This window comes from Hyla sarda, chromosome 4 (assembly GCF_029499605.1).
Source record: "Hyla sarda isolate aHylSar1 chromosome 4, aHylSar1.hap1, whole genome shotgun sequence".
In the NCBI taxonomy this organism is placed as follows: domain Eukaryota; kingdom Metazoa; phylum Chordata; class Amphibia; order Anura; family Hylidae; genus Hyla; species Hyla sarda.
Window position 1 is genome coordinate 413,623,220 of NC_079192.1, and position 72,089 is coordinate 413,695,308.

The following is a 72,089-nucleotide window of genomic DNA, read 5'->3' on the forward strand; positions in this document are numbered from 1 at the left end:
CATGTTATTAAAATGTTCGGCCATACAGGTTTGAAATTCCTTTTTTGTGCAACCGATAAGCTGCTTATGGCATGGATATTCCAAAATATAGACGATTCCTTTTGAGTTGTCACTGTTAATAGAGCTTTAATCTCCCATTCAAAATCATTCACCTTTGAAATAACTTTAGATGTTTTTGTGGCTATACAATTAGAACAGGATCCACATCCTTAAAACCATTTGATGACAGCCATGATTTGTTTTGTTTTGTTCTACTTGAGTGGATTTTATGATAGTTGGAGCCACTTTCAATCATAAATTAGGTGCCTTTGTGAAGATGATTGGCGTTTTTTTGGGGGGGATTAATGGAGTTAGTGTTTTATCATTACAGATTAGATACCAATTTTTCAGAATTATTTTGGTAACTATTTTAGGGGATTATTGATTGGCGTGTGTTTTCTGGTATCCATTTTTTCATGACAGATTATGGATTTATTCCGGTGATTAGCAGGGTCAAAGCGTTCAAACCCCACACTGATCCACAAGTTATCCCATATTCTGGGATGAGGTGTAACTTACACAGAAGGAAAACCCCTTTTAAAGAGAATCTGACTATTTCACAGCTAATTATTGGGTTATAGTGTGGGTGAAGAGCAGTACAAAGAAGGATCACTTACAGTTTTAGCCTAGGTATAGCCATAGTTCTGCCCGTTAGAAGATCTTTGTTATTGTGCTCCAACATGCAATGGAGGCGGGGAGCCGGCTTGCGCAGCTCCCCCTTCCTGATCAATATTCCGCCCCCAGCCCACCCCCTTCTGTGATGTCAGAGCAGGGTGTAGCGAGGAGCAGAGCGCTCATCCTCCCACCCGACTCTGATATCACGATAGGGGGCGGCTGTAGCAGAATATTGCTGAGGCAGGGGAGCTGCGCAAGCCGGCTTCCCGCCTCCATTGCGCACTGGAGCGCAATGACAAAGATATTTTAAATGGCAGAACTATGGGTATACCTAAGTTAATACTGTAAGTGACCCTTCTTTGTACTGCTATTCACCCCCTCTATAACCCAATATATTGGGTTTAGTGCAGATAAACAGCTGTCGGATTATCTTTAAGCTAATGTAGTTATCTATTTAATTCACACATAGGGTAGAATAAAGAATGTAAAGAATTGGTCAGCAATCACGCTGATGCCTGCCATTAACCCTTCAGATGCCATTATCAATATTGATCACGGCATCTGAAGCATAACGGGGGCTTTGTAAGGCTCATAGGACCACCAGGGGCTGTTGCGGTGGCCAGAGGTCTCCTTTTTTGCTCCATGCTGTCCTGCTGAAGTCTTGTTTTTCTGATCTGGTTCCGTCAGGCCAGAAAAGTCGATCACAGATTATACTGATGAGTGCTATGCCTATGCAATGTACTGAAAAGTATTAGCAGTCAAGTTATTGCTATAAATACACTGCTCAAAAAAATAAAGGGAACACTTAACCCCTTAAAGCCCCAGGCTTTTTCCGTTTTTTCATTTTCAATTTTTCCTCCTTAACTTTAAAAAACTCTTTAAAATTTTCACCTAAAATTCTATTTGATGGCTTATTTTTTGCGACACTCATTCTACTTTGTAATGACATTAGTCATTTTATCCAAAAATCTACGGTGAAACGGGAAAAAAAAATCAATGTGCGACAAAATTGATGAAAAAACACTTTTGTAAGTTTTGGGGGCTTCCGTTTTTACGCAGTACATTTTTCGGGAAAAATGACACCTTATCTTTATTCTGTAGGTCCATACGGTTAAAATGATCTCCTACTTGTATAGGTTTGATTTTGTCGTACTTCTGGAAAAAAATCATAACTACATGCAGGAAAATTTATACGTTTAAAATTGTCCAATTCTGACCCCTATTACTTTTTAATTTTTCCTCATACGTGGCGGTATGAGGGCTAATTTTTTTGCGTCGCAATCTGAAATTTTTATCAATACCATTTTTGTTTCGGACTTTTTGATCGCTTTTTATTCATTTTTTTATGGTATAAAAAGTGACCAAAAATACGCTATTTTGGAATTTGCTATTTTTTTTGCGCATACGCCATTGACCGTGCGGTTTAATTAAGGATGTATTTTTATAGTTCGGACACTTACGCACGTGGCGATACCACAAATTTTTATTTACACAGTTTGTTTTTTTAAATGCGAAAAGGGGGGTGATTCAGAATTATTAGGGAATCATCTTTATTAACTTTTTTTTTTCCACTTTATTTTTGCAATGTTATAGTCCCCAGAGGGGACTATAACATGCAGTACATTGATTCAATACACTGATCAATGCCATTGCAATGCATTGATCAGTGTTATCGGCGGTCAATTGCTCAAGCCTGGATTTCAGGCTTGGAGCGATCAATTGCTGATTGGACGCACAGGAGGCAGGGAAGGCACCTTCCTGATGTGTCCTAGCTGATCGGGACATGGCGTTTTCACCGCGATGGTCCCGATCAGCCCGACTGAGCTGCCGGGACGCTTTCACTTTCACTTTAGACACGGCGATCAACTTTGATCGCCACGTCTAAAGAGTTAATGCCGGGCATCTGCCTGAACAGTTAATGCCGGGCATCTGCCATGTCCGGCATTAGCCACGGGTCCTGGCAGCTGATAGCAGCCGGGACTGTGCGGGTATGATGCGAGCTCAGCTCCTGAGCTCGCTTCATAACCCTGCCGTGTCGCAGCGCCGTTTATACACCGCGTTTTGTGGCAAGGGGTTAAATCTTGTGTCATCCTACCAATCTTCGGTACGATCCCAGGCTCCTTCCTGGTGGGAAGTCTCCTACATACTGGGAGGTAGTTCTAGCCAACGTGCCTTGTGTGTGGCACGTCTGCTAGAGAAATGCAGGGCCAATTTTTTATTTTTATTTTGGTCTGTGGAAATGCCACGGCACCCTGTTTGGGAATCACTGGTTTATGGGGTTACATATAACCTCCTGAGATACACTACAGAACGGATCTAGGTCTGCTAAGATGCTAAACTGTGTACACATACTCACCGAGCACCATGTATACAGCGATGGTAAAGTATCTGAAAGAACATTCTGAGACGTCTATGCAAAGTCACGTGACGATCAGACGGAGACGGACAGTCCGCAAGATTTCATACATTTGTACAGCCTAACCCAATTATACAATATACTAATACACCATTTTAAATGCTGCTACTTTTTATTGAGTTTTTCAATTTTATATATAAAAAAAAAAAAAAATATTATAGCAAAAAAAAAAACAAGCATAAAACAAAACAAGGAACAGAAATGTATCCCCTGCCCACCAAGTCTTAGTGCCATGAATAAGATGCCCACTCGATCCTATGTAGCAAGGTAGGGAATTAAAGGGATATTCCGCTGCTGGAGCCGGAAGATTGTGACGTCATAGCCTCGCCCCTCATGACGTCACGCCCCGACTCCTCAATGCAAGTCTATGGGAGGGGGCGTGACTGCCGTCACGCCCCCTCCCATAGACTTGCATTGAGGGGGTGGGGCGTGATGTCATGAAGGGGCGGGGTTATGACATCACGAGCTCCTGGCTCCAGCGCTTGTTCCAAACGCTGAGCAGCGGAGTACTCCTTTAAGGAAGCCAAAACAGATTATAGTAAGATGACTGGTCAATAAGGGGGTTCTCCCTACGGTCTCTTCTGCACATGACCCTATAGTAAACCATTGCTGTCATAGCCTCGCCCCTCATGACATGATGCCCCGCCCCCTCAATGCAAGTCTATGGGAGGGGGCGTGACTGCCATCACGCCCCCTCCCATAGACTTGCATTGAGGGGGCGGGGCAGGGCGGGGCGTGACGTCATGAGGTGGTGGGGCTATGACATCACGAGCTCCTGGCTCCAGCGTTCGTTCCAAACGCTGAGCAGCGGAGTACCCCTTTAAGGAAGCCAAAACAGATTATAGTAAGATGACTGGTCAATAAGGGGGTTCTCCCTACGGTCTCTTCTGTACATGACCTTATAGTAAACCATTGACGTCATAGCCTCGCCCCTCATGACGTGATGCCCCGCCCCCTCAATGCAAGTCTATGGGAGGGGGTGTGACTGCCGTCACGCCCCCTCCCATAGACTTGCATTGAGGGGGCGGGGCGTGACGTCATGAGGGGGTGGGGCTATGACATCACGAGCTCCTGGCTCCAACGTTCGTTCCAAACGCTGAGCAGCGGAGTACCCCTTTAAGAAAGCCAAAACAGATTATAGTAAGATGACTGGTCAATAAGGGGGTTCTCCCTACGGTCTCTTCTGTACATGACAATATAGGAAACCATTGACGTCATAGCCTCGCCCCTCATGACGTGATGCCCCGCCCCCCTCAATGCAAGTCTATGGGAGGGGGCGTGACTGCCGTCACGCCCCCTCCCATAGACATGCATTGAGGGGCGGGGATATGACATGAGGGGGCGGGGCTATGACATCACAAGCTCCTGGCTCCAGCGCTTGGGACAGTTTGTTCCAAACGCTGAGCAGCGGAGTACCCCTTTAAGGAAGCCAAAACAGATTATAGTAAGATGACTGGTCAATAAGGGGGTTCTCCCTACGGTCTCTTCTGCACATGACCCTATAGTAAACCATTGATCCTCCACTGGATACTATAGCTACAAGTCAAATACAGCAGCCCCGATACCTTATACCTGTATCCTTACTAATACATCAGGCACCTGTCTTCTGGGTGAAGCATCAATCCCAGAATTCTTAGCTGGCTTCTGGTTTGCAAAGCTTCATGGGAAATATAAAGGGGTCAGGATTGGGGTTAGTTTTTGTTACTAGGGTGACTACTCCCTGCCATGTCAAGCTGGGGCATCTCGCTCATCAGAAATAACATGGGGCACCGTGCCGATCATAGGGGTTAATAATAATAATAATAATTGGGTGGGGTGAGGGCGGTCAATGTCCTGTTTTGGGCCGTCGACGAAGAAAAGTAGCGAATAAATCTAATAAATACTATTTACAACAGCAGGAGGGACGACTTTTGTGGCAATGGGGTAAGTACTGGACATAGAATTGTTCGGGTGAATTATAAAGCGACACAATTCAATGGACCGTGTGAAGTATCAGTACATAGAGGGCAGGAGAGGACAATGATGGGGGTTATAGGCAAAGGGGTTCCGGGCGTAATCCTGGTATATAAGGCACTGACTGATACGGGGCAAAGTAGGTAACGGACGCAGGATTGGGGAAGTCTTAGGCAGTTTATATCTTCAGTGGAACTATAAATCCCAGCAAGGCTCTTCCGGGCAGTGCTTGTTAGAGCTCGATATATTGGCTGGAATATAAGGGTGATGCCTGGGATGGAATGTATCGCTCTTCATTATTATCTTGAATAGAAAGAGTTAATAGTAAGTCCAATCTTATTCAGTATCTGGTGATGGTTTCCTTCCCATCTCCACTGTGATCATCCTGGGACCTTCTACCTCACAGGACATTTGGGGGGGTCCTTAGGGTCTCGCTTTCTTATATCATCCGCCAGCGTCAAGTCTTAGAGTCCCAGCCTCCTCCACCTGACAAGAGGCGTAAAAAAGTCCAAAAGGGCCGGCTCAGTGCGGGGACATGAGGGGCGGCAGCGTCCGCTGAGGGAATAGGCGCTGAAGTAAGAGAAGGCGGAGGGAAGCTGCTATTAGGATGTGGCGTTCACCGTTCTGTCCAGTTCTATTACGTTTGTCATTTCATTTTGTCCGAAATCCGAATGGAACCTGAAAAATGAGAAAGAAAGAAAGAAAGAAGGTTATATCAGTCTCCTCCATGTTTATAGTGCGCTCCAAAAATCTCACTGCACCCTCACCCCTCCTATATACTGTGCTCACTGCACCCTCTCCTATATACTGTGCTCACTGCACCCTCACCCCTCCTATATACTGTGCTCACTGCACCCTCACCCCTCCTATATACTGTGCTCACTACACCCTCTCCTATATACTGTGCTCACTGCACCCTCACCCCTCCTATATACTGTGCTCACTACACCCTCTCCTATATACTGTGCTCACTGCACCCTCTCCTATATACTGTGCTCACTACACCCTCACCCCTCCTATATACTGTGCTCACTGCACCCTCACCCCTCCTATATACTGTGCTCACTGCACCCTCACCTCTCCTATATACTGTGCTCACTACACCCTCACCCCTCCTATATACTGTGCTCACTGCACCCTCACCCCTCCTATATACTGTGCTCACTGCACCCTCACCTCTCCTATATACTGTGCTCACTGCACCCTCTCCTATATACTGTGCTCACTGCACCCTCACCCCTCCTATATACTGTGCTCACTGCACCCTCTCCTATATACTGTGCTCACTGCACCCTCACCCCTCCTATATACTGTGCTCACTGCACCCTCTCCTATATACTGTGCTCACTGCACCCTCACCTCTCCTATATACTGTGCTCACTGCACCCTCTCCTATATACTGTGCTCACTGCACCCTCACCTCTCCTATATACTGTGCTCACTGCACCCTCTCCTATATACTGTGCTCACTGCACCCTCTCCTATATACTGTGCTCACTGCACCCTCTCCTATATACTGTGCTCACTGCACCCTCTCCTATATACTGTGCTCACTGCACCCTCACCTCTCCTATATACTGCGCTCACTGCACCCTCTCCTATATACTGTGATCGCTGCACCCTCACCCCTCCTATATACTGTGCTCACTGCACCCTCTCCTATATACTGTGCTCACTGCACCCTCACCTCTCCTATATACTGTGCTCACTGCACCCTCACCCCTCCTATATACTGTGCTCACTGCACCCTCTCCAATATACTGTGCTCACTGCACCCTCACCTCTCCTATATACTGTGCTCACTGCACCCTCACCTCTCCTATATACTGTGCTCACTGCACCCTCACCTCTCCTATATACTGTGCTCACTGCACCCTCACCTCTCCTATATATTGTGCTCACTGCACCCTCACCCCTCCTATATACTGTGCTCTCTGCACCCTCACCCCTCCTATATACTGTGCTCACTGCACCCTCTCCTATATACTGTGCTCACTGCACCCTCACCTCTCCTATATACTGTGCTCACTGCACCCTCACCCCTCCTATATACTGTGCTCACTGCACCCTCACCCCTCCTATATACTGTGCTCACTGCACCCTCACCCCTCCTATATACTGTGCTCACTGCACCCTCACCTCTCCTATATACTGTGCTCACTGCACCCTCACCCCTCCTATATACTGTGCTCACTGCACCCTCACCCCTCCTATATACTGTGCTCACTGCACCCTCAACCCTCCTATATACTGTGCTCACTGCACCCTCACCTCTCCTATATACTGTGCTCACTGCACCCTCACCCCTCCTATATACTGTGCTCACTGCACCCTCACCTCTCCTATATACTGTGCTCACTGCACCCTCACCTCTCCTATATACTGTGCTCACTGCACCCTCACCCCTCCTATATACTGTGCTCGCTGCACCCTCACCCCTCCTATATACTGTGCTCGCTGCACCCTCACCTCTCCTATATACTGTGCTCACTGCACCCTCACCCCTCCTATATACTGTGCTCACTGCACCCTCACCTCTCCTATATACTGTGCTCACTGCACCCTCACCCCTCCTATATACTGTGCTCACTGCACCCTCACCTCTCCTATATACTGTGCTCACTGCACCCTCACCTCTCCTATATACTGTGCTCACTGCACCCTCACCCCTCCTATATACTGTGCTCACTGCACCCTCACCCCTCCTATATACTGTGCTCACTGCACCCTCACCCCTCCTATATACTGTGCTCACTGCACCCTCACCTCTCCTATATACTGTGCTCACTGCACCCTCACCCCTCCTCTATACTGTGCTCGCTGCACCCTCACCCCTCCTATATACTGTGCTCGCTGCACCCTCACCTCTCCTATATACTGTGCTCGCTGCACCCTCACCCCTCCTATATACTGTGCTCACTGCACCCTCACCTCTCCTATATACTGTGCTCACTGCACCCTCACCTCTCCTATATACTGTGCTCTCTGCACCCTCACCTCTCCTATATACTGTGCTCACTGCACCCTCACCTCTCCTATATACTGTGCTCACTGCACCCTCACCCCTCCTATATACTGTGCTCACTGCACCCTCACCCCTCCTATATACTGTGCTCACTGCACCCTCACCTCTCCTATATACTGTGCTCGCTGCACCCTCACCTCTCCTATATACTGTGCTCACTGCACCCTCACCTCTCCTATATACTGTGCTCACTGCACCCTCACCCCTCCTATATACTGTGCTCACTGCACCCTCTCCTATATACTGTACTCACTGCACCCTCACCTCTCCTATATACTGTGCTCACTGCACCCTCACCCCTCCTATATACTGTACTCACTGCACCCTCTCCTATATACTGTACTCACTGCACCCTCACCTCTCCTATATACTGTGCTCGCTGCACCCTCACCTCTCCTATATACTGTGCTCACTGCACCCTCACCCCTCCTATATACTGTGCTCACTGCACCCTCTCCTATATACTGTGCTCACTGCACCCTCTCCTATATACTGTGCTCACTGCACCCTCACCCCTCCTATATACTGTGCTCACTGCACCCTCTCCTATATACTGTGCTCACTGCACCCTCACCTCTCCTATATACTGTGGACCCCTTCTCTCGGCCATCCTGCTTCCCTCTATTCCAGCATATATAGTGCCCCCACATCCCTTCTAGCTGTCATTCTGTACCCCTCTATTCAGATATATACTGTGCCCCATGGACCCCTTCTCTCTGCCATACTGCTCCCCTTTCTCCCCTTATATACTGTCCCCCTGTACCCCTCATCATCCTCGTTCTCCACTCACCTGTGCCGTACTTCGGGCTCCCAGCTGCTGTCATTGGACATTATGTGAGTCTTCTCCTGTGATTGGCTGAGCTCCTCCAGCGCGGCCGTATGATGCTGAGCCATCATTTCTTTGCTTCTCTCCCAGGAGTCAGGAGATTCCACTGTGACTGCGGAGCTATATAACTCTTCCCAACCATGATGCTCCTCGAAGGAAAGGATGTTTCTAGACCTCACTAGAAAACAAAGCATTGATGGTCACTGACCGCAGCAGATGTGAGCACAGGCTTCATTACGGTCCGTACACGTCTGACGACACTCACCTATGGATGCCGCATACGACTCCTGCACCGCATGCACACTTGGCTCTGGTAACGTCTTGGTGGCTGATGGGTAGGGGTCAAAGGTCTGTGTAAAGCTTCCGAAAATTACAGCAAAGCACAAAACGACCACCTGCAAGACAGGGAAATGTGGATTTACAGTTGTAAGAAAGAGTCAGTAAACCCTGGGGATTACCTAGATTTCTGCATTTACTACTTTTCCAGCTTGTCCAGTTATATATAACATAAGTCACAATTATAGACAGTACTGTAATGTCTTTAATTAAGCATGCTGCGTAAACATCTACAGTGCAGGGAGAAAAAATACCTAAGTAGTCAATGCAGATATTGAAGTAATTTGAAAGGGTTCATTTACTTTTTCTCCCTGTACTGTGGCTGTTTACTCAGTATACTTAAAGGGGTACTCCGCCCAGAGACATGTTATCCTCTATAGGGGAGAAGAGGTCTGATCACGGGGGGTCCTGCCGCTGAGACCCCGTCACTATCCCTGTGCAACACCCGGCATTCTAAACAGTAGGTTTAGAATGCTGGGTATCTGCTGCCGGAGACGTGAAGTCACACCCCCTTCATGTCTATGGGAGGGGGCGTGACGGCCCCTCCCCTCCTTTGGATAGGGGGTAAGATGTCTCTGGATGGAGTATCCCTTTAAAAAAAAAAAAAAAAAAAAAGCATAAACAATGTATAAAATAAACTATTATGTTTTGTTACTAGTTTAGTTAAGCAAGTCACAATTATAGACATACACAATGTAACTAAACTAGTAACACACAAGCAATACTATTGTTCCTGCCTTTTATTGAACATATTGAGTCAACCTCCACAGTGCATGGAGAAAAAGTGAGTAAACCCTTTGTTTTACTAATGTGAAGATCCCCCTACTGTCCTTTCACGCTACTGACCTGCAGCGGCCACTAGATGGAACTAGCTGATTGGAATTAAGACAACTAATTCAGTCCAGTGGGCTCCCCCTAGTGGCGGCCAAAATAATTTTTGTCTTTCAGAAAGAAAAAAAAATCCAAAGTGCCCCCCTGTAGTCTGCATTTTTCTACAAGACGCAGCATGCCTGTTTTCATCGTCTATACATGTCGGTAGCGCAACAAGGACAAGCAACAATGAGAGCAGCAGCTACAGCACAGCGAAACCCCCGGCGGTCATAACGGATCTTGTTACGTTATATTTAGAATGTTCCAGATAAACAATGTAACGGAAACCACAGTCTGGTGAGGAAGAGCGTCTACAAAAGAAATCTTCTACCTTCTTTAAGGAATCGTCAAGAAGCCTCGGCTATGTGTAGGGGATAATAAAGTGGTTGACAACAACCAAATAGGAAGGTTTAAAAAAAAAAAAAAAAAAAAAAAAAACTAAGTTAAAGGAAATAGACAGTATAGGTCCTACAGGAACTATGCCCCCTGCTGTTCAACGTCCATGACTGCATGTGAGGAATACAGCTGAGTCTATGGGTTGTTTGATAATCTTGTGACCGCATGGACTTTGAGCGCGGATGTAATACCCATGGATAAGGTCACGTGACATCACAAGAATGACATCACCGCGTCCAGTCTGTGCCAGGACAGAATCCTAATGAGAACTCTATTGGTAAAATTGCTGCCCTAATGTCATCATAAGGGCCCGGCCATAGAGATAAACGCTAAAATATTGTCTGCCTGCAGATGCCTCTAGGGGGAGCTCACTGCATGTAAATGTATACAGATCCAACTGAAAACTCATATGCAGAAAGCTTCATCTGGTGGTGGGTGGACAAAAGGAAGCGGTGTATGCATAGTGTGAACAAAGAGCAACCTCTAACTCACCATGAGGCAGGTACTTGTCTGGGTGCTGGCGGCTTTATAGGAGCGGGATACTTTGCCGGCCACCATTGCCTGTAGACGCTGTAGCTGTTGTAAGAGAGTCCTGAGGAACAGAGCACAAGTGAAGGGTAAATACCTCCTTATAATACAAGACAATGGGGATGTCTACACAGATCAGCTCACACACAAGGGGGCGACATACAGAGATAACATTTGGGGGTCACGGTCTCACCTGTTAGTGGTTTCTAACACCTCCACCTTCTTGCGCAGGTCACCGTTTTCAGAGGAACAGTTCTCAACCCTATGGTAAGAAAGTCAGGGGAGAGGACTTCTTAAGATGTGAGAAATGGAGGGTTATGGTTGGGGGGGGGGGGGGAATTAAAGAGCTGTAAGGAAATCTATGAGCCTCAAAGGCCATAGGATGAATACAGAGCATTCGGAGAGGCTTCAGACCCTTTCACTTTTTTCAAATTAGGTAATGGTGAGGCCCTGAGGAAAGAACTGCCTGTAGAGCTCAGACTGTGTGGAGGAAACCAGGCACTGCCCATCACCTGCCCAATACCATCCCTACAGTGATCATGGTGGGGGCCGCATCATGTCTGGAGGAAACCAGGCACTGCCCATCACCTGCCCAATACCATCCCTACAGTGATCATGGTGGGGGCAGCATCATGTCTGGAGGAGACCAGGCACTGCCCATCACCTGCCCAATACCATCCCTACAGTGATCATGGTGGGGGCAGCATCATGTCTGGAGGAAACCAGGTACTGCCCATCACCTGCCCAATACCATCCCTACAGTGATCATGGTGGGGGCAGCATCATGTCTGGAGCAAACCAGGCACTGCCCATCACCTGCCCAATACCATCCCTACAGTGATCATGGTGGGGGCAGGATCATGTCTGGGGGAAACCAGGTACTGCCCATCACCTGCCCAATACCATCCCTACAGTGATCATGGTGGGGGCAGCATCGTGTCTGGGGGAAACCAGGCACTACCCATCACCTCCCCAATACCATCCCTACAGTGATCATGGTGGGGGCAGCATCATGTCTGGAGGAAACCAGGCACTGCCCATCACCGGCCCAATACCATCCCTACAGTGATCATGGTGGGGGCAGCATCATGTCTGGAGGAAACCAGGCACTGCCCATCACCTGCCCAATACCATCCCTACAGTGATCATGGTGGGGGCAGCATCATGTCTGGAGGAAACCACTTCTTGAAGTGAAGGGGTCTGAAAACTTTCTGAATGCACTGTGCTGTATACTCAGGACCGGCCGCACTTAGTTACCTTTTCTCCAGGCTGTCCATATATTCTTTCTTTTTTCTGCGACTTTCCTGGGCAGAGATCTGAAAGGACACAATGTACATATAAATAACCGCAATGGGCTGCTGCGCCGCTGTCATAATCGTGGGCGGGTCTATTTGTGGGCGGGGTTTGTGCCTTTTTCTACTAGTATTTTTTCATCATCATATTACAATGTAAAAACCTCTATAGTCTACGTATATATAGGTATCAATGACTTTTGTTGATCCATTGTACAACTGATTGTCCCCGTAAAGCGCAGCATACGCCAGCGCCGATTCTGTACCTTGTTTTTTATCTTCCTACGGATTTTCTTCAGAGCCTTCTCTTCGGCCTTAGTGAGTGGAAGTTTAGTGGGGATGGGGTATCCTTCGGCCACGAGGGTCCTTTTCTCTTCCTCCGTGAGAATGAGGGGTCCGGTGCCCTGCAGCTTCTGCATATTAAAAAATAAATAAATCAAAATGTGTTTACACCCCAAAGAAAAGGACATCTATAAAAATAATTAATAATAATAAAAAAAAAACTAAAAATCTGAGTGCAATACCTAAGCATTACCTGTAGGTGGCACTGTACGCTGCAGGAATGGTTTACATATTAGACAGTCTGCATGTTAACCCTTTGTGAGCCAGTGTTTGATCTGTCCAATCACTGTCTATAACCGTTTTTTTCCAACCAAGGTGCCTCCAGCTGTTCCAAAACTGCAACTCCAAGCATGCCCGGACAGCCAAAGGCTGTCCGGGCATGCTGGGAGTTGCTGTTTTGGAGCAGCCGGGGGCACCCTGGTCGGGAAACATTGGTCTGTTACATGATAAAAGGATATGCGCAAAGAAGAGCATGCTGTTTAGCGCCACCTATTGGAGTTAGGGTCCTATTACACAAGGTCGTTCACCGATATCATCAACATACAATAACTAAATAAATAAATTATATATACACTATATACGTCCAAAATTGCTTATTTTTGGTCACATGACATCCCAGAAAAAAAGCTAAAAAAAAATAAAAGGGATCAAAAAGCCACATATGCGCAAAAGTTGCACCGATAAAACTTACAAAGTACAATTGGTCACGCAAAAAAAAATAATAATAATATGAAGATGGAAAAATAGAAGAGTTATGGCTCTTGGAAGGCAAGGAGGAAAAAAAGAAAATGCAAAAATGAGTCCTTAAGGGGCTTAAACCCCCTCAGCTCTATAACATACCTTATTTAAAAAGTCAAAGCTCCGAATGCCCCTGCGTAGACAATGTTAACATTGTGACTGCCTGCAGACACCACTAGAGGGAGCACACTGCAGACAGATTTTTTTTGCTTTTCTTTTTTGTTTCATTTTCCCTTAGTGGTGGTGGTAAGTAGCCAGAATTTGATCTCTATAGCTGTGCTAAAGGGGAACTCTGGTAGAAACAAGTGGAATTTTTTTTTTTTTTCAAATCAACTGGAGCCAAAAAGTTAAACAGATTTGTAAATTACTTCTATTTAAAAATCTTAATCCACAGGAAGTTCTTTTCTTTTTGAATTTCTTTTCTGTCTGACCACAGTGCTCTCTGCTGACGCCTCTTTTCATTTTTAGGAACTGTCCAGAGTAGAAGCAAATCCCCATAGCAAACCTCTCCTGCTCTGGACAGTTCCTGACATGGACAGAGGTGTCAGCAGAGAGCACTGTGGACAGACAGAAAGGAAATTCAAAAAGAAAAAAGAACTTCCTGTGGAGCATATAGCAGCTAATAAATACTGGAAGGATTAAGATTTTTAAGTAGAAGTAATTTACAAATTAGTTTAACTTTCTGGCACTAGTTGATGTAAAAAAAAGTTTTTCCAAAGGAGTACCCCTTTAAAGAGAGGATTTGGAGCTCTGTATCTGAAAAACATACAGTCAAGGCCGTAAATGTTGGCACCCCTGAATTTTTTCAAGAAAATGAAGTATTTCTCACAGAAAAGGATTGCAGTAACACATGTTTTGTTATACACATGTTTATTCCCTTTGTGTGTATTGGAACTAAACCAAAAAGGGAGAAAAAAAATCAAATTGGACATAATGTCACCAAACTCCAAAAATGGGCTCCATAAAATTATTGGCACCCTTAACTTAATATTTGGTTGCACACCCTTTGTAAAAAATAACTGCAATCAGTGGCTTCCTATAACCATCAATAAGCTTCTTACACCTCTCAGCCGGAATGTTGGGCCACTCTTCCTTTGCAAACTGCTCCAGGTCTCTCTTATTGGACGGCGCCTTTTCCCAACAGTAATTATAAGATCTCTCCACAGGGGTTCAATGGGATTTAGATCTGGACTCATTGCTGCCACTTCAGAATTCTCCAGCGCTTTGTTGTCATCCATTTCTGGGGGCTTTTTGACGTATGTTTGGGGTCATTTTCCTGCTGGAAGACCCAAGATCTCAGATGCAAACCCAGCTTTCTGACACTGGGCTGTACAGTGCGACCCAAAATCCATTGGTAATCCTCAGATTTCATGATGTCTTGTACACATTCAAGGCCCCCAGTGCCAGAGGCAGCAAAACAACCCAAAACATCACTGACCTCCACCATATTTCACTGTAGGTACTGTGTTCTTTTCTTTGTAGGCCTCATTCTGTTTTTTGTAAACAGTAGAATGATGTGCTTTACCAAAAAGCTCTATCTTGGTCTCATCTGTCCACAAGACATTTTCCCAGAAGGATTTTGATTACTCAAGTTCAATTCGGCAAAATGTAGTCTTGCTTTTTTATGTCTGTGTCAGCAGTGGGGTCCTCCTGGGTCTCCTCCATAGTGGGGTTCTCCTGGGTCTCCTCCATAGTGGGGTCCTCCTGGGTCTCCTCCATAGTGGGGTCCTCCTGGGTCTCCTGCCATAGCGTTTTATTTAATTTAAATGTGGACGGATAGTTCACACTGACACTGATGCTCCCTGCAGGCAGCTGCAGGACAGCTTGAATATCTTTGGAACTTGTTTGGGGCTGCTTATCCACCATCCGGACTATCCTGCGTTGACACCTTTCATCAATTTTTCTCTTCCGTCCATGCCCAGGGAGATTATCTACAGTGCCATTGCAAACTTTTACATAATGTTGCGCACTGTGGATAAAGACAAATCTAGATCTCTGGAGATGGACTTGCAACCTTGAGATTGTTGATATTTTTCCACAATTTTGGTTCTCAAGTCCTCAGACAGTTCTCTTCTCCTCTTTCTGTTGTCCATGCTTAGTGTGGCACACACAGGCACACAATGCAAAGACTAAGTGCACTTCTCTCCTTTTTATCTGCTTTCAGGTGTGATTTTTATATTGCCCACCCCTTTTACTTGCCCCAGGTGAGTTTAAAAGGAGCATCACATGCTTGAAACAATCTTATTTTTCCACAATTTTGAAAGGGTGACAATAATTTGGTCCAGACCATTTTTGGAGTTTGGTGACATTATGTCCAATTTGCTTTTTTCCCTCCCTTTTTTGGTTTAGTTCCAATACACACAAAGGGAATAAACATGTGTATAGCAAAACATGTGTTACTGCAATCCTTTCCTGGGAGAAATACTTCATTTTCTAGAAACATTTCAGGGGTGCCAATATTTAAGGCCATGACTGTAGCTTCAACGCCAATAAGGATATAATATGAAGTCAACACTGAATTTAGTTAAAATTTAGAAGCTCATAGAACAAGCACTGGAGCCCTTGACACCAACGCATCATCAGAGGTCAAGTCAGGACTTTATTCCTTATTCCTGGTCTAATCTACCTGGTCACTGACACGTCTTCAGAGGGGACTTTGGACTCAATGACTAGAACCAGGACAATTGGCCTCACACCGGGCTTCACTAGCAGGATCTATACACAGTAAAGACCACCTCTTTGAGAGGACCCCCTTATACACACCAGAATTTTCTGACATTTTTTCATAGTGACCATTTTCTTTGAGAAGACCACCCCTAATCCTTCGCAGCTGCATTATGACAGCTCTGCTACGCCATGAACTTACATGTGGAGCGGTCAGGAGAGGTGAATTGGAGAGCGCCGATGGGCTGCGAGTCGCGCCTTTGCTTCCGGACTGTGACTGGATGGGGCTGGAGGGCGGGAGGGATCGGCTGGGGCTTTGGCCTCCTTCAGAGTCACTTCCGTGGCTGCTGGGGGGAGTCGGGGGCAGTTGTAGGCAATCGGACGAAGCAGCTGCAGAAAAGGGAGGAAAATGTCAGTAAAGTCAAGAGGACCGGACCAGCACGGACACAGAAGGAGAGGATTGGACCAGCACGGACACAGAAGGAGAGGATTGGACCAGCACGGACACAGAAGGAGAGGATTGGACCGGCACGGACTGAGGGTGAGGAGAGGATTGGACCGGCACGGACTGAGGGTGAGGAGAGGATTGGACCGGCACGGACTGAGGGTGAGGAGAGGATTGGACCGGCACGGACTGAGGGTGAGGAGAGGATTGGACCGGCACGGACTGAGGGTGAGGAGAGGATTGGACCAGCACGGACACAGGAGGAGAGGATTGGACCGGCACGGACTGAGGGTGTGAAGAGGATTGGACCGGCATGGAATCGGGGGCGTGGAGAGGGTCGCACCTTCTTTAGGACACAGGTTCAGAAATTGATCGACCTCGTGCGGCTCCAGTTTAATCTGTGGCATCGACTTTGGGCTCAGAGGCTTGTGCTGCAATGATATAATAGTGAGGCAAATGTTAGGACTGGGATGGAACCAAGAAAGATCAATGACAACGGTGGTCATAGACTACTAAGTATTCATACCCACGTATCTAAAGACAAAGAAGTGTAGTATGGGGCAGGCTACATTGTATACCCTCCCAGAGAGAAGCAGAACAGTCTAGCAGCCACTTATCTCCATGACTATAGGTTGATAGGTCATTTGGCGGACAGTTACTGTGCCCAATATACGAGGCCTCCGCGGGTGTGACCGGCACTTACCTGGTCTGGCTCCGGAAGTTGCGGCAGTGCTTCCACCTCAAGAGGCGCAGTCACAGTGTTGGTGGTGAGGGTAAGAGAAGGAGCCAGGCCTGGGTTTTCTTCAATGGGGACTTCTATCTTAATTTTGGTCGGAGTGAGCTGCCCTCCAAGGCCCCAGTCCTCGCCCGTGAGATCCCCTGCGGAGGGAACGGTATAGGATTAGAACTTAGAGTAGTATAAAGGAGAATGCAATAATGCGGAGGACCGTGCAATAATTAGATTGACCTGTGCCATACCAGTGCATGTTTTTAGGCCACTCCGGATCTGGAGAAAGCAGAGTTACAACCCCTATAAGCACTGGAATGACTGCCTTTTAAATGGCGTTATCCCATATTTTTAAATTATGCCCTATCCAGAGTGAATGGAGTCAATGGAGTGTGCACGCTCGGCCACCACTCCATGCATGTCTATGGGACCTCCGAATATAGCCGTGTTTAGCACTCAGCAACTCCTGCAGAGAATTAAATGGGCACTGTCACTTTAAAAAACTCCTGACGTGTCAAAAGTTTTGATCGGTCAGGGACTGGGTGTCCGGGCATGCTGGGAGTTTTAGTTTTGCAACATTTGGAGGCACCCTGGTTGGGGACTACTGGTGTATAGGGATACACCCCATGGATAAGGCTGAGGTTAACACCCAGTTGGCAATTGATTCATATATTTCCAGGAGGAACAACAGAGTATAACAATACATGGTTCTAAGCAGAGATGTTTCAGAATTGTTATTTCATTGAAAATTGAAGTATTACAGGGGTTATGCAAGGCAAAAACTTTATATATATATATATATATATATATATATATATATATATATATATATCTCAACTGGCTCCAGAAAGTTAAACAGATTTGTAAATTACTTCTATTAAAAAAATCTTAATCCTTTAAGGATTTATGAGCTGCTGAAGTTGAGTTGTTCTTTTCTGTCTAAGTGCTCTCTGATGACACCTGTTTCAGGAACTGTCCAGAGTAGAAACAAATCCCCATAGCAACCCTCTTCTACTCTGTGCAGTTCCCGAGACAAGCAGAGATGTCAGCAGAGAGCACTGTTGTCAGACAGAAAAGAACAACTCAACTTCAGCAGCTGATAATTATGGGAAGGATTAAGATTTTTTAACAGAAGTAATTTACAAATCTGTTTAACTTGCTTGAGCCAGTTGATATATATATATATATATATATATATTTTCCTGGTATACCCCTTTAAGCAATGCAAGCAGGTTAGGAGAGGAGACAGGTCCTCTTTATACGAAGTCTCTGTCCCTGGATATAAGGAGAAGCGTCCACATCCTCATTTGGTAAAGAAAGAGAAGACATTGTGAAATACTGAAATGTGACTATTTCTATAGGACAAAGCACTGGCCACCTGTCAGTCATCCAACGAGGAAGGAATTAGACATTTGCCCTGTGACGCTTGACGTCAGCAGAAGAACACAACACCCTATGGCTTCCGGGTGTCTTCTGTGCTGAGACTTTAACCCTTGCCTGGACCTTGGACACTCCCGCTATCTATAATATGGACTAGGAGCAGTAATAATATCCACACACACTGAAGGAAATGTCACTCTCTCTCATTGTTCCGCAATGAAAGTGTCAGGTTAACCAAACAATGAAAGACAAGTTACACCTGTATATTCAACCCTCTCTATACTAGACAACCAGGCCGCCTCCAGCGCTGGCAAATAATACCAGACTTTTTCCACTTTCATAAGAGGATTTCATTTTCCAGTCACCGTCAAAATAATTTTTTCGTTCTACCCTTGTATCAAAGTAACCATGAGTCCCTTTTAGCAAATTTGGCAAGGGCCCTAGTGAAGACAAACTCCAGGCCAGCCCCTGCCCTTTCTGGCTACAGACCAGCCATAGCCCAGTGCCTGTTCCAAGAAAGCCCCTGCCCGTTCCCCCTTTAGACCAGACCTTGCTCAGTCCCCACTCCAGGCAAGCCCCTAAAGGGAGAACTTTCCAGGCCCCCTTTAGGCCAACCCGTGCCCAGTCCCTGCTTCAGGCCATCCCTTGCCCTGTCCCCCTCCAGACTAGCCCCTGCCTAGTCCCTGCTTCAGGCCATCCCTTGCCCAGTCCCCCTCCACACTAGCCCCTGCCCAGTACCCCTCCGAGCTAGCCTCTGCCCAGTGCCCACTCCAGGACAGCCCCTGCCCAGTCCTCGCTTCAGAACAGCCCCTGCCAAATTCCCTGTCATGTCCCCGCTCCGGACCAGCCAATGCCATGTCTTATCTCCAGGACAGCCCCTGCCCAGTCCTCGCTTCAGAACAACCCCTGCCAGGTCCCCACTCTGGGCCAGCCCCTGCCATGTCCCTGCTCCAGGCCAGCCAATGCCATGTCTTATCTCCAGGACAGCCCCTGCCTAGTCCCTGCTTCACGCCAGCCCCTGCTCTAGGCCAGCCACTGTAAGTGCCCGCTGCAGGCTAATCCCTGACTTCTTTCACTCCAGGCCAGACAAATACTTTACATCATAGGTACAAATGTTCCCCCCATACAAACAAAAATAACATGTCCCCCGTCAAAATACCCATTATTTATACCATCGCTAAAGTTGTCATCAGAAGATCCGTGAGTGAAGGGCGACTGCGGGCGTGAATCCCCACACAGGGAGTAGCTATGTTCTGCCTTAATCATGGGAGACGGTGAACTCGGATTATCTACTTCCATCATTTCATACTTCTCCGTCAGGAATGGGTCTCCGATGAGCTGTCCGAGGGCATCTAACAGAGCCGTGTCATCGAGGAGCTCCGAGAAGTGCTGGAAGGAGAAGAGAACCTGATCAGTCCCTTTATACTATTATGGCTCTTATCACAATAACAATAATATTCACATGACAAGGTAGGGCAAACACAACCACATTTTATCTTCTAAAACCCCATTTACAACCCTCGGTTCCCTCAAGGGTTGTCAAACTTTCCTAAGTCTCCTAATGGCAAATCGGTATATCAATACAATGATACAGGAAAGAGGAAGCGATAAGATAGATTCTGCACAATCCGAATAAAAAAAATAAATAAGTGTGGTGATGCCGTTTACATCGCAACTTCAACTAAGTACATTCGCTGGGTCAAGTGTTCAGTGCACTGTACAGAAGCAGGGACTCCTGTTTTTGATAGGAGTCCCAGCTCTTCAACTTTGCATGGGCAAATGCAGGGCTATGAGAGCACCTCAGAATCAAAATCAAATCTGGGGTAGGAGATTTACCCACCTTTCCCGAAAACAGGACACACCAAATTTTAGATAATGTAAAGGAAGTTCTCCACATATATATATATATATATATATATATATATATATATATATATATATATATATATATAGGTGAATACTACATCCCAACTTCTATTGACTACATTTGCCGAGACAGGCATTGAGTGCACTGTACAGGAGCAGGGACTCTGCTATTGATACGAGTCCCTGCTACTTACAAACTTTGCATGGGCAATCGCAGGGCACCTCAGAATCTGAATCATAATATGAATGTGAATCAAATTAACAGTCAAATTTGATAGATCAGAGATTCGCTCATGATGACACCAAATTTGAGAGAATGTAAGGGACTTTCATTTTCCATATGTTTTTAATGATGGATAAATACTATATCGCAACTTCTATTGACTACGTTTGCTGGTCCTGGCGTCCAGTGCACTGTACAAAAGCAGGGACTCTGTGCCTTTGATAGGTGTCCCTGCTTCAAACAAACTTTACGTGGGCAATCGCAGGGCTATTGGGGGAAACGTCCAAATCTGAATCAAATCTGACCGTCAAATTTGAAAGATTGGAGATTTGCTCATCTTTAGTTGTCACCCATCCGTTCCGGAAAGCAGATGACACCAAAATTTGACAGAATGTAAGAAAAGTTCTCTGTGTACTGATGTTGGTCTCCTATACGTATAGCATGATGGGTAAAGACAAGATTGCAGCTTCTTCTAAATGAATCTACTGGTCCAGGCATTCAGTTCATTGTACAGTAGCAGGGACTCCTTGCCCTTTGATAGGTGTCCCTGCTCCTTATACAGTTTGCATGGGCAATTGGCAGGGCACTTCCAAATCTGAAAACAAAATGAGAAGAATAGGAGGACTGGCTCATCTCTAGTTGTCACCCACCTTTCCCGAAAACAGAGGACGCCAAATTTAAGAGAATGTAAGTTAAGTTCTCCGCATACGGATGTATATAATGACGGGTAAACACTACAGATTCCCAAAGCTGGTGAGAAAAGACAATAAGGACCAGTGCTAATGGTTTGGGTGACAGTGATGGTGAAAGTGGGGGGGGGGTGGGTTGTAAACAGACCACCAGTAAGTCGGCCTGGACCTCCTGCTAGGACCACATGACAGTGTAAACAGGATGACTTCCAGCTGACTAATGTCGTAAACCACGACTAATGCTCCCGACTTAACCCCTGCAACACAGGTTTGTTGTTTGTAAAAGCAAAGCGTGGGACTGAACCAGCAGCAGTAACAATACTTTTGTTTTATTTTTCGGAGTTTCCCTTTAACGTGCACTCACGTTGCGGAAACTGGGCTATTTTGAGCAGCTCCGATTTCCTGATTCTCTAACGTTCCCGAAACATGGTAGGAACGATGCAAAAAGTGGTCTTCAAACAGTGTACCTTTAGTTGTTGCAAAACTACAACTCCCAGTGTGCCCGGACAGCCAACGGCTGTCCGGGCACACTGGGAGTAGTAGTTTTGCACCATCTGTAGGGCCACAGTTTGGAGGGCACCGTTGTTTACAGTGCCAGTTTTGATGCCTACGGAAGGTCTGCGCTCACGCAGGGTAGGACAGGATGCCACCAGGCCTCCTCTCCTTCCAATGTAAACAGCAGTCTCCGGCCCATTTCCCAGCTGAGCACATCCAGTATGGACGCCCCAATACAAACGCCCATTGTGTGCACAGTACACAGGAGAGGGGTGTGAACTCGTCATGAACCAGACGCCCATGAGTGTGAAAAACCTCAGCAAACACATATGTACAAAAGGGTTTGTGCGGGGGATCCGGGCATCTCCCATCAGCCTCTGGGGTGCGGAAAGATTATTTTACTAACCGGGATTGAATGCGACAATTCAGAAGCTTGGACAATGCAGTTATTATGCTGCAAAGGGAACTGATAGGGCCAAGGAGGAAAGGACGACTATCCTGAAACGTCCAGGAGACTGACAGAGAAAAGGGAGACCTCCCGGACGGGGCGGTGAATCTGTATATGGCCTGTGTCCTCCATAAAATATACTTGTGTGCTGAGGTCCAGGGTCGGTATTAGTTAAGGGGTCTGGTGTAGGGTCGGTATTAGTTTAGGGGTCTGGTGAGGGGTCTGTATTAGTTTAGGGGTCTGGTGAGGGGTATGTATTAGTTTAGAGGTTTGGTGTGGGGTCTGTATTAGTTTAGGGGGTCTGGTGAGGGGTTTGTATTAATTTAGGGGTCTGGTGTAGGATATGTATTAGTTTAGAGGTCTGGTGAGGGGTCTGTATTAGTTTAGGGGTCTGGTGTGGGGTCTGTATTAGTTTAGGGCTCTGGTGTGGGGTCTGTATTAGATTATGGGTCTGGTGAGGGGTCTGGTGTGGGGTCTGGATTAGTTTAGGAGTCTGGTGAGGGGTCTGTATTAGTTTAGGGGTCTGGTGTAGGATCTGTATTAGTTTAGGGCTCTGGTGTGGGGTCTGTATTAGTTTAGGGGTCTGGTGTAGGGTTTGTATTAGTTTAGGGGTCTGGTGTGGGGTCTGTATTAGTTTAGGGGTCTGGTGTAGGGTCTGTATTGGTTTAGGGGTCTGGTGTGGGGTTTGTATTAATTTAGGGCTCTGGTGTGGGGTCTGTATTAGTTTAGGGCTCTGGTGTGGGGTCAGTATTAGATTATAGTCTGGTGTGGGGTCTGTATTAGTTTAGGGGCTCTGGTGTGGGGTCTGTATTAGATTAGGGGTCTGGTGTAGGGTCTGTATTAGATTATGGGTCTAGTGTGGGTTCTGTATTAGTTTAGGGGTCTGGTGTGGGGTCTGTATTAGTTTAGGGGTCTGGTGTAGGGTCTGTATTAGTTTAGGGGTCTGATGTAGGGTTTGTATTAGTTTAGGGGTCTGGTGTAGGGTCTGTATTAGTTTATGGGTCTGGTGTGGTGTCTGTATTAATTTAGGGGGTCTGGTGTGGGGTCTGTAATAGTTTAGGAGTCTTGTGTAGGGTCTGTATTAGTTTAGGGCACTGGCGTAGGGTTTGTATTAGTCTGGTCTGGGGTTGCTATTAGTTTAGGAGGTCTGGCCCAGGGTCTGTAATAGTTTAGAGGGTCTAGTACAAGGTCTGGATTTGTGTTTTGGGGTCTGGTGTGGGGCCTTTATTAGTTTAGAGGCTCTGCTGTGGGACCTGTATTAGTTTAAGGGTTTTGGTCCAGGGTCTGTATTAGTTTAAGGGTCTAGCTCGGGGTCAGCATTTTATTTTTATTTTAGTAGTCTTGGTCTGGGGTCTGTAATTGTTAAGGGGGTCGCATCTGGGGCCAGTATTTGTTTAGAGGTCCGGGATCTATACTTCTCAATTGGGTCTAGTATCTGTCATCTATATTTAAAGAGTCTTGTCTGAGATCTGCATTTGTCTATAAGGGGCCTGGGGTCAGTATTTGTGTTTAGGGGTCTGGTTTGGGTTCTGAAATTGTTTAGGGGGTCTGGGGCCAGTATTTGTTTAGAGGTCTAGTCAGTGATCTATACTTCTCAATGGGATCTAGTCTGGAGCTTATAATTTATTCAGGGGGTCCTGTCTGGGATCTACATTTGTCTGGGGGGCCTAGGGTCTGTATTTGTCTAGGGAGCCTGGTTTGGGATCCAAATTAATTTAGTTGATCTGGACAGAGATCTGTATTCATTTAGGCATCCGTCTGAATTTGTATAGGAATCTTATCAGAGGTCTGTATTTATGTTTCAGGGTCTGTATCTGTTTAGGGGGTCTGATGCCTGTATTTGTGTTTAGGGGTCCTAATCTGGGCTCTGTAACTGTTGAGGGGGTTTGGTTCGGGGCCAGTATTTGTTTAGGGGTCCAGTTGGGGGGGGGGGGTCTATACTTTTTCTGGGGTAAAGTCTGGGTCCAAATTTATTTAGGGGGTCTGGTATCTGTATTTGTCTATGGAGCCTGGTCTGAGGCCTGTATTAGTTTAGGGGGCCTGATCACTACAAGCTCCAGATACATTTATATCCATACACTTTCATTATATCATGGCTGCACATTTTTTAATTGTTGACTTGTAGTGTAGTGCCCCTTTAATTTATGAAGAGTCCCTTTAAAACAAAGTAGAGATGGGGGTGGGGGGGGGGGGGGTGATCTGGCACCTTGTCCGCTTCGATCTTAACCCTGTGTGAGTCAACAACCCTGCAGGAAAAGTCATAAAGTAACAGACCTCTGTGGCAGCGACGGTGTTAAAACGTCAAACCCACAGATGACAAGTAAATCCAGACAACCACAAATCCAGACAAACACCCCGAGTCTGAAACCTGATCGGTTTTCCATGAGTCATGGCACATTGGCGCAAAAAAAAGAAAAAATTGGAAACGGCAGGAATGTGGGAAAAGCGAATAATCATAGAGGGGATATCTCCCTGGACGCAGCTGGCACAGTCTTATCGTGGGGGAAGGAAATGCTGATAGGAGCAAAAATTCTCTTTCAATTCTTCATGGTTTTCCAGAGATCTCTGCTAGCTGTCAGTGGATGGAAACATCCTTGAGCGAGAGGGAAATGACAGGCAGAAAGGAGGGTGAAGGAGTCAATATGGCATCCAGAGAGGAAAGTTTGTTAGCAGAAGACAGGATGAAGACTGTACAGGGGAGGAGGGATGGGGACCAGATGTTTGAGGCTGCACACACTTTCCACAGTCGGGATTGCACAGAGTACGGCCATATTGCATCATCTGGACCCCCAGCACCCCCTCCCCGCGATACTCAGGAACAGACGCTGATTTATTTTCCACGTCGGCCCCAACAGGGGGTTCCCTGATCACATCCACATTGTGCATATAGAGATCATCCTGGCTGTGGACCAAAGGGAGCCCCGGGCTCAGTGTTGACAAAAGCAGCCGGGAGGGGGTGGGTGGACTTGGTAAAGTAATCAGCCCCCCTGCCCCCCCCCCCCCGGTGGGTAATCTGCTACTCAAAACATTGAACTTCATTTGTCTTGGGAATGTTTACAAAGAAAAAAAGGACAAAATGACAATTTACTATCGCGAGTTGCATTGTACGCTCCTATCGATTAAATGGCCATCGGTCTCTTTGTCCATTGTTCCTTAACATAAGCAGAGGCCGCAGGGGTCAAATGGAAACGGATCTAATATTTATCGGATAACCCACAACTATGAGTTGTGTCCAAGCGCTGCCAACATCTCAAGGTGGCATCGAGTGATACCGCCAACACACGTAGTCGCACCATGACTTGTCAGGCAGGCCGCCGTTTGGTCTTTTGAAATCAATCTTCAAACATGGCCGCCTTTTAATATCCTATTAGTGATGTTTTTATAGAAGAATGACCGAAGAATACGACTTATGCGCAAGGTCGATGGGTCCTTCTGATTAGATATGGACTGTTTTTGGGGAGCTACCATAATGCCAGTTGGCATACTGAATATTACCGAATCAAATAGCGACCATAGAAGGGGGCCATCCCAAGATTAAAGGGGGTATTCTGGCTTTATACATCTTACCCCCTATCCAAAGGCGTGAAGTCACTAGAGGGCGTGACCGTGACGTCACGTCCCCGTCTCTGAAGCAGCGCCTAGCACAGAATGCCGGGGCTGCACCGAGATCACAGGGGTCCCCAGTGGCGGGACCCCTGAGATCATACATCTTATCCCCTATCCTTTGGATAGGGGATAAGATGTATAAACCTGGAATACCCCTTTAAAACTTAATACCTTTCCACAGGAGAAGTGAAAAGTATCTGATTAATAGGGGTCCGATCACTGGGAGCCCCACCAATCATAAGAACGGAAGTCACTTGTCCCCCCAAGTGAACGAAGCAGGGAGCATGCTCGGCCCGCACTCTGTTCACTCTCTTTGGGACTTCCGAACTTAGCCAAGCACTGTTCTCCGCTATGTTCAGAAATGTATAGAGAGTAAATGGTTCAGTGGTTGAGCATGTACGATGCCGCTCTATTCACACAGGGGACAAGGGACCTCCGTTCTTATATCGATGGGGGTCCCAGCAGTCAGATCAACTAGTTATCTCCTACAGTGTGGACAGTCCTGGGACAACCCAATCTCATAATCTCATACACAAGAGTGTAAAAATAATAAAATAATTTTCTTTCATGCATTGGAATGTAAAAAGTTCATGCCCCCTTCTTAACATGTTAGTGCGAGCAGGAAGGTAAGGGGTTAAGCTAGCCCCTAAGCCTGGCCATATCGCTGAACTGCAGTCGTGTATTCCAAGCCTTGAGGTAAGTAAGTAGACATGTCTCGGCGTTCCCCGACTCGCTGAACGCAGAAATGTGAGCCCAGGTGTTACCTAGAAGGGGGAGGGAAGAAAAAAAAAAGTACAAAGAATCCCTTAATGACATAGGAATCCATCGTCCAGCAGAAGAGCGAGAAGACATTCCTGCCCAGGACCAGGAGATACCTGGAGGCGCTCGCTTTATGGAATGTTAATGGAATTCGCTTCTCTTTCTAGAAATTTCTTGAGATGAGAAGCAAGCAGTGTCTACGAGGAGGGCGATTTTACCGGGTGCTGTGCACCACCCAACGACTTTAACGAAAATCAGCAACTTATTGTTTCTCATTAAAAATGGGAAATAATATATAAAATAAGTTCTCCTCCACAAGGGAAAAAAATAGGTCTATGACTGGTTTGGCTAATAGATCTTAAAAGGAGTTGTCCAGAGAGGAGAAAAGGTCCTACTGCTTCCCTACTGGTTCAGCTCCGTGGCCGGCTTAAAAATATAGCATCCCAAGACGATAGGAGGTGGGTGCCAGACACGATCATCGCGTGAGGACAAAACCACGCTCACATGCGATGACCAATAGCTGCATAATGTTGTGGGCGATCACATGCGGGCGATCATGATTGGCCCCCTCTCGTCTCGGAACGGTATACTGTACTTCCAAGATGGTCACGGAGCAGAAGTAGAGCGCTAGGGAGTAGAACAGGTAGAACCTTTCTGTGTGAAAACAGTAGAGAGCCGAGTCACCTCTTCAGACACCTGCGCGCGGATCCACACCTGGCCCAATGCGTCTTAGACAGTGAATTAAAAAAAAGAGACTATCGATCCGTCACTGTAAAGTTGTGGCTGCTTAAGTCCATAAAATCGTAAGTGAACAGCACTCTTGATATAGACAAGGTTCAAATCTTGATGCGTTTCGAGCGCATGCGCTCGAAACGCATCAAGATTTGAACCTTGTCTGTATCAATGATCGTGACTCGCACCAGCCTACTCTCTCGTTTCGGAACGGTATACTTCCAAGACAGCCAGGGAGAAGATCAGGTAGGGCCCTTTCTTCGATGAAAACAGTAGAGAGCCGGCTCACTTCTTGTGCGCGGATCCACACCCAGCCCGATGCGTCTTTTTTCATTCACTGTGTAAGACCCATCGATCCAGCACTGTAAAGTTGATGCAGCTTTATTCCATAAAATTTAAGTGACCAGCACACTTGATACAGACATGGTTCAAATTCTGATGTGTTTCGAGCGCATGTGCTAAAAACGCGTCACGTTTTGAACCATGTCTATCAAATGTGCTGGTCACGTAAGATCATCTTTTTTCGATCAGGACATTTTTTCCTCCCTGGACAACCCCTTTAAGGAATTGCTATACATGCAGTGATCCAATAGGGTAATTGTGGGTTCATGAATGATGGCTGGCAGCTTCCCGGGATCTAAACTTAGACCTATGCCTCCTAAGGAGGTGGTTTAGGCAGTGGTTATAGGCCATGGAATGCTGCCTGGTAAGAAAAAGAAATCATGCAAAGTTGCACTACTCCAGAACGAAAAGAAAAAGGCTCTCTAGTCACATACCGAAATTACCGAAAAAAGGAAATATCGAAAAGGTATGCTTTATCCACCGAATAGGGCATAACTAGTTGATTGGTGGGGGTCTGACCACTGGGACCCTCATGTGCTGCCCCCTGAAATGAATGGAGCAGCACCACATGTGCACAGCCAACACTCCATTAATTCCCTATAGGGATTCCGAATATTGCAGAGCTCAGAGAACCCCACCAATCAGTGTGTAGAGGGGATAACTTTTTGAGTTGGGAAACGTGAGAGATCCTTGAAACATGACTAGGGATTATCAGCCAAACCAGAGTATTCCTATAACCACAGAGACATGTGCACTAGGTGCAGTTTATTAATTGTTGATTTGGTTGGAGAAAGAACGAGCATATCTGGAAATTATAATACTGTCTTAATTAGGAATACGAGATCTTAAAGGGGTACTCTGCACCTAGACATCTTATCCCCTATCCAAAGATGTCTTCGCTGGGGAACCCCGCGTTCTCGGCTGCAGCATCCCAGACATCCGGTGCACGGAGCAAACATCTCTTTGTGCCGGAGGCTCGTGACGTCACGGCCACGCCCCGCTCGTGACGTAATGGCCACGTCCCCTTAATGCAAGTCTATGGGAGGGGGCGTGACCGCCATCACTCCCCCTCCCATAGATTTGCACTGAGGGGGCGTGGCCGTGATGTCATGAGCCTCCGACGCTGCACCTGACGCGCTAAACGAATGCTGGCTGCAGCAGGGAGATAGTAGGGGTCCCCAGGGATCAGACATTGGATAGGGGATAAGATGTCTAGGGGCGGAGTAAAGACCGGGGACCCCATGAATTTCTGAGTTCAAATGGAGAGCCGCTCTATAATGGTCGCCCTAGGCAAGGGAAAGTGTAGAGTGTAAATATCCCCATATGTAAAATCATGCAGTGGGTCTCCAAATTGTTACGCGCAGTACATACATAAATCCCCTATAACCACACCCCAAAATGACTGCGTTGCTAAATAGTTAAATTTCTTTAAAAGGGGTATTCCCATTTTAAACAAATCCTATGGATATGCCATATGCGCATTACAGGTTAGAATCCCATTATAAGAATAGGGGGTTCAGTGACGCGATTTACCCATCACCATTCCTTCCACCTGAAATATGCTTTAAATCCTTAAAGGGGTACTCCGCTGCTCAGAGTTTGGAACAAACTGTGACGTCACGATCTCCCGGCGCCGGCTCCAGCATTCGGAACAGTTTACTCCAAATGCTGAGCAGTGGAGTACCCCTTTAAACTAGTAATACCCTTTAATCCGGCACCAACGCAACCTTATAGGTGCCACATTATCAGATATCCTTGATACACAGGCGGCAAGTAAAATAGACGTGAAAGGTTAAAAACTTTAGTAGACACAAAATCTGGTACTCTGGCCAACCAGTTCTCCTCGGTTCTCACCGTTGCGGTTCTGTGCTGGATTATGAAGTGCCAGATTTAAGGAATTTTATTAACCCTACTAAAGTGACAATGGCCAGGATTTTAGGACCCCGCTGGACATGGGTGTTCGGGATTCTGGTGTTGATCAGGGTATCGGTCTCTTGTGTACGGAGGCTGCCAGGTCCGGTCCGCGTGAAGCAACATCTGGAGTCCATCACAGGAGAACCCCTCCCAGCGAGGAATGACTTCACTTGGCTGCGGGGCTGGGGGGGGCGACTTTCAAATAAAACATTCACTGTACAGATTGCCGGCTGGAGGAAACCACATGATTGGGAGGGGGGTTCCCTTTAACTCTGTTTTTACATAGATAAAGAGTCTATATGTATGAATACAACTCAAGTCTGTCTATTCTCACAAACTGCTGGCTGGTTTAAAGGAAACAATATGGCCGAAGTCAGAGCCGGCACAAGAGTTCTCACCCGGCTTTTTCAGACTCTGCCTAAATATAAAATCTGCCTGAATATTAATATAGAAGGAAGAAGTGCGGCAGCAGGCGAGGCCAGGGTTTAGGGCTGAGTGACTGCCTGGGATCATCATAATATTAAATGTATAGTGGTTATATTTGGATATTGTATTGTACTTTTATTCGATTACTTGATTTTGATCACTGTACAGAGTCCCCATTTGGGCACCATGCAAAAGGTACTACATGAGTACTGTTTGGTTGTAATATTTGAGCACTGCATGGTGCTGGTGGCGCTTATTTGGCCAAAGCATGACACTATCATTTGAGCACCATATGGAGCTACTATTTGAGAACCGTACGGAGGCACCCTTTTGGCACCATATGGAGTGACTACACGAGTACTGCATGGAGCAAATATTTGAGCAGCGCACCGAGGCACCCAACTGAGCAGCGCACCCAGGCACCCAACTGAGCAGCGCACCCAGGCACCCAACTGAGCAGCGCACCCAGGCACCCAACTGAGCAGCGCACCCAGGCACCCAACTGAGCAGCGCACCCAGGCACCCAACTGAGCAGCGCACCCAGGCACCCAACTGAGCAGCGCACCCAGGCACCCAACTGAGCAGCGCACCCAGACCCAACTGAGCAGTGCACCCAGGCACCCAACTGAGCAGCGCACCCAGGCACCCAACTGAGCAGCGCACCCAGGCACCCAACTGAGCAGCGCACCCAGGCACCCAACTGAGCAGCGCACCCAGGCACCCAACTGAGCAGCGCACCCAGGCACCCAACTGAGCAGCGCACCAAGGCACCCAACTGAGCAGCGCACCAAGGCACCCAACTGAGCAGCGCACCAAGGCACCCAACTGAGCAGCGCACCAAGGCACCCAACTGAGCAGCGCACCAAGGCACCCAACTGAGCAGCCCACCGAGGCACCCAACTGAGCAGCTCACAGAGGCACCCAACTGAGCAGCCCACCGAGGCACCCAACTGAGCAGCGCACCGAGGCACCCAACTGAGCAGCCCCTCCAAGGCACCCAACTGAGCAGCCCCTCCAAGGCACCCAACTGAGCAGCGCACAAAGGTACTAGAAGACTGTAGTGTATGGTAGTGATATTTGAGAATCCTATGGTGATTGTAGTTATTTGGCAATATATGTGCATGGATGTATGAATTATACTAAGGTATTGTAAGGTATGATTATTTGTACACTGTAGGTGAAATGGGGGGGGGGGGCAAAGGAAGTTAACGCAGAGGGCTTCATGCAACATGATAGCACATATAGCCGTGCAAAAGCTGTAATGGCGACTGTACCGGCTGTCACTTATCCATAGTGACCTTTTTCAAACCATATAAAGATCTGAATACATGGGGGTTAATGTGCAGGTTAGTCTATGAGCGCTGCCTTATTATAGGCCCCATCCAGTAGCAGAGCTCAGGGTGCCGGGTAGTCATGCAGGGGGTAAAGTGTTAATTACGTCTGGAATCAATAGGAGACCAACTGAGACCAGACACGTTCCAAGAACTTTGCTCATAAATGAGGTATCATCTTCCGCAGGCAGCAAAGGATTCATTGTCACCATTTATAATCCCTAGTGAAGCTTTTACAACCAGCAGCGGGGGTCCGGCGCTATGAATGGCGGCAGTACGCAACTAAAAATCTAAACTGCATCACTGATAATCCACTTCGTTGTTAGTAATAAGAATTTCCAAGAAAGCAGGTTGAACGCTACTATGGCCGTCATTAAAGAACTCGTCACTCAGCTTACCCTGCCCCCTGAAAGGTAAATGTTTAGTTGGATTCAGTACTAGTATATAACTGAACAGCTGTCATTTAGGAGTCTAGGAAAGCTATATGGTGTATGCCAACTTACGGGGGGTGCGGTGGCGGGCGAGCTCACACTTACAATCACCCAACTTTTCCTGAGAAAAATAAAAAACTTAAGGACTTTTGTTCTAAATTCTTGTTTGCATTAGTTACAGGAGCCCCAATCCTGGGGTTGAATTGACCGGTCATACTACACTGGTTCCTTCTCGGAAACTTCGGTGCATCCCATTAACTCTATCATGTATATAAAGGTGTGGAAAGAAAAAGTCATACGTCAACTCACCATTCCTAAAGTTTACTGCGTATCCAAAATACAGCTATATGTATATACAGTCATGTCTGGGAAAATGTGCACTGGCCCTTTAAGAAGGCTACGAGTGACGCACGCCAGTCAGCAACTTTATGTCACTTAGAATGATATGAACTTCTGGATTCCATGTGTGAACTGTTAGCAAAGTCCACGTAGAGTCCTAGTGTAGAAAAGAGCAACAAGAAACAGATCTACTGCATAGGGGCCAGGGACACAACACAGGGGGGGCCAGGGACACAACACAGGGGGGGGCCAGGGGCGCAACAAAGGGGGGGGCGCAACACGGGGAGGGGGGGCAGGGACACAACACAGGGGGGGCCAGGGACACAACACAGGGGGGGGGGGGCAGGGACGCAACACAGGGGGGCCCAGGGACGCAACAAAGGGGGGGGGCGCAACATGGGGGGGCAGGGATGCAACACAGGGGGCCGGGACGCAACACAGGGGGGGCAGGGAAGCAACACAGGGGGGGGGGCGAAACATGGGGGGGGGCGCAACATGGGGGGGCAGGGACGCAACATAGGGGGGGGGGCAGGACGCAACATAGGGGGGGGCCGGGACGCAACACAGGGTGGGGGGGGGGCAGGGATGCAACACGGGGGGGCAGGGACGCAGCACGGGGGGGTGGCAGGGACGCAACACAGGGGTGGCCCAAACCACGTTCCACTTATAGGGTATGTCTTCCTTTGTAGTAGAGGGGCCCTAGGGTTCCCTCAGGGGCAGTGGTGTATTAGTAGCCAATTGGGTGAATGGACCAATAAAGTGACAGCAGCATGTGGATCTGCAATACCAGACACAACCCATGAATACAATTGATCCCGGTTTTTAAGAAGAGGGCCGCCATGTTTTTTCTTTCTAATAAGACAGAGCCGATAAACAGGTCTGTGCAGGGAGGATGTGTGGATGACAGGTAAACGTTATCTACTTATTTATTGTTGTATTTGCAGAATATGAGCCAAATCCAATATGTTCAAGGTGACCTTCATTTTCTCTATCAGAGTCCACAGTGGAGGCGTTGGGGTTGCACAATGACCCCTTACTAGGAATTCAAGACAGAAAACAGATATGACCTGTTGCGATAAACTTTACAATTGAGGAAAGTATCGCAGGACACTCAACTACGGAAAGCTGAATTTACCACCAGCACTTGTTGAAAGTGCTAAAAATAATAATAATGGGGGGGTTGACGCCAACAAAAGACTTGAGAGAATGAAGGGGTCTCAGAACCTTTGACAATGACCTAGTAATGATGGTCACTCCTACCAGATGACCACAGATATATCTCTCATGCCATAAGGGCCTTTATATTTGCCCCCATGTAGAACCTCAGAGGACCATCTGGCCTTGGTCTACAAGGGTGTGTTTTTTAATATCTATTTTAAAATGATTTTTTTCTTAAATTTACAGTGACAGTTCTGAGTAACCTTATGGAGGACAATAGTCCCAGTGTCTTCACGAGAGACAGAGGAGTTTTCTTAAGCCAAGGCATACGGGTTTTCTTGGCGTTGGTCTAGAACAACGCAGTCCAGTTCCTCAGCCCTTAGAGACCCCCGAAGGCCGGCCAAGGATTGAAAGGGCTTCACAGAAATGGTATTAAGGTTGAGTCATTTTGCATATTTCAAGCTAGCACGACCGAGTACAGTATGAAGCTTCCAGAAAACCAAACGTCCTGTGGGCCAAGCTGGATGACTTAACCAGAAAAACAAACCATGATGGCCTGGATACGATCTCAGAATGTAGCTACATAAAAATTTTACTCCTTCTGGCCTCAAAAATAGAGGCTTGGTAATAAAGCGGGTCAAATAATGCCAGGCAACAGGAGCTTTCAGGAGATACTCATAGTTGGTACACTCGCCCATGTAGGGTGACCATGCCTTAAAGGGGTATTCCAGGGAAAAAAAATGTTTTTATAGATCAACTGGCTCCAGAAAGTTAAACAGATTTGTAAATTGCTTCTATTAAAAAAAATCTTAATCCTTTCAGTACTTATGAGCTTCTGAAGTTAAGGTTGTTCTTTTCTGTCCAAGTCCTCTCTGATGACACCTGTCTCGGGAAACGCCCAGTTTAGAAGAGGTTTGTTATGGGCATTTTCTTCTAAACTGGGCGTTTCCCGAGACAGGTGTCATCAGAGAGGACTTAGACAGAAAAGAACAACCTTAACTTCAGAAGCTCATAAGTACTGAAAGGATTAAGATTTTTTTAATAGAAGTAATTTACAAATCTGTTTAACTTTCTGGAACCAGTTGATATATATAAAAAAGTTTTTTTCTGGAATACCCATTTAAAGGGGTATTCCAGGCAAAAACTTTTTTTTATGTATCAACTGGCTCCGGAAAGTTAAACAGATTTGTAAATTACTTCTATTAAAAAATCTTAATCCTTCCAATAGTTATTAGCTTCTGAAGTTGAGTTGCTGTTTTCTGTCTAACTGCTTTCTGATGACTCACGTCCCGGGAGCTGCCCAGCTCCTATGGGGATATTCTCCCATCATGCAAGGGATATTCTCCCATCATGCACAGCTCCCGGGACATGACATTATCATTGAGCAGTTAGACAGAAAACTTCAGAAGCTAATAACTATTGGAAGGATTAAGATTTTTTAATAGAAGTAATTTACAAATCTAAAAGGATATGGATACCGCTCTCACCAGCACTGGACACCTCTCACACCTGTGCAGCGTACTGCCGGCACCGCCTCCGGCAACTCCTTATGCTAGAAAAGAACTCCGTCCGGCACCAAAGTATGGGGTAAAAGGCTTGTCTTTATTTATTCCACAGCAGGATACATACAGATCAAGATGTCTGACGCGTTTCGCCCTTTACACGGCTTAATCGTAGTCTACGATTAAGCCCTGTAAAGGGTGAAACGCGTCAGACATCTTGATCTGAATGTATCCTGCTGTGGAATAAATAAAGACAAGCCTTTTACCCCATACTTTGGTGCCGGACGGAGTTCTTTTCTAATTTACAAATCTGTTTAACTTTCTGGAGCCAGTTGATATATATAAAAACGTTTTTTCCTGGAATACCCCTTTAAGGTGACACTAGATCTACAATACAAAAATCTGGGGTCAATCTCCTGCTCTCCTACAGCTCTGGCCGATTTTACACAAGCGTGTTACATGAAGATTTTCAAGTCAATACTATGGAAGTAAGTCCTGGCCTGACCACTGGAAAAAAAGAGAGTTGGGGCCCTATCACACTGGCCGATTATCAGCCGGTATTGCCCTTTGTAATAGGCCCAGCTTTCAGCCAATGACTGAACAAATGCTCCTTTATTGGGTTATCGCGTTGTTTTACCAGTAAAGGGCCACAGACAGAATCCAGGCCCTGCATTCACAATAATCAAGCTATGGAAAGCCCCTTTAAAGGAGTTACAATCAACAAGATAGGTGTTTATCATGTCAGGTATCGGTCCATCTGGAAGAACACTATGCCACTGCCAGACACATTCTGTGGCATTAATCGGCACACCCAAGAGTTTTTTTCATTTTTTTTTAATAACTATAGTGACACCACCATCCACAGAACCCATGAACAGCAATATTACTACTCTGGTGCCACCACCATCCACAGAACCTATAAATGGCAGTGTTATTACTATAGTGCCACCACCATCTACCAAACCCATGGACGTCAGTGTTCTTACTTTAGTGCCACCACCATCTACCGAACCCATGGACGTCAGTGTTCTTACTTTAGTGCCACCACCATCTACCAAACCCATGGACGTCAGTGTTCTTACTTTAGTGCCACCACCATCTACCGAACCCATGGACGTCAGTGTTCTTACTTTAGTGCCACCACCATCTATAGAACCCATGGACGTCAGTGTTCTTACTTTAGTGCCACCACCATCTATAGAACCCATGGACGTCAGTGTTCTTACTTTAGTGCCACCACCATCTACCGAACCCATGGACGTCAGTGTTCTTACTTTAGTGCCACCACCATCTATAGAACCCATGGACGGCAGTGTTTTTACTTTAGTGCCACCACCATCCACAGAACCCATAAATGGCAGTATTATTACTATAGTGCCACCACCATCTACCAAACACATGGACGGCAGTGTTCTTACTTTAGTGCCACCACCATCCACAGAACCTATAAATGGCAGTGTTATTACTATAGTGCCACCACCATCTACCGAACCCATGGACGTCAGTGTTCTTACTTTAGTGCCACCACCATCTACCGAACCCATGGACGTCAGTGTTCTTACTTTAGTGCCAACACCATCTATAGAACCCATGGATGGCAGTGTTCTTACTTTAGTACCACCACCATCCACAGATCCCATAAATGGCAGTATTATTACTATAGTGCCACCACCATCTACCAAACCCATGGACGTCAGTGTTCTTACTTTAGTGCCACCACCATCTATAAAACCCATAGAGGGCAGTGTTCTTACTCTAATGCCACCACCATCCACAGATCCCATGAGGGCAGTATTTTAGTAGTGCCACCACCATCCACAGATCCCATGAGGGCAGTATTTTAGTAGTGCCACCACCATCCACAGATCCCATGAGGGCAGTATTTTAGTAGTGCCACCAGCATCCATAGTTTTGGACAAACAGTGCAGGTGAAATAAATCCATGAATATAATAATGGAAGGGGAAGGGATACGCTCGTCTGCATATAAGTCAATCTGAACATTTCTGCAGAAGTGTTGTGGGGATGCCAGGCTCGAAAGAAGGAGGATTGCAAGACAGACGAAACGCATTCCTCAGGGAGGGGGCGAGGAGACTTTCCTGAAGCCAAACACACCTCATCTATTGTACACCACAAAGCCTGCCCGATTCGACAACGATACCTTAAAGGCTCCACTACAATTCTATTTAAAGCAATTTCAAATAACTAAGAAAATAAAATGGAACGAAATGCGTTGAGGGTCCCTTTAACTGTTGTAAGTGGAGTTTTTAAAAAGTTACAAACGTTTTTGAAAATTATACACAAGTTTTCAGAGATTTTTTTCCTAATGGCCTGCAGTAAGCGTAGGTGGCCAAAAGGGGTCACTGCTAGTAATTTAGCAGATTGCACCCTATAAACTTCTAATTAAATATACCACACTATGGTTCTTAGCCCCAGGACTTGTTAGAACAGAGAACGCAGAGTAACTATAAATGCCGGACCTCTAATTCCCCACCAGGTACTGGCAAATGTTTCACAGTCAATGGCCCCAGGGGGGAACTGACATTTCGAGTGTCTGTCACTGAACTAATCCCATTCACTACGCTGGGTGTCTGTACACATGGAAAATAGAAATTAAAGGGAATGCACGTGGAGACTTGCAGGTGACATAGACGCCAAGACGAGGCGTGAAATACAGTGGAGACCAGGTAGCTGTGTTTTCCACTCTGACGGCAAAGACAGAACAATGAAGAGTCCCTTTAGGTCTATAACAACAAAAACAGCGATACAGTGGTCCCCCGACATACGATCATTTCAACATACGATGCTTCTGTGTGTCGGGGCCATTGCATGAATGGTTATAGCCATTTAATGTGCCCCGCTGATTGATACTTACATGTCCGCGCCACTCCGGCACTTCATTTCTCCACTTCTCTGCTGCCGCTGCCCTGTACAGTCGCTCTCTGTCGCCGTCATGTCGCCCTCTAGGGGCAGCGTGAGCGGCGACGTAATGATACGGCATCGGAGGAGCGGCAAACTGACGGACCAGAAGGGCGGGGACACGTGAGTATAATCTATGAATCCTGAATCCCTCAACATACAATGGTTTCAACAAACGATGGTTCCATGGAACCAATTACCATCGTATGTTGAAGGACCACTGTATTAGCAAAAATTATCAACATAGACTCATCCTGACCACGACTGCCACATCCATAGATATATTTTGCTATTATGTCGTATAACAAGTAGCAGGTTATATATGGCTACTTCTTTAGACACCCATAATGCCTTACACTCAACAGCAGCAAAGTTTTATAGTCTTGTAAAAATGCATAAGTAGTGACTCAGTTATCTTGAGGCTATATCTTATTTCTTCTCTACAGGGTTATCCCTCGGAGTATCCACTTATTTTTTACCAACATTTACTGAAACCTTTCCAAAAAGGCCACCACTTGGAGGAGACCACCCCCTTACCCAGACCAGATTTTCATTTCCACACTCGTCATGCATTCTTTGAGAAGACCAATTGTACGTGGTCATCTCAAAGAGGTTTTACTGTATATCCTTGGGCGGGGGGCAGCAATTTTTTGGATGGCTTCCCCTTCTATATACCAAAATGTACTGGACTCCATTGTCCATGTGGTTATTATAAGGTCAGATATAGCCGAGAGAGTAATGGAGACATTGGTCTACACTAGGGCCACCTGAATAGTAAAGATCATCATCTCTAGAGATTCTCCTTCCATTCAAGGATACAGACCAGGGTCCCAAGATTTGGACCCCCAACCCTTTGAATTATAAGTGACCAATGTTTTGAAAACGGTCCTTGTTCAGATGCCCAGTACAAGAGACCAATGCAAAAGGCTGGTGCTTGGAACAACAATGGAGATGTTCTGGAGGTTCCCGCGAGTTCCTCGGTTGGTTGACATACCTTCCTGAGTTACCTAAACAGCATAGCCCCTAGTGCGACACCAACTGCGCACCTCCCATTTATGTCAATAGGAGTTACATAGATTGTGTAACATGGCTGGTTTCAGCTTTAGAACCATCTCCACTGGCCACAAACAAATTGGAGGGGGTTGGGTAACCATCTTTTTTCTTTGTGGGCAAATCCCTTTAATTATGGACTGGTTTTTGTGCACATTATTATTGACTTTTTTCATAATGTAATTCATTTACCTGTTTTTCGAATTTGTCACGCATGTATGTGTGTGTGCAACTGTATATAAGTGTGCATTAGTGTGTGCTTGTATATGTGAGTGTGTATGTGTGTGCACGCTTATGCACTTGAGGAAGCGCTGTGAAAGCGTGAAACAGTCTGTCCCGGTTTTGTCCCCCGTCTCCACCACTGTACCCACCTGCCTGAATAAAGCTACGTTGTATGGTGAGTGCTGTCCTGTCTTCTGTATTAGTAAACACATACACACACCCACACAAACACTTACACATGCAAACAATTATATACGCATGTGTGCAATCATATATACATGCAAACACACACTCAAACACTGTCTGACATATACACTGCTAAAAGCTTCGGATATACTTCTCACAGACAGCTGTATAGGTATACGGTGAATCTTAGGGCCGTTTTACATGGGCTGCAGACAACACGCCCCAATCTTGTCTGTCACTGAACTTGGGGCCATCACATGGCTGAATCGATAATCCGGCCCTTTAAATAAAGGGCTAACAAGACAATAGATCCAGCCGTCATTCTGTCATTCCAGTCCCCACCCATTATGACATAAACAGCGCAGCTCATGAGGTCATACCACTTCAACTCCCATTAAAGGGGTTCTCTGGTGGAAAACTTTTTTTTTTTTTTTTTTTAATGAACTGATGCCAGAAAGTTAAACAGATTTGTAAATTACTTCTATTAAAAAAAATCTTTATCCTTCCAGTACTTATAAGCAGCTGTATGCTCCAGAGGAAATTCTTTGCACTTTAAATTTATTTTTTGTCTTGCCCACAGTGCTCTCTGCTGACACCTCTGTCTGTGTCAGGAACTGTCCAGAGCAGTATAGGTTTGCTATGGGGATTTTCTCCTGCTCTGGACAGTTCCTGATACGGTCATCAGGTGTCAGTAGAGAGCACTGTGGACAAGACAAAAAAAAATGAAACTCAAAAAGAAAAAGAATTTCCTCTGTAGCATACAGCTGCTAAAAGGTACTGGAAGGATAAAGATTTTTTAATAGTAGTAATTTACAAATCTGTTTAACTTTCTGGATTTAAAAAAAAATAAAAATAATAATAAAAAAAGTTTTCCACCGGAGTACCCCTTTAAAGCCAATAAGGGTTACCTGACCACCTTGGATGGCCACAAATAGGCTGTAGGGGGCTGGGAAACCAATATTACTAGATGGGAACACTTCTTTAAAATCTAGGCAGGGGATACTGGGTTAAGACGACATGATATTGGGAGGGAATGTTTCACATGGAAGGAAACAAATACCTAAAAAATACCTGATTTGGTTATTTAAAAAAAGAGTAAAAGATGACAAGTGTAGGAAAAATCTGGATAAGATCAAAAACATTAAAACCTTGATCTGACCGCAAGATATAAGCTAAATGAAGACGTGACGGGTTATCCCGAGACAGTTCAAGGACTGGTAGTTCCAGAATGATAACACTCTCCCCCAAAGCCCCCCAGGCCTGGTAAAGGTATAGCAGCATCTGGCAGCCATTAGTGATCAGCTCCATCATATAACTAACATCTTTACTTGCTTTGGCTGTTTTTCGACTTTCTTCCCATCCTCCACCAGAAACGGAGACTCAAAAAAGACTGAAGAAGTTTACGAGAAGGAAAATACAGATGTCTAGGCTAAACTGTCCATCGGGGAAGGGGGGGAGGGAGTTAAGAGGAGAAGAAGAGTCAACGTTGAGGGAGAGATTCTACCGGGAGAATTTACACCTCAGGTTGCTTTTTTGGACTCTTTGTCACAGTCTACCTCAGGAACTGGCCACAGCAGGAACGGTTGAGGGCTTCAAAAGAGGGGCTTAGATACATTCTTAGAACAAAATAAAAAAGTGTATGCAGAATAATCACAACCCCTCCCCTTCAGCTCCTTGGTTCAACTTGATGGACATGTGTCTTTTTTGGACTATACTAACTATATGATATTGGGGTAAAGAAGCTTCAGGCATTTTAAGTTTTAACACCCGATCCTTTTGTTCTTGGGGAGATAAGTGGCTGCTAGGGGTGTCCGGCAGTGGATTCCTTTCCTCTCCCCACAGTGTGCATGTACAGTGAAACCTCTTCAAAAGACCACCTATTGGAGAAGACCACCCTTTTACCGTGACCACATTTTCTGTGACAGATTTTCAGTTTTGTTGGTTTTTTACGCATCTTTGAGAAAATCAACTCCCTAAAAGGCCACTTTTTTGGTCAATTTTGCTCGGTCATCTCTAAGAGGTTTCACTGTACATTGGGGGATTCGGAGGAATAGTTGTTGGTGCCTTCGGTCCACAACTGTTGAAGGTGTATGGCCAATTACGGAGCTGTTTCTTAGGGTGCACGCACACCACGTTTTTGCTATACAGTTCTTGTATACGGTTTCAAGTAAAAAAAAACGTGCAGAACCATATAGAAAACCGTACGCATTGACTTAACATTGTAAACAGTATGTCAAACACATCATCCGGTTTAGTCTGCTTTGCGTCTTATACGGTTTTGTCCCTTTTTTTACCTGTACCCAAAACCGTAGTCTACCACGTTTTTTGGTCCAGGTGAAAAACCGTATACGTTTTATTTATTTATTTATTTTTTTAACATGGGAGTCAATGGGAACTGTACGTGCGTATGGTTCCATCCGGCTTTGCACAGTTTGTTTTTGTGGAATTTCAATCAAACAAGTAAAACTTTATTCAAAATGGAGTAAAAAGTTAAAAACGTATACGTTTTTTTTCTTAAAAAAACGGATGCAACCATACATCCTTTTTCAAACCGTATACGGGTTGAAATTTGTATACACGTTTTTAGACAGTTTAGTCCGGTTTTGGAGGAATCCGTTTTTCATCAAAAACCCCATACGGGAACTGTATTGCAAAAACGTGGTGTGAATGCAGCCTTAGTAAAAGCCAAGACCACAAATAAGCAAGCAAATACAACAATAAGAATGGCAAATTTAAAGCTTTACTCCGATGCTGGTTTGGCGGCAGGAACACGGTTTAATTCTCCCGGCAACTTCGTACCCCAAAATTTGCCTAGAATCCATAATCCAATCGCTGTAGTCTCGGGCTACGAAAGTTGCTGGGAGATTTAAACAGAGATCCTGCCAATGCCTCATCGGAGTTCCACTTTAAAAAAGATATGCATGCGAAGACGTTCCCCCGGTACAATCCGTATAATGCTTTGTCTTGAGACTTAAAGGGGTACTCTGCTGCTCAGCGTTTGGAACAAACTGTTCCGAACGCTGGAGACGGGAGGTCGAGACATCATAGCCCCGCCCCCTCATGACGTCACTCCCCGCCCCCTCAATGCAATGACATGATGCCCCGCCTCCTCAATGCAAGTCTATGGGAGGGGGCGTGACTGCCGCCACGTCCCCTCCCATAGACTTGCATTGAGGGGGCGGGGCATTATGTCATGAGGGGGCGGGGCTATGACATCACGAGCTCCTGGCTCCAGCGCTTGTTCCAAACGCTGAGCAGCGGAGTACCCCTTTAAGGAAGCCAAAACAGATTATAGTAAGATGACTGGTCAATAAGGGGGTTCTCCCTACGGTCTCTTCTGCACATGACCCTATAGTAAACCATTGCTGTCATAGCCTCGCCCCCCATGACATGATGCCCCGCCCCCTCAATGCAAGTCTATGGGAGGGGGCGTGACGGCCGTCACGCCCCCTCCCATAGACTTGCATTGAGGGGGCGGGGCATGACTTCACAAAGGGCGGGGCTATGACGTCACGACCTCCCGGCTCCAGTGTTCGGAACAGTATGTTCTAAACGCTGAGCAGTGGAGTACCCCTTTAAATATTGTCCACCATCCAGCTTTTTCCAGAAACAGAACTTTTAAAAAATCAACTTTTATTAAAGGGGGCGACTCCTCTACGCAAGTCATATATACTCGAAAAGGAAAGCAAAGAAATTCTGCAACTCGGAGTTTCTCTCAATGACTCTTTGTTGTCTGAATTGCCCATTTACAGTAGCCCAGTCCCATATGTGAGGGAGCCGGGCACCCGCAGAACACTGGTTGTGCTGTGAGGGGACAACGGGGTCTTTGATAGTGGTGCAAAGAAAAGTGGAAACCAACGCAGCAGATCTGCTCTGACTGGTCACCATTTTTAGTTTTAGTTTTTTTTTGTGTTTTTTTTTTTTTTAATTCACAGAGATGTCTCCTTCCTCACTGATGGGCAACAACTATTAATGGCAACTTTTAAAAGCTGAAAAGGACTTTAGGAGACAACCCCTTAAAGGGGTACTCCAGTGAAAAACTTTTTTTTTTTTATTTAAATCAACTGGTGCCAGAAAGTTAAACAGATTTGTAAATTACTTTCATTAAAAAATCTTAATCCTTCGTGTACTTATTAGCTGCTGAATACTACAGTGGAAATTCTTTTCCATTTGAAACACAGAGCTCTCTGCTGACATCACGAGCACAGTGCTCTCTGCTGACATCTCTGTCCATTTTAGGAACTGTCCAGAACAGCATATGTTTGCTATGGGGATTTCCTTTTACCCTGGACAGTTCCTAAAAATGGACATAGGTGTCAGCAGAGAGCACTGTGCTCGTGATTCAGCAGACAGCTCTGTGTTTCAAATGGAAAATAATTTCCACTGTAGTATTCAGCAGCTAATAAGTACAGGAAGGATTAGATTTTTAATCAAAGTAATTTACAAATCTGTTTAACTTTCTGGCACCAGTTGATTTAAAAAAATAAAAAATAAAAAAAAAATAGTTTTCCACCGGAGTACCCTTTTAATAAGTTGTCCACCAGCTTTCCACAGACCATGATCGGCATAACTCTGCGGTAAAGCTGTCGAATTGACCATTCAGGGTGTGTGGGAAGGGTTAAAGGGGTTTTCCTATCAACTGGCTCCAGCAAGTTAAACAGATTTGTAAATTACTTCTATTAAAAATTTTAAACCTTCCAATAATTATCAGCTGCTGAAGTTGAGTTGTTCTTTTCTGTCTGGCGACAGTGCTCTCTGCTGACATCTCTGCTTGTCTCGGGAACTGCACAGAGTAGAAGAGGTTTGCTATGGGGATTTGTTTCTACTCTGGACAGTTCCTGAGACACGTGTCATCAGAGAACACTTAGAAAAGAACAACTCAACTTCATCAGCTCATAAGTACTGAAGGGATTAAAGGGGTACTCCGGTGGAAAACTTTTTTTCTTTTTTAAATGAACTGGTGCCAGAAAGTTAAACAGATTTGTAAATTACTTCTATTAAAAAAAAACCTTTACCCTTCCAGTACTTTTTAGCAGCTGTATGCATAATTTCTTTTTTGTCTTGTCCACAGTGCTCTCTGCTTAAAGTACCCCTTTAAGATCTCTGCTTTCATTCAGTGAATGGGAACACAGGCTGGGTTCACACTACAGAATTTCTGTAAAGTTTTTTTTTTTTTTGCAGAATACATGGGGGACGGTAACAAAAACCCCAATGTGCCTCCACCTATTGCAAAACTACAACTCCCAGCATGCCCGGACAGCCAAAGGCTGTCCGGGCATGCTGGGAGTTGTAGTTTTGCAACAGCAGGGGGCATACTGGTTGGGAAACACTAGCCCAAATTCAAAAAGAAAATAATTTCTTCAGGTGTCAGCAGAGAGCACTGTGGACAGGACAAAAAAAGAAATTAAAAAAATAAAGATTTTCCTCTGTAGCAAACAGCTGCTAAAAAGTACTGGAAGGATTAAGATTTTTTAATAGAAGTCATTTACAAATCTGTTTAACTTTCTGGAACCAGTTGACATATTTGTAAATTACTTCTATTAAAAAATCTTAATCCTTCCAATACTTATTAGCTGCTGAATGCTACAGAGGAAATTCCTTTCTTTTTGGAACACTGATGACATCACGAGCACAGTGCTCTCTGCTGTCATCTCTGTCCATTTTAGCAACCATGCATAGCAGATGTATGCTAAGGGCAGCATGGTGGCTCAGTGGTAAGCACTGCTGCCTTGCAGTGCTGGGGACTTGGGTTCAAATCCTACTAAGGACAACAATAAATAAAGCGTTATTATTATTATTATTATTATAATAACGTCAGCAGAGAGCACTGTGGTCGTGATGTCATCAGTGAGCATTCCAAAAAGAAAATAATTTCCTCTGTAGCATTCAGGAGCTAATAAGTACAGGAAGGATTAAGATTTTTTTAATAGAAGTAATTTACAAATATGTTTAACTTTCTGCCACCAATTTATTTAAAAGAAAAAAAAAAAAGGTTTTCACCGGAGTACCCCTTTAATATAATGGTTGTTGTCATCCATGGCCGGAGAAGAACAACACAACCAGCCCCAGCTGACTATTCTCTGGGCCATTATTAACGCATTCCACTGAAATTTAGGAGGAACCAAACAAACGCAAAAAAAAAAGTGAAGGTTCCCACAATGGGAGAAGAAGGGAGGGGGAGGGGGGGGGGGTAATGTCCAGCCCATCCGTGAGTCAGATGGAAGGATTCTGGAGGAGCTGGGTCAGATTTTCCCGTGGAAGGATTGTGGGCCGCAGGAAATCTGAACGCTTATTAATATGGAATCTTTTCTTAAAGGGACAATACGTGTTTTGCAGCACGTTGGTGTTCTCTGGTATCAGCCATTTCAGGAGGGGGAAAAGAATGCATGTAATGTTCTTCAATGGGAAAGTCCATACAAGTCCCCAACTCTCCCTGGTTCCTGGAAAAGCTGAGTGACAAGTAAAAGGACCAGCATGTAGTTCTCCTGTATAGAAAAGTTGTTTAGCTACACCCATGTCCCTATATAGCCAGGCTGGCATGCCATTTGAGTGTTTGGGAAAGCTGGGTGGCGGTTGTAATAACCGTGGATTTCTGACCCTTTTTATCCACAGGGTTGGAGCGTGACCCTGAATGACCAGAAGTAGTAAAACAAGTACAGGTCAAACCAGTGGCCGCCAAATAAATACCTGTCTGGGCTGTAAATATTTTAGCCTGAGGGCAAGTGACCATCACAACAGGAGCCCCCCCCCCCCCCAAATATCCATAAACTGCGGAAATGTCTCCGTCCTAGGGTAAGCTGTGATTCCCGGCAGTCTGCAGCTGGAAAGTCACTTGAGGTAAAAGAAGGGGGAGAGGAATGTGGAGGAGTCCTGAAATATAGAAAGCATCCCGGACCTGGAGAAGAAGGCGCCACAGCAACCAATCAGATCGCCCCTCTCACTGCCCAAATAGTGCAGAAAAGATGGAAGCTGAAATCTGATTGGTTGCTATGGGCGACTGCGCTACTCAACGCTCTCTCTTCTCTATGTTACTGCAGTGGTCTTCACTTATAGGAGCCGCCGCGGACAACATGTAGGGGTCTGTATTCATATAGGGGGTCCGGGGTCTGTATTCATATAGGGGGTCCGTATTCATATAGGGAGGTCGGGGGGTCTGTATTCATATAGGGAGGTCCGGGGTCTGTATTCATATAGGGGGGTCCGGGGTCTGTATTCATATAGGGGGTCCGGGGTCTGTATTCATATAGGGAGGTCCGGGGTCTGTATTCATATAGGGAGGTCCGGGGTCTGTATTCATATAGGGGGGTCCGGGGTCTGTATTCATATAGGGGGTCCGGGGTCTGTATTCATATAGGGGGTCCGGGGTCTGTATTCATATAGGGGGTCCGGGGGTCTGTATTCATATAGGGGGTCCGGGGTCTGTATTCATATAGGGGGTCCGTATTCATATAGGGGGTCCGGGGTCTGTATTCACATAGGGGGGTCCGGGGTCTGTATTCATATAAGGAGGTCTGGGGGTCTGTATTCATATAGGGAGGTCGGGGGTCTGTATTCATATAGGGAGGTCCGGGGTCTGTATTCATATAGGGGGTTTGGGGTCTGTATTCATGTAGGGGGGTCTGTATTCATATAAGGAGGTCTGGGGGTCTGTATTCATATAGGGAGGTCGGGGGTCTGTATTCATATAGGGGGTCCGGGGTCTGTATACATATAGGGAGGTCCGAGGGTCTGTATTCATATAGGGGGTCCGGGGTCTGTATTCATATAGGGAGGTCCGGGGTCTGTATTCATATAGGGAGGTCCGGGGTCTGTATTCCTATAGGGGGGTCCGGGGTCTGTATTCCTATAGGGAGGTCCGGGTCTGTATTCCTATAGGGAGGTCCGGGGTCTGTATTCATATAGGGAGGTCCGGGGTCTGTATTCATATAGGGGGTCCGGGGTCTGTATTCATATAGGGAGGTCCGGGGTCTGTATTCATATAGGGGGTTTGAATTCATATAGGGAGGTCCGGGGTCTGTATTCATATAGGGAGGTCCAGGGTCTGTATTCATATAGGGAGGTCGGGGGTCTGTATTCATATAGGGGGGTCTGGGGGTCTGTATTCCTATAGGGAGGTCCGGGTCTGTATTCATATAGGGAGGTCCGGGGTCTGTATTCCTATAGGGAGGTCCGGGGTCTGTATTCCTATAGGGAGGTCCGGGGTCTGTATTCCTATAGGGAGGTCCAGGGTCTGTATTCATATAGGGAGGTCGGGGGTCTGTATTCCTATAGGGGGTCCGGGGTCTGTATTCATATAGGGAGGTCCGGGGTCTGTATTCCTATAGGGAGGTCCGGGGTCTGTACTCCTATAGGGAGGTCCGGGGTCTGTACTCCTATAGGGAGGTCCGGGGTCTGTATTCCTATAGGGAGGTCCGGGGTCTGTATTCATATAGGGGGGTCTGTATTCCTATAGGGAGGTCCGGGGTCTGTATTCATATAGGGAGGTCCGGGGTCTGTATTCCTATAGGGAGGTCCGGGGTCTGTACTCCTATAGGGAGGTCCGGGGTCTGTATTCCTATAGGGAGGTCCGGGGTCTGTATTCATATAGGGGGGTCTGTATTCCTATAGGGAGGTCCGGGGTCTGTATTCATATAGGGAGGTCCGGGGTCTGTATTCCTATAGGGAGGTCTGGGGTCTGTATTCCTATAGGGAGGTCTGGGGTCTGTATTCATATAGAGGGGTCCGGGGTCTGTATTCATATAGGGAGGTCCGGGGGTCTGTATTCATATAGGGAGGTCTGGGGTCTGTATTCATATAGGGAGGTCTGGGGTCTGTATTCATTTTGGGGGGCCTGGGATCTGCGTGCGTTTAAGGGGATCTGGTCGGGGTGTTGTATTTGTTCAGGGGGGTCTAGACATTAATCTGTTTTTAATCTTGCAGGGTCCCAGGATAAGTAGTCATTAAGTGGGGCCCGGGACCAGAATGCCCCTTTCACCGGCCTCCGGGACCTGCACCCCCTTTCACCGGCCTCCGGGACCTGCACCCCCTTCTGCAGGGTCTAGGGTCTGCATTGGTATAGGGGGTTGGGTCTGCAGTCTATAATTAGGGGTCCGGGCATTTGTATTAGTTTAGTTAGTCTGATCTGGGGTCTGCACTAGTTTCGGGGCTCGTCAGATCATACATGGCGGCCATACTGGTTGTCACCCAGCTTTCCTTGAATAAAACAGCAGTTTAACAAGTTGACCGACAAGAATCACTGCCGTCTTGTATTTAGGGGGTGGGGGGTAATTCTTCTCTCCTGTTATGGGGGCACCAGCACGTTGCAGAGCGCACATTTCGGTTTCGCCATATCATGATAACAATACATCCATCTCTTCGGCGGCGGAGCAGGCGGCGGGTGTGAAGGGCCCCTTTGTCCGTTATTCTCCCCCTTCCCCCACAGGCAGATTCTATGCGGAGATATATATTTAGCTATGTTATTATAAGGCTCTTGTTCCGCCTGGCACCAGCTCGGCAGACGCTCTCATAACTGCACCGCTCCTTGTGGTTGTGGCGAAAGTAACCAGCAATTAAATAGTCATTCTTCTTGTCAAGATAAAAAAAAAAAAAAATGTAAATAAAATATAATTGTAGGCGGCATTTAGCACTTCTAAGGGGTCATCCATTTTTATTTTTTTTTTATTGAAAGGGGTATTCCAGGAAAAAAACTTTATATATATCAACTGCCTCCAGAAAGTTAAACAGATTTGTAAATTACTTCTATTAAAAAATCTTAATCCTTCCAATACTTATGAGCTTCTGAAGTTAAGGTTGTTCTTTTCTGTCTAAATCCTCTCTGATGACACCTGTCTCGGGAACCGCCCAGTTTAGAAGAGGTTTGCTATGGGGATTTGCTTCTAAACTGGGCATGTCCTGAGACACGTGTCACTTAGACAGAAAAGAACAACCTTAAAAGGGTACTCCGGTGAAAAACATTTTTTTTTTTTTTTTTTAAATCAACTGGTGCCAGAAAGTTAAACAGATTTGTAAATTACTTCTATTAAAAAATCTTAATCCTTCTTGTACTTATTAGCTGCTGAATATTACAGAGGAAATTCTTTTCTTTTTGGAATGCTCTCTGATGACATCACAAGCACAGTTCTCTCTGCTGATGTTATTATAATAATAATAATAAGGCTTTATTTATTGTTGTCCTTAGTGGGATTTGAACCCAAGTCCCCAGCATTGCAGGGCAGCAGTGCTAACCACTGAGCCACCATGCTGCCCTGAGCATACATTTACTATGCAGAAAGATGACAGCAGAGAGAACTGTGCTCGTGATGTCATCAGTGTTCCAAAAAAGAAAGGAATTTCCTCTGTAGCATTCAGCAGCTTATAAGTACTGGAAGGATTAAGATTTTTTTTATAGAAGTTATTTACAAATATGTTTAACTTTCTGCCACCAGTTGATTTAAAAGAAAAAAGGTTTTCACCGGAGTACCCCTTTAACTTCAGAAGCTCATAAGTACTGAAAGGATTAAGATTTTTTAATAGAAGTAATTTACAAATCTGTTTAACTTTCTGGAGCCAGTTGATATATAAAAAAGAAAAAAAAAGTTTTTACCTGGATAACCCCTTTAAATTGCAGAAGTTTCTATGATATACATCAGTGTTTCCCAACCAGGGTGCCTCCAGCTGTTGCCAAACTACAACCTCCAGCATGCCTGGACAGCCAAAGGCTGTCCAGGCATGCTGGGAGTTGTAGTTTGGCAACAGCTGGAGGCATCCTGGTTGGGAAACACTGATATACATAGTGCCAGGCCATAGACGTCTAGTGATATTTAGAGATCTGCAGGCGGAAGCCTTCCCTAGATCAGATTTCAAAGGGTCGGCAACACAACAGAGGCCCACCGGCCCATCCAGCCCTGTCCCCCAGATGTGAAGCTCTATGATCAGTGGTTATGATGATCAGTCAACCGCGGGCCCAGGGCTGCGGGACGCTTGTTTAAAAAAAATAAAATAAAAATTATATATATTACCAGACGAAACCATATTGTTAAGTCAACCGCAGCAGCTTTGGCGTATGTCGCCTAAATCTAGCCCTCGTAAGCGGCGCCAGGCAGCTACTGACTCTACTCTTTTTGTTAAAGGGGTACTCCCCTGGAAAACATTTTTTTTTATTTTATTTTTTTTAAATCAACTGGTGCCAGAAAGTTAAACAGATTTGTAAATTACTTCTATAAAAAAAAATCTGAATCCTTCCAGTACTTATCAGCTGCTGTATGTTCCACAGGAAGTTCTTTTATAGGGGTTATCCAGGAGAAAACTTTTTTTTTTGCTTCAACTGGCTCCAGAAAGTTAAACAGATTTGTAAATGACTTCTATTAAAAAATCTTAATCCTTTCAGAACTTATGAGCTGCTGAAGTTGAGTTGTTCTTTTCTGTCTAAGTGCTCTCTGATGACACCTGTCTCGGGAACTGTCAAGAGTAGAAGCAAATACCCATAGCAAACCTCTTCTACTCTGTGCAGTTCCCGAGACAGACAGAGGTGTCAGCAGAGAGCACTGTTGCCAGACAGAAAAGAACAACTCAACTTCAGCAGCTGACAATTATTGGAAGGATTAAGATTTTTTAATAGAAGTAATTTACAAATCTGTTTAACTTTCTGGAGCCAGTTGACATATATATATATAAAAATGTTTTTCCCTGGAATACCCCTTTAAGTCGTGGGGAATGTAAGGCAAAACTACAACCCCCAGCATGCCTTCAAAAAGCAGTCTGGGAGTTGTAGTCCTGGTTGCAGGCCTCAGTCCTAATCCCGGTATTTTATAATAACAAGTGTATGGTGTGCGATTATAATACAAGACACTACAATGGCGCGATCCCTCGCGGCCGGGGGCTCCGGGTATAAGAACGATCCTTTCCAGACAGTCTGAACCGGGGCCAAGACTTTAGTCAGTCTACATGTGAGAGGTGGATACGAAAAGGCGAAAGAAAGCAAATACATACCGTATATACTGCAAACGTGATATTAAAGGGGTACTCCGCTGCTCAGCATTTGGAACAAACGCTGGAGCTTGTGACGTCATAGCCACGGCCCTTCATGATGTCACGACCCGCCCCCTCAATGCAAGTCTATGGGAAGGGGCGTGACAATGCATGTGAACAGGGGCTTGCGGAAACCCCATTCACTTACATTGGATTTGGACTCTCATCGGATTTTGGCGCAAATTCAGACACCGAAATCCGCACCAATCTTATAAAGTAGGTGAAAATGTGTTTAGTTTTTTTTGGCCTTTTTTCGGTCAAGAAAGTGTAACCGTGTACAGTGAAAAGTTTCGCAACTTTTTGAATCTACTTGTTAAGATCTCTGCTTTCAGTCAGTGAATGGGAACACTAAGGCTGGGTTCACACCACCGAATTTCCGCCGCCAAAGGTATGGTTATTTTTTCGTCAGAATACATGGGGGGGGGGGGGGGGGGGAAGGCAGCCGCCACCGCGCGCCCCGACCGTAGAATTGCATTGAGAAGGCGTGGTGTGGAGTCACCAGAAGCGTGGCCGTGACGCCACGACCCGCACCCAGCATTCGTAAACAAAATGTTCCGAAACGCTGGGGTAGGAGTACAGGGGTCAAGTCCTGGGTAAAAAAAAAGTGTGGGAACTCATCCAGGATTTCCACTTAAAGGGGTACTAGACATCTTATACCCTATCTGCTGCTGGGGACCACCATGTCTGGGGTGCCGCAGCCGAGATCCCGGGGGTCCCCAGCAGCAGTGGGACCCCTGCGATCAGACATCTTATCCCCTATACTTTGGATAGGGGATAAGATGTCTAGGGGAGGAGTACCCCTTTGAGGGCTGGTCCTGCAGGACTCCTGCTAATAGGAACTGCGTTCCTGCTGTGGAAAAAGTGCAGGAACTCCGTTCCCATGAGTTCCTGCAGGACTTGAGCCCTGGTGGAGTACCCATCTAAGTGGACACGGTCACGAAAAAAAAAAAAAAAACTTTTTATAGGTCGTACAGACATTTTTTATTAAATTTTTTTTTATTTTTTTTTTTTTTTTTAAGTGCGCACTTAGCACATTGTCTCACGGCTCTGTCACATGACCTGGACGGCCCAATAACCTAAGTTTATGGGGCCGTCTAGGTCCCCTAGACACAGGGCAGGGAGACCCAGACCAAAAAATAAATAAAAAATTATGACATGTCCCTAATTTATTTCAGTGACAGGTACACTTTAAAGGGGTACTCCGCTGCTCAGCGTTTGGAACAAACTGTCCCAAACGCTGGAGCCGGCGCCAGGAGCTCGTGACGTCATAGCCCCGCCCCCTCATTAAGTCACACCCGCCCCCTCAATGTAAGTCTATGGGAGGGGGCGTGACAACCGTCACGCCCCCTCCCATAGACTTGCATTGAGGGGGCGGGGTGTGACGTCATGAGGGGGCGGGGCTATTACATAACGAGCTCCCGGCTCCAGCGTTCGGTACAGTTTGTTCCAAACGCCGAACAGCAGAGTACCCCTTTAAAAGGCGGGGATGTATGGAAGTCCAGAGTAGGCCGGATGCAACAAGCTGGACCCACAACTACCGGGAAGCGGGTGTGACTACAGGATCCGACTACACAGGGTTTGTTTGTAGTCTGTTACCATGGAGACACAGATCTGCAAAGCAGCTGCATACAGAGCTGTAGCACAAGTGTAATTTGTGACGACTAACTGCTAAAAACCGGGGGGCGCTATTACCCAGTTCTGATAATTGCATTTATTATAAAGGGGTACTCCGGTGGAAAAAAAAAATTTTTTAATCAACTAATGCCAGAAAGTTAAACAGATTTGTAAATGACTTCTATTAAAAAATCTTTACCCTTCCAATACTTTTTAGCAGCTGTATGCTACAGAGGAAATTATTTTCTTTTTGAATTTGGGCTAGTGTTTCCCCAAACAGTATGCCCCCTGCTGTTGCAAAACTACAACTCCCAGCATGCCCGGACAGCCGAAGGCTGTCCGGGCATGCTAGGAGTTGTAGTTTTGCAACAGCAGGGGGCACATTGGGGTTTTTGTTACCGTCCCCCATGTATTCTGCCAAAAAAAAAAACTTTACGGAAATTCCGTAGTGTGAACCCGGCCTGTGTTCCCATTCACTGACTGAAAGCAGAGATCTTAAAGGGGTACTCCGGTGGGAAACATTTTTTTAATTTATTTATTTATTTTTTATGAACTTTTGCCAGAAAGGTAAACAGATTTGTAAAAGACTTCTATTAAAAAAAAAATCTTAATCCTTCCAGTACTTTTTAGCAGCTGTATGCTACAGAGGAAATTATTTTCTTTTTGAATTTCTTTTTTTTTTTGTCTTGTCCACAGTGCTCTCTGCTGACACCTGATGCCCCTATCAGGAACTGTCCAGAGCAGGAGAAGAAAATCCCCCATAGCAAACCTATGCTGCTCTGGACAGTTCCTGACACGGACAGAGGTGTCAGCAGAGAGCACTATGGACAAGACAAAAAAAAAAAGAAATTCAAAAAGAAAAGAATTTCCTCTGTAGCATACAGCTGCTAAAAAGTACTGGAAGGGTAAAGATTTTTTTTAATAGAAGTCATTTACAAATCTGTTTAACTTTCTGGCACCAGTTGATTTAAAAATAATAATAATAATAATAATAATAATAATGTTTTCCACCGGAGTACCCCTTTAACTGTGGGTGACTGCACGGGTAATGAAGGCCAATGGGGAACTGGGACCCCCAGAATTTATGGGGTCCCAGAGGCTGAACTAGCACTAATCATCATAAGTAACTCCAGTGACTTATGCCTATGGTCTTACATACATCATACAATAGAGCGGCCCTCTGGCTGTTGCAAAACTACAAGTCCCAGCATGCCCGGACAGATAATGGCCAAAGGTTTGGCACCTAGGGCATATAGTCACATGGTCACATCTGCATATGCTAATGATATAGGGGGCGCAGTCTGTGTAACACAAACAAGGGATTAACTGGAAAGGTCAACGTTTTACCTCTGAGCAGATGGGCCGACCTGTTCAGTAAATCCTGTTTAGCAAACAGTCCTCGGCCCCGATGTTTATACATTTAAAGGGGTATTCCAGGAAAAAACTTTTTTTTTTTTATATATATATATCAACTGGCTCCAGAAAGTTAAACAGATTTGTAAATTACTTCTATTAAAAAAATCTTAATCCTTTCAGTACTTATGAGCTTCTGAAGTTGAGTTGTTCTTTTCTGTCTAAGTGCTCTCTGATGACACGTGACTCGGGAACCGCCCAGTTTAGAAGAGGTTTGCTATGGGGATTTGCTTCTAAACTGGGCGCTTCCCGAGACAGGTGTCATCAGAGAGGACTTAGACAGAAAAGAACAACTCAACTTCAGAAGCTCATAAGTACTGAAAGGATTAAGATTTTTTATTAGAAGTGATTTACAAATCTGTTTAATTTTATGGAGCAAGTTGATATATATAAAAAAGTTTTTTTCCTGGATAACCCATTTAATGTGTATTTAGGGCCTTAAAGGGGCACTGTACTACACTGGAAAACATTTCCTTTTAAATCAACCGGTGCCAGAAAGTTAAACAGATTTGTAAATTACTTCTATTAAAAAATCTTAATCCTTCCAGTACTTATCAGCAGCTGTATGCTTGACAGGAAGTTCTTTTCTTTTTGAATTTCCTTTCTGTCTGACCACAGTGCTCTATGCTGACACCTCTGTCTATGTTAGGAACTGTCCAGAGTACAAGCAAATCCCCATAGAAAACCTCTACTGCTCTGGACATTTCCAAAAATGGACAGAGGTGTCAGCAGAAAACACTGTGGTCAGACAGAAAGGAAATTCAAAAAGAAAAGAACTTCCTCAGAAGCATGTAGCAGCTGATAAGTACTGGAAGGATTAATATTTTTTTTTTAATAGAAGTAATTTACAAATCTGTTTAACTTTCTGGCACCAGTTTATTTAAAAAAAATGTTTTGCAGTGGAGTACCCCTTTAAATAGAAACCTCCTCTCCAGGTCCCACTCTGCATCCTAATGCGAAAGCTGACAACCTGCACAATCCAGCCCCAATATTGTAAATCCACCCCCCCCCCACACCCCTGAGCTGTCACTATTTTGCTGCATTTGGGGTCATCTACAATGTCTTTTTGTTAGAGGGTCCCACATAAATAAGCTGAAGACCCCAAGCGATCAGCTGTAGAAGAATCTGCAAGTGTTTACTTCCCCAACAGCGCTCCCGCAGGAGAAATGGGGCATTACAACACTGTATAATGAAATCAATGGTTTGTCTGTGTAATACAGGATATGTGGAAGTCCTCCAGAGAGACGCTCTTTATATCTGCTCTTAAAGGGGTACTCCGCTCAAAAACTTTTTATTTTTTTTATTTTTATTTTTTAAATCAACTGGTGCCATAATGTTAAAATGATTTGTAAATTACTTCTATTTTAAAATCTTAACCCTTCCTGTTCTTAGCTGCTGTATGCTCCACAGGATGTTCTCTTCTTTATGAATTTCTTTTCTGTCTGACCACAGTGCTCTCTGCTGACACCTCAGGTTTGCTATGGGGATTTGCTCCTGCTCTTGACAATTCCTGAGACAGACAGAAGTGTTAGCACTGTGGTCAGACAGAAAGGAATTTTAAAAAGAAAATAACTTCCTGTGTAGCATACAGCAGCTGATAAATACTGGGAGGAGGATTAAGATTTTTAAATAGAAGAAATTTACAAATCTTCTTAGTGTTCTGGCACCATTTGATTTAAAAAAATAAAAAATAAAATGTTTTTAGGGGAGTACCCCTTTAACAAAAAGAGTGGAGTCAGTAGCTGCCTGGTGCCGCTTATCTTGAGCTAAAGTAGTGAGAAAAAAAAATAGTTTTTCACCAGAGTACCCCTTTAAAAAGGGTTTAAAAAGGGAAGAGAAAAACAGCGCCACACCTGTCCTCAAAGTTGTTTGTGGTATTACAACTCTGCTCCATTCACTTCGATGGGACTGAGCTGCAATACCGCACTGAACCTGAGGACAAGGGTGGCGCTGTTTTGGGAAGAAAACAACAGTTTTTCTAATCCTGAATGACCCCCTTTAACCCTTTAGGGTCCTGAAAGAAAGACCCCATCTATTACCTCAAAAATTCTCGGAGGACATGTTCACACAACGGGTAATACCCTAACCTGCCTCTAAGGGTGACCCTCCCCCAAGGATCTGCCCCATTGCCCCCAATGGTTCAAATCCATGCAAAAAATTTCCAATGCATATGAACAGTGGCTTGCGGAAACCCCATTTCACTTACATTGGATTTGGACTCTCATCAAATTTTAGTGCAAATTTCGGCACCAATTTCGGCACCAAAATCAGCACCAATATAGAGTAGGTGAAAATGTTTTTTTTTTTGGGTCTTATATCAAGAAAGTGTAACCATGTACAGTGAAACGTTCTGCAACTTTTTGAATCTACTTGTTAAAGGGGTACTCCAGTGAAAAAAAACATATATATATATACACTGGTGCCAGAAAGTTAAACAGATTTGTAAATTACTTCTATTTAAAAATCTTAATCCTTCCAGTACTTATTGGCAGCTGTATGTTACAGAGGAAATCCTTTTCTTTTTTAATTTCTTTTTGTCTCTCTGCTGACACCTCTGTCCGTGTCAGGAACTGTCCAGAGCAGCATAGGTTTGCTATGGGGATTTTCTCCTGCTCTGGACAGTTCCTGATACGGACAGAGGTGTCAGCAGAGAGCACTGTGGACAAGACAAAAAAAAAAAGAACAGAATTTCCTCTGTAGCACACAGCTGCTAAAAAGTACTGGAAGGATTAAGATTTTTTTAAAAATTAAGAAAAACAAAAAATAAATTCCACCGAAGTACCCCTTTAAGATCTCTGCTTTCAGTCAGTGAATGGGGACACAGGCCGGGTTCACACTATGGAATTTCCGGAAAGTTTGTTTATTTTTTTTGGGCAGAATAAATGGGGGACGGTAACAAAAACCCCAATGTGCCTCCAGCTGTTGCAAAACTACAACTCCCAGCATGCCCGGACAGCATGCTGGGAGTTGAAGTTTTGCACCAGTAGGGGGCATACTGGTTGGGAAACGCTAGCCCTGGGCCTGATACATTGTAAACTACCAGTACAGTAAAGAGGATTGTTCAGAATGGATACACAGTAGCGAAACCGCAGCTGTGCGAAATGTCAGGTCTGTTCTGGATGTACAGCTACAGCAAAGTCTACCCTGACATTTTAACTCCTCACATGCCAGGAAAAATGTCAACGGAACGTAAAAAGTTGAAAGCTACCTGACCGGTCACTGACAGCAAGCAGAGGTATCGGAACACAATGTATATTCAGAAGTTACTGGAAAGTCCTGAGAAACTGTAGACGTCAAAACACAATGGAACGCAAGTATCAGAGTCAGCCGGGGTTGCTAGGTTACGGGCTGTTGTCAAGGTGCGCAACAAATTTACGACCCCCTCCGTTTCGCCATCGTTCCTTACTGCCCCCCCCCCCAAGACTCAAACTCTAACCACCTGTACAAGTCAAAATTTCCAGAGTTCCAAATTAAATTTTGTTGACAGAAATTAGAGACCACGGGTGCGCCAATAAATTACGGCGCCATTCACACCTTTAGCGGAGCTGCGCCTCGGAACAGGGGAGCACTAAACTGATCATCACCTTGCGAATAAAAAAATATATAATTACAAAAAAAATTTAAAAAAAAAAAGAAAAAAAAATTACAAATCTGAAATTTTCATTATTTTTCACATTAAATTTCGAATTAATAAATTTGCAAATATTCACATAATTAGGAACGAGTACAAGGGAGTGCGAATGGGATTGTCACTTTGAGGGCTGTGGAGAAAATCCAAAAACAAAATACGGGATAAACAAAATGAAAAAAAAATAAAATAAAATAAAAAAAGTACCGATAGAAATGAGAAATAAAAAAATGTATTTTGAATTATTTAAAACTGTGCAAAAATTCCCAAATCTAGGAATGAGTACAAGGGGGTGCAAATGAGAACATCACTTTGGGGGGGTCGGGAAAAAAATATATATATATATATATTTAAAAATAAATAAAAACTGTCAGAAATTTTAATTATTTAGAAAAAATAAATTTTTTAAAAATTCACCAAAAAAATAAATAAAATAAAAAAAGCTGCGAAAAAGTTAACAGTTTCAAGTGTCACATCCAGGAGCCCAGCTGCGCTCGTATTGTTGGCTCCCATCCAGGTGTGGAATCATAACATCTGCAGCAAAAAAATTTAAAGCGTGCCTGTCCCTTTAAGAAGTTGGAAAAACGGGACAAGACGGAGAATTTTTTCAAAAATCATTTCTAAAAATTTAGAATCTTCGATAAAAGGCGGCGATTACCTTGAACCCCACTATTCAAGGTGGTATAAAAAAAAATAAAAAATGTAAATAACTTTCTGGCCAATTTTTGTCATCTTACCGTATTGTACTTACCGTATTGTAGAGCGAGTCGCTCTCCGCCCCCTCGGACAGCTCGCTCAGTTTACGGTCCCATTGTATGACGGGGTCTCCGCTTTCCAGTATCTCCATGGTCGTCGCCAAGCGAAGGGTTAACGTCAATCAGGATCAGAATTTTTTGGGGGGATTTATGGAGGGGGAATTCTGCAGAGGATCAGCTGATCAGAGCAATTTAAAGGGACAGTACTGACTAATAAGTTAGTTTGTGGTAATGGAGGGGACTGGTGTACCTATATAGGGGCAGTGTTGCTATGGAGACAAGTGGCTTCTATCCAGTGTAAGGTCCAGTGGGAGGTCAGGGCAGTGAGAGTCAGTGCACAGCTGGGAGATTCTCCCTCCTCAAAGTCCAGGATCAGACTGACAGCCTCACTCACTCACACCCGCCTTCCTGAACACCAGACACGCCCCCGTCTCCGGTCTCCTCCAATCACCGTTCGCTATTCCCAATGGGAATTTGCATTCGGCCAATCAGCGAGCGCTCCTTGCCCCGAGGGAAAAAGCAGCTGTAGCTCCCAGGAATGTGGGCGGGGCTATCGCTGTTTGATTACTCCGCCAGCCAATCAGAGGGTTAAACACGCTTGCCGGGGTTTTGATTGACGGCCTGCGAGACCAATGAAGAAAGAACGGGAAGATGGCGCGTCCAGTGAGATAAGGACAAGAATATCTGATCAGCCAATCACAGAAGAGGCTCCGCCCACCCGTGAGTGCCCGGAGTCGTCTAGCTGATTCCGAGCTTTATTATAAGGCTTCTGCTTATATTATAGTGTTTTCCAAACAGCGTGTCTCCAGCTGTCCAGGCATGCTGGGAGTTGTAGTTTTGCGACAGCTGGAGGCACCTGGTTGGAAAACACTGCTATAATATCATTATTACAGCAGCACTTAGCGTTATGAGGAGCCCTAGTGTGTTATATTATATTATCCAACAGGTTATAGCTTTATAAGGAGCCCTAGTGTGTTATATTATATTATCAAACAGGTTATAGCGTTATGAGGAGCCCTAGTGTGTTATATTATATTATCAAACAGGTTATAGCGTTATAAGGAGCCCTAGTGTGTTATATTATATTATCCAACAGCTTATAGCGTTATAAGGAGCCCTAGTGTGTTATATTATATTATCCAACAGGTTATAGCTTTATAAGGAGCCCTAGTGTGTTATATTATATTATCCAACAGGTTATAGCGTTATAAGGAGCCCTAGTGTGTTATATTATATTATCCATCAGGTTATAGCGTTATGAGGAGCCCTAGTGTGTTATATTATCAGTGTGGTGTCCCGGTACCGTATTGCATACCATACCTTGTATGGTGGTCCCCAAAGTCAGAGTAACTACGCTCAGGTTGGGTCCCTCAGGTGGGACTGCCCCTAGTCGCCTCTCTTCTACTCTAATTTCATAATTTTTATATGTACATATATAATAATAACAATGTATATTTAATATAATGTATAGTACTTACCTTGTTAGCGTCGCAGGACCTTCGGTCATGTGACCATGTTAATTCCTCTATGGTATGGTAGAGGACCTTTTGGAGGTCCCTGGGTCACGTGTTACCCATAATGCTATGTAAAGGTGATTGACAGCAGTCTTGGACCAATCAGCTCTAGTCCAGCCCCTGCCCATATAAGGGAGCTGTAGCCAATTATCGCTCTCTTGGGTTGCTGCTCTCGTGGATGCCGGACTAGCAGGACGGATCTGCGCAACTTTCAAAGACACGCTAGGCCTAACAAGCTAACGGCCTCAGTAGAACCTAAACCGTGAGTTCTAATCTAATCCCCGCTAAAGCTAGCGTGACTACTGGACCGCAACTAATCCCCTAAATCCAGTGGAACAGCACATATCCATCTAAAGACTCAAAATTGCTTAATGTCCCAACCTTTGTCAATCTCCAAGAGAATTTTCATTTGTAAGAGATTGTTCCGGTTATGAAGCTTGCATAAAATCTTCAGTAAAAGTTCCAACTGTTTTCAGCAAACTCTTGTGGTTGTGGACATTCAATTATTCATTTCCTCTCTATCGCTCTTGGGAAGGGTGGCGGTAGGACAAGCATTACAGAGGAGCCCTCACCCTGGCGTCACGAATAGAAAGGGTTAACAAGCACCCTTTAGTAACCGCACAACTACACTCCCTACACCCAACTCCCCCAGGCTATCACATAGCTTTTTGGCATCACGAACAGGATACGGGCGTGTCCCTCCAGCTGTTGCCACCAATTAAAGTGTACTCCCCCTGTATAAAAGACTGTACCCATGTGTTACGAAGCACCATCCAAGTGTAAGAAATCAGAGATCACACGCGAAAAGTAAGAGGGAGGCGAAAATGCAGACATGTGTAAAGTTAGAAGTGAATTTATGCTACGATCCTCTGGTCCGGTCAGCAATGCAAGAGTTAACCCGCTGCCGGAAAAGCGTGCGCCACGACCCGCCCCTGGGCGTGGCTACCAAGTAAATGTGTTGCAGCCAAAAGGGAACTTAAATTCACTTCTGTTGTTTCCGGGGGTAGCGCAAGTCGGGGCTGCACCGATGATGTCCTTCCGGCCGGCCACCATTTTGGAGAAGCCCATTATAAATGGAGCCTTGCACAGCGACCTCTTCAGTCTGCACCAGGAAGAGACGGAGAGTACAGACATGGTGGAGAGCAGCGTGGCGGGAGCACCAAGATGGCGCTGGAGCAAAGGAAAGTTGCGGCGGTCGCAGGCCAACTATTCCACGAACTTGCCGACTGTCTGCAGCAGTTATCATTGGATGAAGAGGGGGCCTGCAATCTCCCCCCTCTGCCCAATGACGATGACCGGCCGGATACCCCTCCAGGGGAAAGTGCTGGGACACCTGGAGCATCATCACCGGTGAGATTGTCCCAAGTAACCCTGCTACAGCATGCTGAGGCTTAAAGGGCCAGCGTACCAAAATGTCAAGCTGCATTTAAAGGGCCAGCGCACTCAAGCTCCATTTAAAGGGCCAGCGCACCCAATCAAGGTGACAAGATGTGAGCGTCAACCTGATGCCTCCACCTACAAGTCTGAGGAGGAATTTCTACAGCAGCAGCCACTCCCATCTGATTCCAGGCATACTCCTACGAAGGAGTTTTGGCCTCAACAGCAGGTACCAACCCCAGTACCTAGGCCTACTCCCGACGAAGAGGTTTGTCCTGCCCACCAGGTACCAACGAATGTTTGCAACAGCTGGAGGCGCCCTGGTTGGTAAACACTGCCTTAGGATGAAGTCACGTGTTTTGGCTTTTGTAGCAGTAGCCGACCTATCGAATGCAGCAATTTAAAATTGCTGCAAATTATTGCGCAATCCGGCAATTTTTTCGCAATCTCACTGGAGTCCGGACCACACTTACAAAGTTGCTTAGATCTAAGCTATTTAACTGTTTATGGGAAAAATGCGCCATTTTGATAAATATGACCGACGCCGATGAAAAAATAACTTGATTTACACCATATAATGGTGATTTGCTCCTAGATTCTTCTGTGTTTACACTACAGAATATTTCCCAGCTGAATTCCACTGTGGATTGGCGCCTTTTCTTGGAGGAGAAATGATGCCGAATTGGCACTTATCTTGCTCTTGGTTTGCCACAGAAATAAGCGCCGAAAATCAAAGTCCGCAGCAAATCCACCATGGATGAACATACCCAATAATAATAAGATACGTAACCAATCCGGTCACCACACTCCCATGAGTCGGGGCATGTTGGGCAAGTAGATTGGGTTCTGTCCGCTTCATTTGCATACTCAAGGCCCATGGGTCTCCATTGGGTATCCACAGTGCCCCCAACTTGCTAGGGCCACATGGTGCAGCCTTATGACTCCACTTATTACGGCATTACCTCCAGTTCTCAAAGCATCGCCCACAGGTGAGGTGACATCTTGAGGGCCACCTGGTCTACCGATTACCGATTAACCACATGCATCTGGCATGTCCTTAGTATGTCCCACCAACAAAATGGAGAGAATGTAAGTAGTGTGGGTTGGTGTCCATACCCCCACACCTAGATCCCAACTTGGCTGTACCCACTACCCATCGGACCTCCATTGGTTGGCTTTATCCTGCCCCAACCTGTTCTCACCATACCTGGTGCCATATACCATATTGAGTGTTCTGCACCTTGATAAAGTTGGTTCCTTCCAGTGAAACGTCGGGGGGACGACACACTATTATAAACTTTTAAACAGCAACCTTTTAGGTGGATTGAGGAGGAAATTATAAGATCCCTATTAGGGGACCCCATTGCTATACAGCTGACCCATAGAAATGGTGATCTGGAATAAATCACTGTGATTAGCCCTCCATTACACTAGAGGTCCAGAAGGACCCAAAACCAACCAAAGGTTGTGTTTTTAACACATTTTTTGTTTTATTTACACTCATTATTTTTGGATCTTTTTAGAGAGTAACAATAAAAGTTATATTTTAAGGGGAAACCCTAGTGAAAGGGTCTAGTCCTGGAGGGGTGTTTATACCCCAAAGGGAATTGTGATTAAAAAGATTTGTGTAACCTGGGTACCCCCAAGGGAGATTTGAAACAATATCAACCGTATGGAGAACATGATTTCCCTTCTGTGCCCAGGCCACTCTCTTACACCCATGGCTTGCTAGTGCCCCCAACTTGCTAGGGTCACATGGTCCAGCCTTATGACTCCACTTTCTATAGCATTACCTCCATGACAGTCCTCAAAGCATCACCCATTTTCCCACTTCTTGGACCCAACTCCATGGATGGCCATTGTATTGAGATGTTTCCTTCAGGAAATTTTCTTTAATTTACATTTATGGAATTCCCCTTAAAGGGGTATTCCGGTGAAAAACATGGTTAAAAACCAGAATATTAAACAGATTTGTAAATTACTTCTATATAAAAATCTTAATCCTTCCAGTACTTATCAGTTGATGTATGCTCTAGAGGAAGTTTTTTTCTTTTTGAATCTCCTTTCTGTCTGATCACAGTGCTCTCTGCTGACACCTCTGTCTGTCTCAGGAACAGTCCAGAGCAAGATAGGTTTGCTATGAGGATTTGCTGGACAGTTCCTTACATGGACAGAGGTGTCAGCAGAGAGCACTGTGGTGGGGCAGAAAGGAAATTCTAAAAGAAAAGAACTTCCTGTAAAGCATACAGCAGCTGATAAGTACTGGAAGGATTAAGATTTTCAAATAGAAGTAATTTACAAATCTGTTTAACATTCTGGTACCAGTTTATTTAAAAAAAAAAAATTCACCAGAGTACCCCTTTAAAATTGTTGTCCCCCATATCTTAGCGCCATAATCGCAGCTGCTCTTAGGACCCTATGAAGTACAGGGGATCATCCATGGTGTCGCCCCCAGATACAACTTAGAGAAGTCTGAATAGATTTCACAAGGACAGGACGAGGTGTTGAGGCCATTTTACACATTCAGCTTTTTAGGTGTGAATTCAGCACCAGGGTCACGGCTAACATGATACAATGCCGCCATTTCCGGCACTCAGATTAGTAACCTGCTGAGAATGATCTCGATCAGGGGTCTCAAACTCCTGGCCCGCGGAACAAAATTTTGCGGCCCGCACCAAGGATGTGTACTTTGTATCGCCCGATGCCCAAGACATGCAGTTTTGGGCGCGGAGCAGGTGATTTCTTCAGGCATTTAGCCCTGCTTCGGGCAAGCAGCGCTAAATGTCGGAAGACTTCACGCAAAACTTGATTGGGGTACATCTCCGTACCTTGTGTGTGTGTCTAGCCGGTCTTCATCTGCGTCCACGCTGCCACCAGTACACCCCCCCCCCCCCCCGGTCCGCTATCAAAACCCCCCCGCCCGTCCAATAGAGCCCATTACCGTCACTTACTACAATCCCCCCCATCTCCAGTTGGCCGGCCCGAGTCTGATGAGGGAAGCCGCGCATGTTTGTGTGTGTGTGTCTGTCTATGTGTGTGTATCTGTCTGTGTGCGCAACACAATGCTACCTAATGTGGGGAACATGCTGCTACCTAATGTGGGGAATCTATGCTACCTAATGTGGGAAACTGCTGCCTACCTAATGCATCCCCCCCCCAGCAGTAGCACCCCATCATCTGTCAGCTCATGCTATTACCACGGGGGGGGGGGGGGGGTGTGTTGCTGGTGGACGATGGGGGTGCTATTGCTGGTGGATGATGAGGGGCCTCAACCAGCCGCTACCTCCAATGGCCCCCAGATTATTTGAGTTTGAGACCCCTGTTCTAGATGGTTGTCTGAGGAGCAAGTGCCCCCATACTTCTTAAAGTCGCCCTCTATTACCTGGAATGGAGAAGCCCACCCACAAAGACACTTCCTATTTATGCCTTCCCCCAGGGGCATTGGTATAGGGCAGTGTTTGCCAACCAATGTTGGCTGTCCAGGCATGCTGGGAGTTGTAGTTTTGCAACAGCTGGAGGCACCCTAGTTGGCAAACACTGGTATAGGGAGTCCAGAGCTTAAAGATACACCCAGATACACCTGCCCAATACCATCCCTACAGTGATCATGGTGGGGACAGCATCATGTCTGGAGGAAACCAGGCACTTCCCATCATCTGCCCAATACCATCCCTACAGTGATCATGGTGGGGGCAGCATCATGTCTGGGGGAAACCAGGCACTGCCCATCACCTGCCCAATACCATCCCTACAGTGATCATGGTGGGGGCAGCATCATGTCTGGGGGAAACCAGGTACTGCCCATCACCTGCCCAATACAATCCCTACAGTGATCATGGTGGGGGCAGCATCATGTCTGGAAGAAACCAGGCACTGCCCATCACCTGCCCAATACCATCCCTACAGTGATCATGGTGGGGGCAGCATCATGTCTGGAGGAAACCAGGCACTGCCCATAACCTGCCCAATACCATCCCTACAGTGATCATGGTGGGGGCAGCATCATGTCTGGGGGAAACCAGGCACTGCCCAACACCTGCCCAATACCATCCCTACAGTGATCATGGTGGGGGCAGCATCATGTCTGGGGGAAACCATTCACTGCCCATCACCTGCCCAATACCATCCCTAGAGTGATCATGGTGGGGGCAGCATCAGGTCTGGAGGAAACCAGGCACTGCCCATCACCTGCCTGATACCATCTCTACAGTGATCATGATGGGGGCAGCATCATGTCTGGGGGAAACCAGGCACTGCCCATCACCTGCCCAATACCATCTCTACAGTGATCATGATGGGGGCAGCATCATGTCTGGAGGAGACCAGGTACTGCCCATCACCTGCCCAATACCATCCCTACAGTGATCATGGTAGGGGCAGCATCATGTCTGGGGGAAACCAGGAACTACCCATCACCTGCCCAATACAATCCCTACAGTGATCATGGTGGGGGCAGCATCATGTCTGGGGGAAACCAGGCACTGCCCATCACCTGCCCAATACCATCTCTACAGTGATCATGGTGGGGGCAGCATCATGTCTGGAGGAGACCAGGCACTGCCCATCACCTGCCTAATACCATCACTACAGCAAAGCATAGTGGGGGCAGCATCATGTCTGGGGGAAACCAGGCACTGCCCATCACCTGCCCAATACCATCCGTACAGTGATCATGGTGGAGGCAGCATCATGTCTGGGGGAAACCAGGTACTGCTCATCACCTGCCCAATACCATCCCTACAGTGATCATGGTGGGGGCAGCATCATGTCTGGGGGAAACCAGGTACTGCTCATCACCTGCCCAATACCATCCCTACAGTGATCATGGTGGGGGCAGCATCATGTCTGGGGAAACCAGGTACTGCTCATCACCTGCCCAATACAATCCCTACAGTGATCATGGTGGGGGCAGCATCATGTCTGGAGGAAACCAGGCACTGCCCATCACCTGCCCAATACCATCCCTACAGTGATCATGGTGGGGGCAGCATCATGTCTGGAGGAAACCAGGTACTGCTCATCACCTGCCCAATACCATCCCTACAGTGATCATGGTGGGGGCAGCATCATGTCTGGGGGAAACCAGGTACTGCTCATCACCTGCCCAATACCATCCCTACAGTGATCATGGTGGGGGCAGCATCAAGTCTGGGGGAAACCAGGTACTGCCCATCACCTGCCCAATACCATCCCTACAGTGATCATGGTGGGGGCAGCATCATGTCTGGGGGAAACCAGGTACTGCTCATCACCTGCCCAATACCATCCCTACAGTGATCATGGTGGGGGCAGCATCAAGTCTGGGGGAAACCAGGTACTGCCCATCACCTGCCCAATACCATCCCTACAGTGATCATGGTGGGGGAAGCAACATGTCTGGAGGAAACCATTCACTGCCCATCACCTGCCCAATACCATCCCTACAGTGATCATGGTGGGGGCAGCATCATTTCTGGAGGGAACCAGGCACTACTCATCACCTGCCCAATGCCATCCCTACAGTGATCATGGTGGGGGCAGCATCATGTCTGGAGGAAACCATTCACTGCCCATCACCTGCCCAATACCATCCCTACAGTGATCATGGTGGGGGCAGCATCATGTCTGGGGGAAACCAGGCACGGCCCATCACCTGCCCAATACCATCCCTACAGTGATCATGGTGGAGGCAGCATCATGTATAGAGGAAACCAGGCACTGCCCATCACCTGCCCAATACCATCCCTACAGTGATCATGGTGGGGGAAGCAACATGTCTGGAGGAAACCAGGTACTGCCAATCACCTGCCCAATACCATCCCTACAGTGATCATGGTGGGGGCAGCATCAAGTCTGTGGGAAACCAGGTACTGCCCATCACCTGCCCAATACCATCCCTACAGTGATCATGGTGGGGGAAGCAACATGTCTGGAGGAAACCAGGCACTGCCCATCACCAGCCCAATACCATCCCTACAGTGATCATGGTGGGGGCAGCATCATGTCTGGAGGAAACCAGGCACTGCCCATCACCTGCCCAATACCATCCCTACAGTGATCATGGTGGGGGCAGCATCATGTCTGGGGGAAACCAGGCACTGCCCATCTCCTGCCCAATACCATCCCCACAGTGATCATGGTGGGGGCAGCATCATGTCTGGGGGAAACCAGGCACTGCCCATCACCTGCCCAATACCATCCCTACAGTGATCATGGTGGGGGCAGCATCATGTCTGGGGGAAACCAGGCACTGCCCATCACTTGCCCAATACCATCCCTACAGTGATCATGGTGGGGGCAGCATCATGTCTGGGGGAAACCAGGCACTGCCCATCACCTGCCCAATACCATCCCTACAGTGATCATGGTGGGGGCAGCATCATGTCTGGGGGAAACCAGGCACTGCCCATCTCCTAGCCAATACCATCCCTACAGTGATCATGGTGGGGGCAGCATCATGTATAGAGGAAACCAGGCACTGCCCATCACCTGCCCAATACCATCCCTACAGTGATCATGGTGGGGGCGGCATAATGCTGTGGAGACAGGGAGACTGGTCAGGGTTGAGGGAAAGCTGAATGGAGGAAAGTATATTAGATATATTCACGGGTCAAGTCCTGGAAAAAAAAGTGTGGGAACTCTTCCACATAAGGGTTGATGCTGCAGTACTCCTGCTAAGGGGAATGGTGTTTCTGCTGTGGAAAAAGTGCAGGAACTCAGTTCCCACACGTTCCTGCAGGACTTGAGCCCTGGATATATTCCTAATGGAAATCAGATCTGGAGTTCTCTGGACCTCAGACTGGGGGGGTCGTTCACCTCCCAACAAGACGATGACCCTAAGCACACGACCAAGACAACACAGGAGCGGCTTAGGGACAACTCTGTGAATGTCCTTGAGTGGCCCAGCCAGAGCCCGGACCCAATGGGACATCTCTGAGGAGACCTGAAAATGGATTTCACCAATTAAAAAAAGGTAAAATTCATGCACGCTCTACAGAAGCGAATGTGCATATGTGGGGAGGAATCAGGAGGAATGCACATAGATCTGTATATGAGCTGTAGACTATGGGAGATTTATAATCAGGTCTTTTGCTTTGTGTTTTGTATAGTACAAATATTGGAGCAATGAAAAAACAAAGGTTACAAAAGTATTCATACCCTGTAAACCTGTATAGTGAATCAGCCGGGGCATAAAGGTTTGTTGACTTTCGCCGGGGGAATGCAGCGAGGTGTGGACAGAGAAGATTACATAAACACACTATGTAAATGAGAGGAGCACAATGGGATGGAAATGTCTCCGTCTGGTGTGAACTGTGGGTGGAGGCGGCAGAGTCTTCAAAGGGACCGCGGGGGCATCAGGACAGGTCAGAGGAGGAGCCTGCAAATGTTATCGGATACATTGTGATACATCTTGATACAGTGCGTACGAATGTGTCCTGGAGTCTTAGAGGAAGATTAGATTTTGGTTAATTCACATGACATCACATTTAAAGGGGGCGTCCATAGGGATGGGATTAGTCAGCAGGATCCACGAACAAGTGTCAGCGTGTCACTGTCCTGTACCCCAAGTGTCAGCGTGTCACTGTCCTGTACCCCAAGTGTCAGCGTGTCACTGTCCTGTACCCCAAGTGTCAGCGTGTCACTGTCCTGTACCCCAAGTGTCAGCGTGTCACTGTCCTGTACCCCAAGTGTCATTATCTTGTACCCCAAGTGTTATCATCCTGTACCCCAAGTGTCATCATCCTGTACCCCAAGTATTATTATCCTGTACCTCAAGTGTCATTATCCTGTACCCCAAGTGTCATTATCCTGTACCCCAACTTTTATTATCCTGTACCCCAAGTGTTATCATCCTGTACCCCAAGTGTTATCATCCTGTACCCCAAGTGTTATTATCCTGTACCCCAAGTGTCATTATCCTGTACCCCAAGTGTTATCATCCTGTACCCCAAGTGTTATCATCCTGTACCCCAAGTGTCATTATCCTGTACCCCAAGTGTTATCATCCTGTACCCCAAGTGTTATTATCCTGTACCCCAAGTGTTATTATCCTGTACCCCAAGTGTCATCATCCTGTACCCCAAGTGTCATCATCCTGTACCCCAAGTGTTATCATCCTGTACCCCAAGTGTTATCATCCTGTACCCCAAGTGTTATCATCCTGTACCCCAAGTGTCATTATCCTGTACCCCAAGTGTTATTATCCTGTACCCCAAGTGTTATCATCCTGTACCCCAAGTGTTATCATCCTGTACCCCAAGTGTTATCATCCTGTACCCCAAGTGTCGTTATCCTGTACCCCAAGTGTTATCATCCTGTACCCCAAGTGTTATCATCCTGTACCCCAAGTGTTATTATCCTGTACCCCAAGTGTTATTATCCTGTACCCCAAGTGTTATCATCCTGTACCCCAAGTGTTATCATCCTGTACCCCAAGTGTTATCATCCTGTACCCCAAGTGTCATTATCCTGTACCCCAAGTGTCATTATCCTGTACCCCAAGTGTTATTATCCTGTACCCCAAGTGTTATCATCCTGTACCCCAAGTGTCCTCATCCTGTACCCCAAGTGTTATTATCCTGTACCCCAAGTGTCATTATCCTGTACCCCAAGTGTTATCATCCTGTACCCCAAGTGTTATTATCCTGAACCCCAAGTGTCATTATCCTGTACCCCAAGTGTCATCATCCTGTACCCCAAGTGTTATCATCCTGTACCCCAAGTGTCCTCATCCTGTACCCCAAGTGTCATTATCCTGTACCCCAAGTGTTATCATCCTGTACCCCAAGTGTTATTATCCTGTACCCCAAGTGTTATTATCCTGTACCCCAAGTGTCATCATCCTGTACCCCAAGTGTTATTATCCTGTACCCCAAGTGTTAATATCCTGTACCCCAAGTGTTATCATCCTGTACCCCAAGTGTTATCATCCTGTACCCCAAGTGTTAATATCCTGTACCCCAAGTGTTATCATCCTGTACTCCAAGTGTTATCATCCTGTACCCCAAGTGTTATTATCCTGTACCCCAAGTATTATTATCCTGTACTCCAAGTGTTATCATCCTGTACCCCAAGTGTTATCATCCTGTACCCCAAGTGTTATTATCCTGTACCCCAAGTGTTAATATCCTGTACCCCAAGTGTTATCATCCTGTATCCCAAGTGTTATCATCATGTACCCAAGTGTTATCATCCTGCACCCCAAGTGTTATTATCCTGTACCCCAAGTGTTAATATCCTGTACCCCAAGTGTTATTATCCTGTACCCTAAGTGTTATCATCCTGTACCCCAAGTGTTATCGTCCTGTACCCCAAGTGTTATCATCCTGTACCCCAAGTGTCATTATCCTGTACCCCAAGGGTTATCATCCTGTACCCCAAGGGTTATTATCCTGTACCCCAAGTGTTATTATCCTGTACCCCAAGTGTTATTATCCTGTACCCCAAGTGTCATTATCCTGTACCCCAAGTGTTATTATCCTGTACCCCAAGTGTCATTATCCTGTACCCCAAGTGTTATCATCCTGTACCCCAAGTGTTATTATCCTGTACCCCAAGTGTTATTATCCTGTACCCCAAGTGTCATCATCCTGTACCCCAAGTGTTATTATCCTGTACCCCAAGTGTTAATATCCTGTACCCCAAGTGTTATCATCCTGTACCCCAAGTGTTATCATCCTGTACCCCAAGTGTTATTATCCTGTACCCCAAGTGTTATTATCCTGTACCCCAAGTGTCATCATCCTGTACCCCAAGTGTCATTATCCTGTACCCCAAGTGTTATTATCCTGTACCCCAAGTGTTATCATCCTGTACCCCAAGTGTCATTATCCTGTACCCCAAGTGTCCTCATCCTGTACCCCAAGTGTTATTATCCTGTACCCCAAGTGTCATTATCCTGTACCCCAAGTGTTATCATCCTGTACCCCAAGTGTCATTATCCTGTACCCCAAGTGTCCTCATCCTGTACCCCAAGTGTCATTATCCTGTACCCTAAGTGTCCTCATCCTGTACCCCAAGTGTTATTATCCTGTACCCCAAGTGTCATTATCCTGTACCCCAAGTGTTATCATCCTGTACCCCAAGTGTTATTATCCTGAACCCCAAGTGTCATTATCCTGTACCCCAAGTGTCATCATCCTGTACCCCAAGTGTTATCATCCTGTACCCCAAGTGTCATTATCCTGTACCCCAAGTGTCCTCATCCTGTACCCCAAGTGTCATTATCCTGTACCCCAAGTGTTATCATCCTGTACCCCAAGTGTTATTATCCTGTACCCCAAGTGTTATTATCCTGTACCCCAAGTGTCATCATCCTGTACCCCAAGTGTTATTATCCTGTACCCCAAGTGTTAATATCCTGTACCCCAAGTGTTATCATCCTGTACCCCAAGTGTTATCATCCTGTACTCCAAGTGTTATCATCCTGTACCCCAAGTGTTATTATCCTGTACCCCAAGTATTATTATCCTGTACTCCAAGTGTTATCATCCTGTACCCCAAGTGTTATCATCCTGTACCCCAAGTGTTATTATCCTGTACCCCAAGTGTTAATATCCTGTACCCCAAGTGTTA

General features: G+C 45.9%; 1 protein-coding gene across 1 annotated transcript; it reads right to left on the reverse strand.

Annotated features, from left to right (window-relative positions):
- Positions 1 to 4,106: 4,106 nt before the first annotated feature.
- CREB3L2 (cAMP responsive element binding protein 3 like 2) lies at positions 4,107 to 59,112 on the reverse strand. The gene is made up of 12 exons (XM_056569537.1): positions 58,641 to 59,112; positions 19,765 to 19,981; positions 17,189 to 17,364; positions 16,829 to 16,916; positions 16,243 to 16,430; positions 12,563 to 12,709; positions 12,262 to 12,320; positions 11,198 to 11,266; positions 10,969 to 11,068; positions 9,140 to 9,269; positions 8,839 to 9,052; positions 4,107 to 5,701 (listed from the first exon to the last, which is right to left on the reverse strand). The coding sequence occupies exons 1-12, from the start codon at positions 58,734 to 58,736 to the stop codon at positions 5,626 to 5,628; spliced, it is 1,560 nt and encodes a 519-aa protein (XP_056425512.1). The 5' UTR covers positions 58,737 to 59,112; the 3' UTR covers positions 4,107 to 5,625.
- Between the last annotated feature and the right edge of the window lie 12,977 nt (positions 59,113 to 72,089).

Bases quoted from the DNA above. Each gene is read 5' to 3' on its own strand.
- CREB3L2 (XM_056569537.1), bottom strand. From the start codon at position 58,736: ATGGAGATACTGGAAAGCGGAGACCCCGTCATACAATGGGACCGTAAA. The intron at 19,982-58,640 runs GTAAGTACAATA...TTCTCCTTCCAG, and splicing joins GCGACTCGCTCTACAATACG to CACTTCTCGGAGCTCCTCGA. The intron at 5,702-8,838 runs GTGAGTGGAGAA...CTCATTTTTCAG, and splicing joins GAGCCCGAAGTACGGCACAG to GTTCCATTCGGATTTCGGAC.